General features: G+C 33.9%; 2 protein-coding genes across 6 annotated transcripts; both read left to right on the forward strand.

Annotated features, from left to right (window-relative positions):
- The first annotated feature begins 18416 nt into the window (after window positions 1-18416).
- LOC145956491 (paired amphipathic helix protein Sin3-like 4) lies at window positions 18417-23622 on the forward strand. Of its 2 annotated transcripts, XM_083072096.1 has the most exons (7): window positions 18417-19559; window positions 19813-20498; window positions 20841-20965; window positions 21803-21881; window positions 22068-22345; window positions 22452-22606; window positions 22808-23622. In XM_083072096.1, the coding sequence occupies exons 2-7, from the start codon at window positions 20219-20221 to the stop codon at window positions 22953-22955; spliced, it is 1065 nt and encodes a 354-aa protein (XP_082928222.1). In that variant the 5' UTR covers window positions 18417-19559; window positions 19813-20218; the 3' UTR covers window positions 22956-23622. The 2 variants fall into 2 exon arrangements, with proteins under 2 accessions (XP_082928222.1, XP_082928223.1); XM_083072097.1 differs by having other exon boundaries at window positions 18417-20498.
- A 5481-nt stretch (window positions 23623-29103) lies between these two features.
- Window positions 29104-53151, forward strand: LOC109792503 (paired amphipathic helix protein Sin3-like 3). Of its 4 annotated transcripts, XM_020351924.3 has the most exons (16): window positions 29487-29656; window positions 30196-30271; window positions 30893-31045; window positions 31187-31373; window positions 31452-31550; window positions 31697-31846; window positions 31929-32256; window positions 46611-46747; window positions 47542-47617; window positions 47703-47732; window positions 47892-48142; window positions 48243-48397; window positions 48595-48722; window positions 48819-49073; window positions 51439-51512; window positions 52432-53151. In XM_020351924.3, exons 2-16 carry the CDS (start codon window positions 30198-30200, stop codon window positions 52528-52530), a joined length of 2196 nt encoding a protein of 731 aa, XP_020207513.1. In that variant the 5' UTR covers window positions 29487-29656; window positions 30196-30197; the 3' UTR covers window positions 52531-53151. The 4 variants fall into 4 exon arrangements, with proteins under 4 accessions (XP_082926219.1, XP_029125986.1, XP_029125985.1 ...); XM_083070093.1 differs by lacking the exon at window positions 29487-29656 and adding an exon at window positions 29104-29430 and having other exon boundaries at window positions 31187-31550; XM_029270153.2 differs by having other exon boundaries at window positions 29484-29656; window positions 31187-31550; window positions 47706-47732.
- Window positions 53152-67437: the final 14286 nt, after the last annotated feature.

Consider the following 67437-nt stretch of genomic DNA (forward strand, 5'->3'; position numbering starts at 1 on the left):
AACACAAAAAAATGCTTGAAATTTCAACTTTTAAGTGGTAATTTTTTTTATAACACACGTCAAGAAAAGAAAAAGGTGAAAGATGAAATTGATATCATAATCTCTACAATATGTATATATATATATATAAAAGATGAATTTGTTAGGGTTTCTGTGAGTAGAATGAGATGAAAATGGATCTTAGTTGGGGGAAGAATCCTCTCAGCATAAAAACTGCGAACTCTCTCCTTTCCTTGAATTTGTTACTCTTATCCCTCCTCCTTTTATGACTCAACAATTATTTTATTTTTTTTACTATGAATTTTTCTTTTTATTTTTATATTGTGAAATTAAGATTTTTTTATATTTTAAAAAAAGAAAATTAACATAAGACATTGCAGTATCTAATTTTTTAGGATTTAGGATTTATGCCTTCATTAGCTTATTTTTTAAAAAAGGAAATATTGTTAAAATGTTTGTTAGAATAATTTACATTTATAAATATCGTTAAAAATTATCATATAATATATAACTAAAATAATATATATATATATATATATATATATATATATTCTCTATATTTAAATACTTCCGTTTATATAAAAAAAATTATATATCTAAATATTTTCTCAATATTGAATATACTGATTTTTTTTATATAAAAAATTATCTTATGTTTCTATATTTCAATTTTTACATGTTTTTTTTATAATGACTGAGGTATTTGATCCATTTGGATAGTCAAGATATATTCGATCTTGTATGATTGTTGTGCTTTTAGAAATAATAATATAATTTTATTGATTTTGTCTCTTATCCATAATTATTTGTATAACTAGTTTTCAACATATATTGTTTTAGTAATTCAAATGGGAGATTCACAAGGAAATAATAAAGAAAAAGAAAAAGAGAAAGAAAACTATGAAGCTTGAACCAAGGAGGATTCTCATGAATTGTTACAATTGATAGTGGATGCTATAAAACGAGGATAGAATATTATGGAAAATTATTATTATTATTTATCTAGACATTATTATTTTATTATTATTTTTGTCTTTGACTCTTTTTAAATTTGAATGTACGGATTTTTTTTTTAAATCTTATCAAATGTCAAAACTCCACAAAATCCAACAGAATTCATTAAAATCTTGATTTAAAAGTCTTGCAGAATCCATTAAAATCCTGATTTTAAGTCTTGTAGAATCCTGTAAAATCTTAAAAGTCATGAAAATCATGCAAAGTCCTTTAAAATTCGCAAGATTTTTTTAACTAAAAAAATCCTTTAAAATCCTAATCCAATACACTCCCCTTAGTGTGTGAGATGCCTAAATCCTAAATGTCAGAAACCTTGTCTAATAATTTTTTTTTAATATTTTAATAAATTTCTTTAAATTTAATTATATATTATATTTTTTTATCAAGTGAATAAATGAAAATGAACTAAAAATATTTTAACATATATTTAATTAAAAATATATTTTAGAATTTTATAATAAATATTTTTTAAGATCTTATCTTAAATATTCTAAATTATATATATTTGTTTTGGTACATATTCTAAATTATATATCTATAACAATATATAAATGCAATATAATAATTTTGCATACATATTTTTAAGATATTTTTTATCATTTTATTTATTTTATTAGTGACTGCACACCTTTTTCTTTTAATGTAGGATAATTCAATAATTTTATTTATCTAAAATGATTTTTTCTTTAATGAATTGCAACATCTCTACAATTTTATAATTTTTACACGCAGAATACTCACAAGGTATGAAGTGTTTTTATTTTGTTAGTTTTAATATAATAGGAGTTTGATGATATAATAATATTTATATCTCTAAAGGATAAAAATTTAATTTATTTTATATTTTAACATATTGAAAAAAAATATATAATATTTGCATATCTCAAGGAAGGGAATATAATTTATATGTTAAATAAAATAGATTAAATTTTATACTTAAACATAAGATGGAGGATAGTATTATATCTTTACTATTAAGATAACATAATTTACTAGAGATTATAATAGGGCGGGACATGTGCATGTTTTACTATCTCATTCTCAAGTTCATACATTATACTTATTCATGTCGTAATACTTGACAAGTATGAAACTTGTACTAACCGTACTTCGCACCCGGGCTCCTAGCCCGGATTAGTGTTGCAAATAAGTAACCCTGGGCACGCGGTGCATGATGTCAGCCCGGCATTTGAGCGAATCATACCTGATTCCGAGGATCTCGTCCCAGACCAGATCCGCCCTTCAATTATATCATATCATATCATGATATATCTTATCTCAAGCCCAAAAGCCCAAGGCAAACCTAGATCACCTCAAGGTACGTGCATTATATATATGAGACTATTACTCATGCAAACCCTAACTTTAGCATCAGAGTCTCTTTTGTAGGTACCTCCCCCATCTCGGAGCACCAATACACCCAGTAAAGGAGGCTCACCGATCTTACTGGACGGATCACTCCCACGACCAAAATCCGGTAAGAACATTTGGCGCCCACCGTGGGGCCGATCAGACCAAGCTCTCATCGGCCACCTGCATAGTTTCTACCAGAAGCCACATTAGACGAGCAACAGATAACACAAGCAATTCAAATACCATGGACAGCGACACCGCGACTCTGAGGCGGTTGGTCGAACAAGTCGAGCAGATGCGGCGACAGCACGACGCCGACCTCCAGAATATGCGTGTCCATTCCCAAGCAACCACCAAGGCACCACATTCACGGCCCGCCACGCACCGGTCTCATGCATCAACGCACAGATCAGGGCAGGGCACCAGTAAGGCCCCCACTCATCTCTCCGAGGGCCAAGAGCCTTTCCGCCGTCATCCCTTTGTGGACAGCATCATGGAGACTCCGTTACCCCGCGGGTGGAAGCCCCTCCACCTTGACCGCTACGACGGCACTACGGACCTCGATGAGCACGTCGACGCGTACACGACTCAGGTAAACCTTTACACTAACAGTGACGCTATACTGTGCAGGGTTTTCCCGACCTCGCTTAAAGGACCCGCGCTCCATTGGTACACCCAACTGCCGGCAGGGTCCATCGACAGTTTCGCCACCCTAGTGCGGCGGTTCACGGCACAGTACGCCACCAGCCGACCTCACCACACAACCTCGGCCGCCTTGGCCAACCTCAGACAGAACGACGACGAGCCCCTACGGGCCTTCATGGAGCGCTTCTCTAACATATCAGTCCGGATCCGGAATCTAAACCCGGAAGTCGCCCTACACGCCATGCTCATGGCACTGAAACCCGGATCGTTCGTCGACAGCCTGTGTCACGATGCCCCCCACGATATGGACAAACTGCGCGCCCGCGCCGCCGACTACATTCAAATGGAGGAGCACGCGGCCTTCCGCGACCAGGTTCGCGGTAAGGGCCCCGCCAAACTAGAACAGGGTCACAAAGACAAGGTTAAAGTCAACAACGACAGCCAATTCAAGAAGTCGGTCAGGACAAACAGAGCCGGGAGGTACGACTTCTACACCCCTCTAAACGCCCCAAGAGTCCACATTCTGGAGGAAGCCAGTAACAGCAACCTGCTAGACCTCCCACCACCCGGCCACACACCAAATAGTGCTGACAAGTCCAAACACTGTCGGTACCACAGGAACTATGGCCACACCACGGACGAGTGCTGCATGCTCCGAGACCGCATCGAAGAACTTATCCAGGCGGGCCACCTTGGCCACTACGTCCAGCGACAGCCAGGTCCCCGAGGTGGCTCTGGAGGCCGGGGACGCGTGAGAGGTCGCGGGTCAGGACCTCGCACAAACTTACCCACAGGGTCCCAGCAAAATGCTAACGGCGCAGTACAGGCCGAAATAAGTCAGGAGACAAAAGCAGCCCCCTTGCAGGGAATCATTAACACAATCGCAGGCGGCTTCACCGGAGGAGGCGCTAGCAGCTCGGCCCGGAAAAGACACCTTCGAAGCATCAACTGCGCCCACTCCACCGCCTCGATCTTGCACAAGAGCTCGCCACCGATCTCTTTTTCCGATGAGGACTATGCAGGAATCAGCCCTAACCAAGATGACCCCATGGTCATCGTGGTAGAGATCGCCAACTGGAAGTACAAAAGACACTCATCGACCAAGGGAGCTCGGCCGATGTCCTGTACTGGCCAACATTCCTCAGGCTCGACGTCCCCCATTCTCTAATCCAGCCACACACCGAGCCCCTAGTCGGCTTTGCCGGCGAACGGGTCCACACCCGCGGATACGTGGACCTGCTGACAACCTTTGGAACACCTCCGGATACAAGGAGGATCGTGGTCCGATACCTCCTCGTGGAGGCCAACACCTCCTACAACATCATCATCGGGAGGCTGACCCTAAACCACCTCGGTGCGGTGGTATCCACTCCACACCTCACCATGAAGTTCCCAGGGAATGACGGAAAGATCATCTCCGTCAGAGCAAACCAGAAGACAGCTCGGCAATGCTACGCCGAAAGCCTGAGGATTTCCTCATCCGACAAGGAAAGCAAGGGGAGTCCCTCCACCGCTCCCCATTAGATTCTGTTCCCCCACTTGTACAAACGAAATCGTGCACTCTTTTCCCGCCTCAGCTCCCAACTGAGAGGGTTTTTAACGAGGCACGCAAAATCATTTAATAACATTCTCCATTTTGCTCACCTATTGCTTTCTCAACAACTGCTTTCTTACCTACTGTAAAAATCGAAATTGAACCACCATCATTCATGAAAATCCGAGGTCGAAAACGAACCTCAGTATTCTCGTCGAAGGTCGAATACGAACCTTAATCCAATCATTCACGAAAATTCGAGGTCGATAACGAACCCCGGTATTCTCGGTAAAAGTCGAATTCGAACCTTAATCCAATCATTCGCGCGAATCCGAGGTCGAGTATGAACCCCGGTATTCTCGTTGAAGGTCGAATACGAACCTTAGTCCAATCATTACGAAAACCCGAGGTCGAGAACGAACCCCGGTATTCTCGGTAAAGGTCGAGTACGAACCTTAATCCAATCATTCGCGCGAATCCGAGGTCGAGTACGAACCCCGGTATTCTCGTTGAAGGTCGAATACGAACCTTAATCCAATCATTCATGAAAATCCGAGGTCGAGTGCGAACCCTAGTATTCTCGTTAAAGGTCGAGTACGAACCTTAATCCAATCATTCGCGCAGATCCGAGGTCGAGAACGAACCCCGGTATCCTCGTTGAAGGTTGAGTACGGACCTCAAGCTAATTAAGTCACATAAATCCGAGGTCGAGAACAAACCCCAGTATTCTCGTTAAAGGTTCCACCATCGAACCAGTATCCTTGGTAAAGGTCGAGCACGAACCTTAACCTAACCGAATCCGAGGTCAAGAACGAACCCCGGTATTCTCATCGAATACGAACCTTAATCTAATTATCCACACAAACCCGAGGTCGAAAACGAACCTCGGTATTCTCGTTGATGGTCGAGTTCGAACCTTAACCCAATTATTCGCATGAACCCCCATCAGCCAGTATATAAACCCGAAGGGGTATACGAACCCCCAACATGCAAATTCAAGGTCGAACGCAAACCTCGATATCCCCACAAGGTCGAGTTCGAACCTTAATCAAACGTCAAATCCGAGGTCGAGAACGAACCCCGACGCTTTCTTTAAAGGTCGAATCCGAACCTTAATGGAACCAACTCGCACATTACGAGGTCAAGTACAAACCTCGACGCTCTTGTCAAAGGTTGAGTTCGAACCTTAGTAACTCATTCGGAGGCCGAGTCCCGTCCACATATCCGAGATCGGGTTCGATCCATGACGAAACATACATGACCCTAAACTTAAGGGCGGACATGGACCACTTATCCAATTTACTACACTCCGGATTGAGGTCAGCTCAGAACCTCGACGCTAATAAATCAAGGTCATCGAACCTTCACAGAAACACTCACCCAAACAGAAGTCCGAGGTCGCACCCGAACCTCCTTTAGCATATAAGGTCGAGTATGAGCCTCGATGTCCCCGCTTAAAGGTCGAGCCCGAACCTAACCAAATCGCCTAATTCAAATCCGAGGTCGAATACGAACCTCAACACAGAATACGAACCTTAATCCAATCATTCACTTAAGGTCGAGTCCAAACCACTAACCTGAGGACAACTCTGAACCCCGGCACGACCGACTTAGGGTCGAATTCTGACCTTGACTCCAGCCTAGGGTCGTTTATGAACTCTCACAACAATTACTTAGTCAAAATTCGAGATCGAATACGAATCTTAACACATTCATTTACGGCTGAGTTCGAGCTCCCACGAAAAACCCTACTAAGCAAAAAACTAAGGCCGGCCTCGAACCTCGACTTCACCAGCTCAAGGTAGAAGTATCACCCGATACAAAAGCATATAACAGACACCAAACATGTGCCTCAAACAGCGCGAACAGCCAAAATTGAACGCAAAAACGAACAAAATAGAGCAACATACATATATGTATACAAACAAAGTTCACAAAATCCAGTACATCAATTCAAGCCAAAGAAAAAGGAAACAAAAATTACAAAGAAAGCCTAGACGGAGGCATTTTCACTGGAACTGTTGTTAACATCGTCCTCCGAAACAATCCTCCCACGACGGACCACCTTCTCCACATGCATCGAAGAGAAGTCGAACCCGGGAGCAAGAAGTCGTGCCTGACGAGCAGCCTTCTGAAAGCCCCTCTTATGCTCCGCCACGACGGAGCGCTCCACCTCGGTGAGCCGTCCTTCCACGGCCGCCTTCCCCGCTGCCAGCTCTGCGAGCTCTACTCTCAACGCAGCAATCTCATCCTCTCGACTGCCCAGAATGGCCTCACTGTGGAGACGCTCCTCAGCCGCCGCTGCCAACTCCCCCTTTAGAGAGGCCACAACATCCTCTAAGACCCGCACCTGGTCACGGGAGGACGTCACCTCGTCCTCCAAAGAGCGGGCCCGCGCCCGGGAGAAGGTGGCGAGTTCCTACAGCTCCCCCACCCGAGAAGCATAAGCCTCATTGGACCGCAATGCAATCTCAAGAGATTTCTGCATTCGCAAAAGGTCGTTACGCGCAGTCCGGAGTTCAGCCTCCTGCCGCTTCGCCTCATCAAGGGCCGCGGTGCGAGTCTTGTTATCCTCCCTCAGGATCTCGTTCGCCTCCTTCCATGGCTGAAGCCGGCCCCTCACCTTAGCCAGCTCCTGCTCTTGCTTAGCCAGCTCCTGCTGCTGCTTGGCCAAGTCTTCTCGCTGCTGGCCCCACTTGGGTTTCCAGTGACTCATTATGCCTATCACCCTCTGCAGCATGACCTGGGTAGCATCAAAACTGTCCTCGGGACCGATCCTGTCAATCAATCCCTGGTCCTCGGAGCTCAACGAACCCTGAGGAAAGAACCTCTCCGCGGTCACCCCCGCGCTCCACAATGAATCCATGTCGGCGGACGCGCTCACGTGATCCAGCCGCACCGTATCTATCCCCTTCCCAAAGCGATGGGACAAATATTGGGTTCGGACAGGTCCCTGCGATGAGCCCGCCTGCGGCGCCAAACCCGCGGCAGAGGATGGCCCTCCCTGCTCAGCACCTAGAGAGTCCACCTTAGGGACTCCCGACTCCGCCTGCAAAAACCAGTCCCGCATCACAAATAGATAAGGAGACATGCGAGAAAGCCATGAAAACAAAAAACAAAAAAAACCAGACTCACCCCAGCAACCTGGGCGGCCAGCGCAGAAGCCTGCACCTCAGGATCAGCGGCATTCCCCGCCTGCACCTCAGGCTCAGCGGCTTTCCCCGCCTGCAGCTCAGGCCCAGAGGCATTTCCTGCCTACAAAAAAATCACCCAGATCAAACAGCCAAATAACATAACAAAAAGGCAGAGTGAAAAGTTCGAGAAGACAATACTTACCACCTTGGCAACTCGAACGGTCTGCCCGGAAACACAGACCTCCACCTCAACAACGCCAACCCCGCCCTACAAAGGGATCCATAACGCCTCAAAAAACAAAGACGGAACTCACACGGAAAATGCGAGCAAATGATAAGCTACTCACCTCGGCGTCCGGTGCAGTAAGCCCGACACCCGACACCACCTCCGCCGTAGCCACCGGCGAGGCCTCCTTGGCCGGAGGGCTGTCGGTGAGATCCACAGCGTCCACAACCCGGGAGGTCGCCTCCTCGGCATCGCGAGAAGCGGAGGTCCCCCCGACCTCCTCCTCCCCCTTCTTCCTCTTCCGGTGGGTCTTCAGGGGGCAGCATCCTCCTCTGGAGGCTCGGGAACCTCGAGCTCGGAAACATTGTAGCGGTGTTTAAGCTGACGCCACAAGTTTCTGCCCATAATGCCTGCAGAAAAGAAACAGAAACACATCAATAACGGGCAACCACACAAGTCCTAATAACCTACCAGAGCACATAATACTCACTCTCTAGGCCCCTCTCCCTGAAATGCGAATTCGCAAGCGACAACACGAGCTTGCAATCCAACGGACGAGGGAGCGCGGCAAGATTCTTGATGGCGGCCGTCTCCGCGGCCGTCACCTTCAGATCCCCCAAACCGTGAAACCTAGACGGCTTGGGACACCAGTAGAATGGAAACCTCGGCAAACCGCCGAAGTAGAGCACCTCGTCTTCCAAAGGGTCAACACCCACAAGGGCGACCCGGAAAAACTCCTGCTTGAAATTTTTATATGATTGGGAGTAGGGAGTAAACAAGCCCCCATCCCTACTCCCGCTCAGGGACAAAATGCCATAAGGCGGAACGCCCATCTTCAACTGATAAAAATGAAGAAAGACGCGAAGAGACACCTCTATACCTAGAACTGTACACAGGACCTGAAAAGCCCTCAAAAAACCCCAACTATTGGGATGCAACTGGCAAGGAGCCGCGTTGATGAAATTCAAAAAATCGCACTCAAATTGGGTAAAAGGAAGACAGACACCGAAATCTCTAAAAAAGCATTGATATACATAGAAATGGGGGGGGGTCAGTAGACCTCCCCATATACACGCCCTCATCAGCCTGACAGGGCTCAAGCCGAATCATGTGGGAAATGGAGGAATCGCAAACCCTATGCGCTCTCCGAAACGCAATCACTTCGAGGAAAGAGCGAAAAATGCTCTGAGCCTCAGCCACCTCGCGTTTGACCCAGTCGTAACCAGGAACGCCTGGCTCTAGGCCCCTAGGTGGCGGCGGGTCTTTCTTCTCAACAGTGACCCTTCCGGCGGCCACCACCTTGCCACGCGCCTTGTCCCTAGCAGACGTAGAGGATCCGGCACCACTTCCACCGGCCATGAAAAAAGAAAAGAAGCAAATAAAAAGGAAGTACCTGGTACTCCTCCTCAGAAAACAACCCTAACGAAGAAGGGACTACTAGAAACGACGACGGCGACGGAAGCGCAAAAGAGAAAGGAGGTAAAGGGAAGCAAGAAAAGCTCTCGTACTCGAGAAGTCAGAAGAAAGACAGAGAAGAGGCGCGAGTGGAAGAAAAGGAAAAATTCTCCCCCAAAATTCAAAACCGACGCGACACGTGTCAGCTGAAAAGCACAACTGACAACACATTTATTGCGAAATCATCATTACACAACCGTCACTGCCCTTATTGCGTCACTCAAACGTCTCCAGAATACTAACAGTCGCGACACGTGGCGGACCTCCAGTTAGCGTACGCGTGTTGAGATTTCCGTTGAAGTACTTTTATTTATAATTATAGATTAGGTTACTTCCCTCAACGGACTCAAACACGGCAAGTGTACCGGCCGTACAAGTAGTAAAAATATCGTATCCACAGGGATTAGAAGGTAAACTAAGCATTCATTGGCTACTTGTGACTTGAGAACAATCCCAAGAAATATGAATATGAATTTAAGAACAAAACTACTGGAATTGTTAAAACACAAATAAATGAATTAGAAATGAAATGGGGTGAGAAATGGTAAAATGGACACTTGAAGTTGTGGGGGTTTGATTTCACCAAACAAACACTAGTGAATCCTATGTCTCTTGTTACATCCATTGTTCAGTCAACCATAAATTTACTCAGACCTAATTCCTTAGAGAAAGAGCCTAGGTGCAAAATATTGAATATCAATCCCTTGAGTACTCAATACCTCCACCCGCATTACCGGTTAGGATTTTAAGACTACTAATGGGTCAAGCCCTATCCCTAGGTACAATTCCCACTAGGCATATGTTCATAACTAGTTTCAAGGATATTTCCCAATACTCAATGAAACCTTAAATCATGCAAAGGGTGATCAAGCCAAAGCAAGCATTAAGCATAGAATCATACACAACAAGGAATGAAACAAAACATATATATCATTAAACACAAAGGGATTACAATAGAGTTTGTTGGTTACATCAAAACCCCAATACAATGGATAGAACCTCTCAAAACAAAGAGGGGAAAACTAAAATAGAGATGGAAGAGGAAAGGAAGAACCGAAGGAATGATCCACCATGGGAGGCTTCCGAAGCCTGAGAATCCCTCCTGCAGAGCTCCTGGAGGCGCCCCTGGGCGAATTGGGGAGAAGACCCTCGAAATTTTCCTTTTATGCAGCCCGAGGAGACAGATTAGGGTTATTGCGCCCGGCGCGTTACACTTCGCGCCCGGCGCGGGCTTCCCCTGATGCTCAATGTGCTCTCGGCCTTGAATTGCGCCCGGCGCAATTATAAATTGCGCCCGGCGCGAGGTTCCCAAAGGCTGAGAGTACTCTATTTTATGCCCGCCCGGCGAGATTAATACGGCGCCTGGCGCGGTTGCCTGCTCTGCTCCTTAATTCTTTTGTTTTCCACTCCTTTAACCCTTTTTTTCCTCAATTCTCTACTTGAATACCTGCATATACAAAAGAAACCAAAATGAGAACAATTATATGCAATGATACAAAGAATGGAAGAATTTGATCATTAAATCTTGTATAAGTCTCATCCAAAAAGAGGTAAAATTGAGACTTAACAACTCCCCCAAACTTAGAACCTTGCTTGCCCTCAAGCAAAAGGTAATTAATCAAGCAGATAACAAGCAATGCATGTGTGTCAAATTCCTTATTCTTGGTTCACTTACAATTTCATTTCACAAGCATGAACCTTAAACGAATTTTCAGCCACAATTATTGCAACGGAACATGACAATGTGCAAACAAAAGTTTCAAAAGAGATCAAAGAACTGAGAAAAGCTAATGACTATCTATGAATGCATCCTCACTAGGAAAGTGTTTCTCTCATATGCACACTAGTGTATAGGGGTGAGTGTTTCTCTCATATCTACTACTCACGCCACAGGATTCAACTTTGCTCTTCGTTTCCAAATGAAACCAATGGTAATACACATGCAGGCACTTATCACAAGGGCTTTATTAGGGCAATTTAAGGTAATTAGGGTCAAGCATAGCGGTTTCATGGTTTTTCAAGGAATAAGGGTGCTATAGCTTAAGAGAGTACTTGAAATTTCTTCAATAATTTCTTTCTCCATACCCCAATGTATCATTTTAGCACAGGCCCTCAACCAATTCCAGCCATTAGCCTTTATATGATGCATCTGTACACTTTTGCATCTTATTTCATTTTTTTTTTTTTTTTTTTTTTTTTTTTTACTGACCACATACTTCTTCTTTCTCAAATTTCTTCATTCTTCAACTCCCCCAAACTTATTTGATGTCATCAATATACTCTCTTAACCAAAACAAGGATTTATGGTTAATTTTTCAAAGTTGGGATAAGTGGAAGGTTGAGTGTTTAAGCTTAGGAAGATATGGGTCAAAAGAAAAATAAATATGGCTTTTTGGCTTAGATGGTTATCAAAATATAGAAATGCCTTGATCATGTAAATACACTACACTAGCAAACCACTCGGGAAACTCAAGCAAAGTCTATCATGCAACATAAGTGTAGTTTCTCTCATCAGTATTTAGGCTCAGACCTCACTCGGTTGGCATCCACAGATTATCACACTCAGCTCAGTCTATGATCAACATTGAAACCCGTATGCAACTAATCATGAACTAAAGCTCTAATATGACTTGAAAATGTCTAAAGTACACACACCATAAACATCAAGCAAACCTCAATCCAAAATTGATCACATACAAAACAAGTATTCAACAAGATTAAAACCATGCTCTAGCAGGATATTCAAAAAGATGTACCAACCAGAGTAATCCAAAAACAATTAAAATACTGAAAATAACAACAGAAAAATAAATTGCAAACAGAGGTGAACTAAGGTGAGCTTCATCTATTTCCATCGAATTTGGTCATCTTCCTCAGTAAGTGCTCAACCGCATCTGCCTCAGCAGCTCCACTCCCCCACATTTAGAAGCCTGGTCCCCAGGCCAACCAGTATATGCCTGCAAGTCCTAGTAACCAGAAGTTGTGAAAGAGTATAATCATGAAGAACATGATGAGCATAGTATACAATGATGACCATACAATTATATCAAAAATGAAGAACAACCTTAGACCAAAATTAACCACAAAGAAACATGCTTGAAAACAGAGAAATATAGGTTCAGGAGAGTGCTCGCGCCGGGCGCAGCACAAACTCGCGCCGGGCGCCATATCAGTAAAAGGCCAACGAGGTTCAAATTCTGATACCGCGCCGGGCGCAGCACAAACTTGCGCCGGGCGTGGTACTCTGAAATGGTTACATTTTGCCTAAATTTGCTTTGAAGGGAGCCTTGTAACCAACCAGAACCAGAATTACCTCATATCTCACACTCCAAACAAAGTATAGCCTATATTTACTCATTTCAAACATGATTCACACACTTAACAAATAACACAAACAATACATAACACAAACAACATATAACACAAAACATATTTACATATAAACAAACAAGTCACAAATAGCTATAAATACTCAATTTGCCATTCTAATCCCCGGCAACGGCGCCAAAAACTTGTTGAGATTTCCGTTGAAGTACTTTTATTTATAATTATAGATTAGGTTACTTCCCTCAACGGACTCAAACACGGCAAGTGTACCGGCCGTACAAGTAGTAAAAATATCGTATCCACAGGGATTAGAAGGTAAACTAAGCATTCATTGGCTACTTGTGACTTGAGAACAATCCCAAGAAATATGAATATGAATTTAAGAACAAAACTACTGGAATTGTTAAAACACAAATAAATGAATTAGAAATGAAATGGGGTGAGAAATGGTAAAATGGACACTTGAAGTTGTGGGGGTTTGATTTCACCAAACAAACACTAGTGAATCCTATGTCTCTTGTTACATCCATTGTTCAGTCAACCATAAATTTACTCAGACCTAATTCCTTAGAGAAAGAGCCTAGGTGCAAAATATTGAATATCAATCCCTTGAGTACTCAATACCTCCACCCGCATTACCGGTTAGGATTTTAAGACTACTAATGGGTCAAGCCCTATCCCTAGGTACAATTCCCACTAGGCATATGTTCATAACTAGTTTCAAGGATATTTCCCAATACTCAATGAAACCTTAAATCATGCAAAGGGTGATCAAGCCAAAGCAAGCATTAAGCATAGAATCATACACAACAAGGAATGAAACAAAACATATATATCATTAAACACAAAGGGATTACAATAGAGTTTGTTGGTTACATCAAAACCCCAATACAATGGATAGAACCTCTCAAAACAAAGAGGGGAAAACTAAAATAGAGATGGAAGAGGAAAGGAAGAACCGAAGGAATGATCCACCATGGGAGGCTTCCGAAGCCTGAGAATCCCTACTGCAGAGCTCCTGGAGGCGCCCCTGGGCGAATTGGGGAGAAGACCCTCGAAATTTTCCTTTTATGCAGCTCGAGGAGACAGATTAGGGTTATTGCGCCCGGCGCGTTACACTTCGCGCCCGGCGCGGGCTTCCCCTGATGCTCAATGTGCTCTCGGCCTTGAATTGCGCCCGGCGCAATTATAAATTGCGCCCGGCGCGAGGTTCCCAAAGGCTGAGAGTACTCTATTTTATGCCCGCCCGGCGAGATTAATACGGCGCCTGGCGCGGTTGCCTGCTCTGCTCCTTAATTCTTTTGTTTTCCACTCCTTTAACCCTTTTTTTCCTCAATTCTCTACTTGAATACCTGCATATACAAAAGAAACCAAAATGAGAACAATTATATGCAATGATACAAAGAATGGAAGAATTTGATCATTAAATCTTGTATAAGTCTCATCCAAAAAGAGGTAAAATTGAGACTTAACAACGCGCAAAGCCATTTTCCCCTCTAGCAAACCCGGTCTTAACTCCTCGACCTACGGCCTTCAGAGCTCGGGGGGCTAGTGTACTAACCGTACTTCGCACCCGGGCTCCTAGCCCGGATTAGTGTTGCAAATAAGTAACCCCGGGCACGCGGTGCATGACGTCAGCCCGGCATTTGAGCGAATCATACCTGATTCCGAGGATCTTGTCCCAGACCAGATCCTCCCTTCAATTATATCATATCATATCATGATATATCTTATCTCAAGCCCAAAACCCCAAGGCAAACCTAGATCACCTCAAGGTACGTGCATTATATATATGAGACTATTACTCATGCAAACCCTAACTTTAGCATCGGAGTCTCTTTTGCAGGTACCTCCCCCATCTCGGAGCACCAATACACCCAGCAAAGGAGGCTCACCGATCTTACTGGACAGATCACTCCCACGACCAAAATCCGGTAAGAACAAAACTTATGTCTCATTCTAATCTTATCGGATATTGAGTATACTCATATTTGTTTAAAAATTAATTAAATATTTTTTGTTTTGCCAAAAAGTATAAAAAAAATTCCAAATTAAATTTTTATGAAAAATAAATAAATATAATTATGTTGACCCTGTTAATCTAACTCAATCCAATCCGTTCGTAATTGGATTAGATTGGATTAACTTTGTTAAAAAAAATTTTCACAAATACAACCCATTAAATTTTGATTGCATCATGTAGTAGATTTATCCGGATTCAATCCAACCCGACCCGATCTTAATTTAAATCATTTGGTGAAATTGCCTTCAGCATACTAGTGTGATAATTCAATCCGCGACAATAACAAAAGAATTTCCTTATGTAATTTTATTGTTGGGAATAAAAAATCTTCTTTTTATGGGTGAAACTTTGGAAATTCCTTCTTCACAAGTTTTCTGGTGAAACTTGAAAACCATCATTCACAAGTTTTTTGAAGAAAATTAGAAACCCTCTCTTTCATATGACCTCCTCTCTCATTTAAGGCGGTGACTCCCTCTACAGGTCGGGTGGTTCTTCTCATCTCAAGAATTTCTATTTAGTAACCTTACATCACTATATTAAAAAAGGAAACAAATCTCTAAAATAAATATAATATATTTCAATTCTAAACAATATCCTAAAAAAATCAATATCTTTTAAAATCTAAATAATATCTTAGGGATTTGAATTTAAAAATTTGAATTGTTTTACAAACAATTCTTCCCTCAATTAAAATTTTCAAATTTGACTTTGTTGTCATGGATGTTTGTCACAATCATCTTCAATCATATTTTAACTCTGTAATATTCCTTGTCTCCATTTCTTGGGTATTAGAATCGTTGTATGTTAATCTTCATTACTCGGTAGACAGGTCATCAGGCTCCACGAACCATGCATGAGCTCTAATATCACTATTGGGAACAAAAAATCTTCTTTTCTTTTACGCACAATAATGATGATGAGAAACATATAAAAATAATACCATAAAAGAAATATAAAAAAAAAAGATTACACAAATTTATTTAACGTGGTTCATCCCCTCATGCCTACGTCTACAAGGATATTCATTATATATTTCAAAATGTGTTACATATATCTTGAGAAACCAAATATGAGTGGTTCGTAGCGATCGAATTTGCGATGTCTATAAAATTTAATAAAATAAAAAATAAATATTTAACAACCGATTTATTCGGTCACTAATTTCTGACGCTATATAGCTTTGCGACTAGGGTTTTTGCAATTACTTAAATTCGGTCGCTAATTCCATCGTTAAGATAAATAACGACCAATTTTAACAATTTAGCGACTGATTTTGGTAATCGCTAAATGCCATATTTTTTGTAATATGCACTCACACAAAAGAAAAGGCCAACAGCCATGCACAGTGAGTATGATAAACTTGAGTGCTGTACTGGCTGATTTAGGCGTATACCTAATGAATTTTTGGCAGTGATATATTGGCACAACAAACCGCTGTTATATTTTGGTTGAAGTTCTCTTTCATGGAAGATCAACACAAAATAAATAGTTTCACATTTTGAGAATGATTGGTTCTTTCTATATGCAGACTCGACTTCAAGGCCATGATCATGTAATTTATGTGTCGTTTCCAGTTGTATTAAAGATGCTCAGAGTCGGAAACAAGACTATCACCACAGCTTACAAGGATGTTTGAACAGTTTATGACCTTGTTATGTTGATATTGTATGAAAGTTTTAAATTGTTCGATATTCATTTTAACTATATGTTGCATGAGAGTTACTCAACTAAATTAATTATAAAATCTGAAGTTTTTATCATAATTAATAACTGCACTTTTCAATAAAAAGAAATTAAACTGAACTATTTTTTTAATTTCTTTTTACAATATTGAACTAAACTATTTGAGAATTATACTAAGCTTAACTATAAAATCTAAACTATTTTTATAAAGGTATAAAATTTTCCATTTTATTTTTATTTTATTTTTATTTTAAAAAAATATAGTTAAATTCAAGTTAGAATACAGATCATTTCGTTTAACTAAAAACTTAGTTCAATTAGTTTGGATTTTTGGTTCAGACGAATTATTTTTTTGTCCAGTTCAATTCTCATATAGTTCAGTCCTTTCAAGTGAGAGAGTGTAATTTATTATTTAATTTTTAAATTCAAAAAATAAAATAATCCTAAAGTAAATCACAATGAATTAAAAAGTCTTTTTATATTTCAAATTTTCACTCTTCTCTAGATTATGTAGAAGTTATTATTTTAACTAATCCTAACAAAACTAAAATTTTAAAACTATTTAAAAATTATATCTAAATCTTAATTTTTGAAATTAATATAATTACATTATACTTAAACAAAATATTAAGTTTATGATTTGTACATGCACGAAATTTTCAATAACATTGAAAATTCAAATTAAGATAAATAAATAACTTATGTTTTTTTTTTAAATTATACTTTATGTTTTACCATTTTAGTTATTAAAAAAAGAAAAATCAATTCACAAATGAAAATGAACAAACAATTGAATTTTTAAATTGAGTTGGGCCTCGCGAAATATGCAAATGATTTTTTTGCTTGGCCTTAGACATTACATATCTGCAAACCCCAAACGTGTGGTTCAGCGGTAGGGGTTGATCCACGCTTAAGCAAGGTCAGGGGTTCGAATCCTGCCTTGTGTATGCAGCCGCGTTAAATCTTGGGGCCAGCTATCCTACCCTTTGAGGTGCCTCCAACGTAGCGAGGAGATTAATCACTGCTATCAGCAATGGATACTACAGGAACGAACCAAAAAAAGATATTACATATCTGCACCTTCGCTTGTTAACGATATCTATACCTGATTTTTTCTTTTAATAAAAATACGTTGGGTAAACAAATAAAATTTTTAATTTCAAATTTTTAATATATTATTTTAAAATAGAAATATATAAATTTTCTTTAAAATATTAATTAAAATTAAAAATATTATATTTATTTTAAGAGATTTATTTTCTCTTTTAAGATTAAGATATTAGATTAATAATGTAACGTGAGTTATATCGAAGGTTTCTAAGTTGCTTTTATAAAACTTGTCTTAACAGATTTCAAGTTGCGTTTAAAAATTATGAATGAGGATTTATAAATTTTGTAAGAAAATTTGTGAAAGAAAATTTATCAAGATTTGTAAAAAAAACCTTGTGAACGAGAGTTTGTCAAATTCAATAATTTTTTTTGTATACTTAAGAAAATAATTATATTTTTGACAAAATTAAAGAGAAATTTGAAGAAAAAAATTGTAATCAAAATCATAAATTTTTATAAAAAAATTAATTTGCATGAAAAATTCACGAGAAAGTAATATTGCAAGTTTAAATTATATTGTATAACCATAAACTTTTCTATACATAATGAGAATATAAAAGTAGAAAAGTAAATGAATTTAAAGAATGTAGAAAATGAATGAAGAATGATTTTAATTAAAGTGTTGTTCTATATTTATTTAATGACCAAAAATTATTAATAATTGATTAATTAGTTTTAAAATATAATTTAAAAATATTGTAAAAATATTACAAATAATGAAAATATAAATAATTTTTAATTTATATAAATTAAAAAAATAAAAATAAAAACTTAAAAGTTTGGAGGGGACATGGTCAGCCTCTAATATTAAGAAATTTTAAAAAATAAATAAATTATTTTTAATATAATATTTAATATATATCTTTATTTATATTTTAAATTTAAAATTATAAAAGTAAAGAATAAATTAGTTTTTTAAAAAGTTTCCCTCTCATTGTTTCAAAAGTAAAAAAGTTTAAACCAAAATAATTTAAAAACCCAATTTATTTTTTTTATCTTTATAATTTTTTTAGATAAAAATTTGATACTATATTATAACAATGATCGCAAGGTGACCGGTGTCAACTGTAAACTCGTCTCTTAACCCGCCTTCGCTCTTCATGCAACAGTCACTCAACCACTACACGCCTCCATTCATACTCAAGGTCCACCGTTTCAACGACACTCATTCTCTCAAAGAGTAAGCCTTTCAATATATGCTTTTCTTTCTTTTCTGTTCACATGTTTTTCAGTTCTGGATATATATCCTCCGTCAACCAGCCTTGGCTGTGTTTGCATAAGCGTGCGCTCGTCGTTCCACAGCTCCACAACGGAGTGTTAGGCTTATTTTTTGTACTCTTGTTTGAGAGGATGCATTTATCGAAAAAGAGGGTTATATTTTTTTTTGTTCTTATCGGATTATTTCATATACAATTTTACAGAAAATATTATCTACTTTCTGTTTAAACCCTCATGTTTTTGTTCTTTTTATGAGAGTATTTGCATATACATCTCCACAATGATATTGTTCACTCTAAACTTAAGTTTTCATGATTTTGTTTTTGATCATTATTGAAAGATCATCATTGATAAATTTCTTCAATGCCAATGTCATAAACATTTTATGAAATTTTTGGTATAAACAGGTTGCCAAGCATAAGTGAAAGGAAGAGCCGCTACGAAACAAAAATGACATATAGTGGCTTAGCATATCTCAACGCAGTCAAGGATGCGTTTAAAAATGAGAGGGAAAAGTATGACAAATTTTTGGAACTCATGAAAAATTTCACTGCTGAAACTGAAAGGTTTGATCATGTTGTTCTTTAGTTTATAGTTGTATATTATTGTGAGATGGATATATATGAATGAATTTTATTGTTCATTTGTAGATTCAACATTGTTAGAGTCATAGAAGAAGTGCAGGAGCTGTTTAAAGGGCATAGAGATCTAATTTTGGGATTTAACATCTTCTTGCCAAAGGGATATGAAATCAAAATTCCATTGCAGGATCAACAACCTCCACAAAGGAAGCCTGATGCATTTGTAGAAGCTGAAAAATTTCTTCTCATGATTAAGGTGAAAACTTTGAATGTGAGGTATTTTATGCTGCACATGCACCCACACAAAAGAAAAAGCCTACACCCATGCACACATTGAAAACTTGAGTGCTGTGCTGGCTTATTTAGGTGTATACCTATTGAATTCTTGGCAGTCATATTGCCACATCACAACAATCCCCTTTTGCATTTTGGTTGAAATTTTCTTTCATGAAGTTCAACACAGAATGGACAGTTTCAATTTTTGAGAATAATTAGTTCTTTTCATGCAGACACGATTTCAAGGCCAAGATCATGTTTATGAGTCGTTTCTAGCTGTATTGAGGATGTTCAGAATCGGCAATAAGACTCTCACCACAGCTTACAAGGAGGTTTGAACTGTTTATGACTTTGTTATCTTGATATTGTATGAGAGTTTTAAATTGCTCAAGACATTCATTTTAATTATATATTGGACATCTCCAGATCACTGAACTTCTTCAGAACTCTGTGGATCTTCTTAATGGGTTATCTCGTTTATCTATTAATACTTCAAAAACAGACTCTATTCATATTGTTCATGGTCAAAATTCTGTGTTTCGTGAAAGGAGCTCTGCCGTGCCAAAAGGGAAACAAGGGCATGCTCGCAAGGTTTATCTATCTCAATATTTTTATGTCTCTTTGAATTTATAGTTGGTCATGAAGCTGAAATTTCTCTCATCTACTTGCCAGAGAAAGCTTACAAAAACTACATATGATGATCACCAATACAGTGTTGATGATAGATCAGATAGAGATTGGAGTGAAGGGGAAAAGGAGAATAGAATTTATTATCAAGATGGTATCCAGAGGCTTGTACTGAAAGGCAGTTCTAGTTGTATGGCTGAAGACCCTAGGGCTGAACCATTTTGTAATGCTGATAAAATTTTTGGCATGGACCCGATGTCATCCACATGTTATCATAAAACTTCTATGAAAAGTAAGTGTGCCAATACTTCTGATCCAGACCTACTTTTTATATTTTTTATTTTTTATGTTTTCTTACCATCAACAGATGTTACAAACTTATGACAAACAATGTTTTAGCTTTGGAACATAAATTTATGTCTCAGTATCTTTTTCATGTAAGTAATAAATGAAAGGAAAAAGAGAAAAAAGCACAACACTGGATAAGTCATTATCTAATTTTCAATATTTTTATTAAAGGAAAAACCTTCATTCTATCGTTATTTTGCAAGTCCTTTTTGGACAGTATACCTTTAACTCCCTATCTCCCTTTTACAATTTCTTTTAATTTAATTTTGTCATCTGATCATCTCAGGTAGTGAAGAGTTTCTTGTCTGTGCAAAAGGCAATGAAAAATTACAAAATCATAAGAATTGCTTTTCTAAGAATGTGGATGTCCAGAGCAAGGAAAAAACTACTCAACAAAAATTGCAGTCGTCGGTAAGTTTTATTCATATAATGTTTATTAGCTGCTTTATTGGTTTTATTCTCATATTCCATGTCTATATGGTTAAATTTAATTTGGTTGGCATTGAACTTTGACCTTAAAAATTGCTGCATAAAACTGAGCTTGTTTCATGAAAGGAGTAACAATTTTAGAGTGGAAAATGGCTCCTCTAATGCAAATTTTATCATGATAAGGTCATGCATGCATGTTTAAACGTGTCCATCTCTCTCATAAGAGGAAGTAATCATAACGGCTATATTAGGGGTGAATGTTAAGATTCAGCAATGAGTTATATTGTTTCTTAAATGAGCGTTGGCTTTTTAACGAACTTTCAATTTTAATCACTTACATGACAAAGAACTTGTGGTTCTTCACTCTTTATTCACTCTAATTTTTCTGTTACCTGCATGATTTGTCCAGTATTATATAAGAACAAATTTTGGGAAAAACCATATTTATCCATCTTCAAGGATCTATTTTCATTGCCTTGTTAAATTACTTCAACTTTATACTTTCCTAAGCTTTGGATTAATTGAAACTGAATTTGAAAATTCAAATAGCTAGAAATGAAATAACAAATTTTAATGTATTTTGTCCTTTCATGAAGATCATTTCTAAATCTTCTAGGCTAAAAATCAAATAGTGAATGTAGCATAGAAAGTGTTGAATAATTTTTTGCACAAAATTATCTGCTGTTGGAGATAGTAGAAATTTACTCCATTGAATCAAGTAACAGGTGGACTTGATTTTCTTTATTTTTATGGAGAGGAAATTTTTTCTAGAAGACAAACCATGATATACAATAACTAATGTGTGGTTGCTTCTTCCAGGTGACTGATTTCCTAGAAAAATCCCCAGATCTCATGAAGGGATTTAATGAATGTGTAACCCCATGTGAGAAGATGAAAGGTAATTTTCAACCCAATATTTTGTCTGTCTGAATATTTTTTTGTTATTTTTTCAAGTTATGTAACATGTTTTTATCTTCTTTTTGTCTTCTGGTGATGTTCACATTTTACTTTTAGGTAACATGGGCAAATATTAACATTTTCAGCTACATCTTCTGGTACTAAAACTTTTGTATGTATCTATCAGCTTCAGAATCCTCTTGGGATGAAGAACATGGGCCGAAACGATTGAAGGTGGAAGATTGGGACAAAGAACGACATCATGATAGTGATGATCGGGTAAAGGAAATGATTGGTGAATGCCGAAAATGGGACAAATCTAGTGCAGTTGTCAACAAGAATGTTTCTGGTCCTAAGTTGTCTCTATATGCCAATAAGAAGAACTATTCTGCAAAATCTGTTATGGAGCTGGATGTATCTATCTGTGAACAGGGCACTCCAAGTTACTACCTTCTACCAAAAGAGGTATAGTTGATTTGCTTATCTTTTTGCCATATTGTTTATTTCCTAAGGGAATATCTGGGATTTTCTTGGTGATTGTGTTTCATGTGTATTGTTTATGTTCATACAGTTCCAAACACCGTCTTCTAGCCAGAGAACAAAATTTGATGCAGAAGTATTGAATGATCATTGGATATGTGTAAATTCAAGAACTAAGGATTCTTCTTTCAAACACAAGAGCATAAATCCATACGAAAAGATCTTGTTTAAATGCGAAGATGACAGGTTTGAGCATACCAATGATTTTTCTTTCCCTTTAAGTACTTTTCTTATTGATATATCTTTTATTAGATGCAGTCATAATTGCTGTACTTCACAGTTTGATTAGTTTTGGCGTAGCTTAATTAATTTACCTGTTATTTCCACATGCTCTCTCTATCACTAGCACTTGCTGTCGCTGATATAATTATACCCTATGACACGCAGGTTTGAACTTGACATGGTGATAGAGATTGCAAAATCAACAACTAAGCAAGTTAAAGAGCTCATAGAGAAGATCACCACCAATATAATTGAAAGTGACAATCCAATTAACATTGAGCACCACTTTACAGGTTATGAGATTTTCAATTGATCAAAGAAATGTTCTAAAACACGTTCTGCTGTGTCAGATATTTGTTGATGTTTTTCTATATTAAGATCGGATTGTTTTTGTCTTTTCTTTTAGCTCAAAATCTTAGGTACATTGAGCGTTTATATGGCGACCAAGGGCTTAATATGCTGGATGCAGCAAGGAAGAATGCATCTCAAGTTTTGCCAGTCATTTTAACCAGATTGAAGCAGAAACGGAAAGAGTGGAGAAGGTGTCGTGCAGATTTTAATAAGATTTGTGCCGAAGTATATGCTGAGAACTATTACAAATCACTTGATTATCGTAGCTTCCAGTAGGTTCAAAAAAGCATGAGTACTAAGGTCATGAATGTTTTTGCTTGATTTATTATTTCATTAACTTATTTTCAAGTTATGGAAAAACAATTATTTTTTCTAGGCTGTTGGTTTTTTGTCAAAAAAATTACGTAGTTATCATGATTTTTGTAACTGTATATTTTAATTGAAGAGTAATTTTTTCTCTAGTCGAAAACAGCTTGAACATTCGGATCTTGTTAACTTTTAATATTAAGGCTTCTAAGAGCATCTTTAGAAGCATGATTGTTAATTGGGTTCTTAAGAGTAAGAATCGTTCTTATGTTGTTCTACTTCTACAGTTGGAGAGAACGTAACTGATTTTTCTATGAGACCAGTTTATAAAATGAGTTAAATATTTTTTTCAGTCCTAAAAAAATTGATTCTAATTGAATTTAATCTTTAAAAAAAATATTATTGATTTTAGTTTTCTAAATTTATAAAATATTTATTTTTAATTCTTTTTTTTAAAATTGTACGAGTTAGGCAATTCGGCCATACCCCTTCGACAGTTGAAGGAAAATGTGTTGGATCGACCATTCAATCACACTCACTTGGCATCATAAAGAGCAGGAGTCCACTTGACACTTTCAACAGCCAAAGAAAGGGGTCCACTTGACCATACCCTGGCCACCCTTAGGATTCCCTACACCATTTGGCACGGTCGGCAGCCGAATGAGTAAACTAAGCATGCCACGTTGACCACACTCGTGATATGAATCCCGCTTGGCATATCTCGACAGCTTTGATGGCTGACGGTCGTTTGGCATGCTCTATAACCGATAGGATCCAATGAGGGTGACCTTTCATAATTAATTAACCATCCTTAATTAGTGATTAAGGGTTAATTAGACGAGTAAACCAATTATCGACGTATTATCTAATTTGCAACCCTAATGCAAGGTCCATTGAGAGTTGGGTCCATTAATGTTAGTACAAGTAGTTTGTATCTTGAGATAAAAGTTACTGTTCATTTATTATTATCGATATTCATGTTTGTTCTGACTTGAGTGTAAGAGTGTCTTTTGCAAGTATCTCCCCCTTCTATATTTCGACTTGGAGCTCTCCTTCGACTCTCGGATTATGAGAAGTTTACTAATGTGCCCTCGGATAGATACATAAATATTTTTAATCTTTGTTGTTAAAATAGGTCAATTCAAGATCTAAATTATCATTAATTTTACTCGCATAAAATTTTTTTAATTTAAAATATTATTTATTTTAGGATTAAGTTAAGATTTAGAGTAAAAACTAATTTACATTAAAAACTGTTTACTATTCATCCTTAAACACAAATATGGAGGTTTTAATAATTTCTTTTTTACTTAAATAAAGAGTCTCCCATCAAATTTTAATAAAATTTTCTCACAAACTCAAAGCAATATTTTTTTTCTCCACCATCATTATCTTGTTCATAAACTTTTTGTTTTATGCCTTCTTCGACAACTCTTTAAACTCCAAATTCTTAATTTTTAATGACATTGTTTCACCTTAAGTGGCTCTCGAAGCTCCCAACATGCTAATTACTCTAAATAACACTCATTCTTCTCCCTCCTTAAGCTTTAAGTTATTGTCTTTGAGAATCGAGAGGCCCCTGATTTCTTTTTGCTGAGGGTGAAAGCAAAATAAAGAAAATAAAATAAAATATAGTATTTTTAGAACTTTCATGCTTGAATGCGAGAGTGAATAGTAAAAAAATTTAAATATAAAATTAATTTTTATCATAAATCTTAACTTAATCTTAAAATAATTAATATTCTAAATTAAAAAAATTTATGTCAATAAAAATTATGATGATTTGGATATTGAGATAATTTATTTTAAATTTTTAACAGTGTTTGAAAAGATTAAAATAAAATAGATATTATATCAATTTAGAAAAATAAAATAAAAAACTTTTTTTAAGGATTAAAATTAAATAGAGTTAATTTTTAAAGGATCAAAAAACATATTTAACCTTTTTAAAATTTAAAAGAAACAACTTTTTGGGAAAATTAACAGAAACGAGGGGAAGTAACAACCAACAAGCCCCAAAATACAATCAAGTGAAACATCTGATGAAGTATAACAAAAAAAACCTAGAAACCCTGACATATACGCAAAAAAAAAACGCAGAATAAAAAATAAACACTAATATTAGGGTTTCTAAACCCTAATATTCACCCACAAAATAAACACAGAAAATTCCGTGTTTCTATTACTTTTTCACCCACTTGCTTAAGAATTCCTTTTTTTTTTTCATTACACCTCCTAACAAGATCACACTAATCTATTTCCTTTTCTCTAACTCTTTGTTTGGATTACAAGTGAAATAGAGAGGAATGAATTAAGGAAAAAAAAATAAGAAAGATGAAAATAAAAGAGAAACATAGTGCAAAAGGTGTATTGGTTGGAAGAATAGAATAAAAAATAAATGATTGAAAAATTTTCTTTTCATCAGTTTGGATGAGTAGAAAAGAAAGTGGAAAGGAATTTATATACTATATGAAAAATATTAGTATTAATTAAAAATTAAATTTTCATTCCATTTTTTTTATTATTTTATAAAACTGTTATAAAAGTTGTATAATTTTAAAGAACTTAAAAATATTAAAAATATAAAAGTTGTATAATCCGACCAAAACCGAATACTCTATTTTGGAAACGTTTCCGACCGTAGTGCCACTCAGTCGATCAGGATTTTTAACTCGACAGATTGCGAGTTTGTCGGGTGGATTGCAACAGGTTTAAGCATGCACCACAAACAATAGTGTTTCCAATCGTGAACATGAAACTCCAGTGTGATTCTGAGATACTAAGAGATGAAGAAGTTCCAAAGACGTTATACCCTCGAATTTGAACCAAGGCAACATCACATGGTTTGTGTTACCTCTCACCACAACCACAAGCAAACCATATTAGAGAGATGAATTTGTGGAAGTGAAGAAGAACATATCAAAGAGATGAAGCTAAGTAAGAGAGAAACAAAAAATTAGATTGATCGAACATACGTAAAAAAGTACACTCAGTGTGTGAGATGCCTAAATCCTAAATGTCAGAAACCTTGTCTAATAATTTATTATTATTATTTTAATAAATTTCTTTAAATTTAATTATATATTATATTTTTTGTCAAGTGAATAAATGGAAATGAACTAAAAATATTTTAACATATATTTAATTAAAAGTATATTTTAGAATTTATAATAAATATTTTTTAAGATCTTATCTTAAATATTCTAAATTATATATCTATAACAATAAATAAATGCGATACAATAATTTTGCATACATATTTTTAAGATATTTTTATCATTTATTTATTTTAGTGACTGCACACCTTTTTCTTTTAATATAGGATAATTCAATGATTTTATTTATTTAAAATGATTTTTTCTTTAATAAATTCCGACATCTCTACAGTTTTATAATTTTTACACGCATAATACTCACAAGGTATGAAGTGTTTTTATTTTGTTAGTTTTAATATAATAGGAGTTTGATGATATAATATTTATATCTCTAAAAGATAAAAATATAATTTATTCTATTTTTAACATATGAAGAAAAAATAATGTAATATTTACATATCTCAAGGAAGGAATATAATTTAGATGTTTAAATTAAATAGATTAAATTTTATATTTAAATAAGATGGAGGATAGTATTATATCTTTACTATTAAGATAACATAATTTACTAGGGATGACAGTAGGGCAGAACAGGTGCATATTTCACTATCCCATTCTCAAGTTCATATCTTATACTTATTCATGTCGTCATACTTGACAAATATGAAACTTGTGTCTAATTCTAATCTTATCAGATATTGAGTATACTCATATTTGTTTAAAAATTAATTAAATATTTTTTATTTTGCCAAAAAAGTATAAATAAAAAAAACAAAAATTCCAACATAGACTAACAATTATAAAATAAATATATACTCATCCCTATCTTCATACATAATTTATTAAATTAGATATTACCCATATCTGTATATCAAATTGAATATTTTTTATCAAAGTTGGAACAAATGCTTACATTACCCATGAGTAAATGATTATTTTGTCATCCATATAATTTACTCAAAATATTATGGTTGAAGAACTTAAATATAAAGAGTTAATCACTTATACATTGCCAGTGTAAATTTTTTTTACACTAACAACTAATTATATCTTTTAATTGTGCCATGTCACTGTTAAAAGTAAATGTGTTTATAGTGACATGGCACAATTAAAAGATATAATTGGTTGTCAGTGTAAAAAACTTTATATTGGTATTGTATAAGTGATTAACTCAAATATAAAACCTAAAATATGTGTATAATATCCTAGGATTATATTTTGGTTATTTAAATTAGGGGTGTAAATGGGTACAGGTAACTCACAAACCAAAACCGACTCAAATCAACCTAATGAGTTCGAATTGAATTTTTTCATTGTTCGAGTCAAATTCAACTCAATCTGATCAAAATCTAACATTGTACGGATCAGGTAACGGGTTTGTGTTTTCAACCCGTTATCGACCCAACTCAACCCGATCATATATTATTATTATAATAATAATTATTATTATTATTATTATTATTATTATTATTATTATTATTTGCTGAGAACAATACTCAATGTGACTCTTACTTAGTAACAAGTTTTACATTTTAAGTTGATAGCATTATAACAATATAATATATTTATTTTAAATTTTATTTTTTATTAATTAATGTTAATTTTTTAATTTAATAATAATGTAACAAATTAATAAATTTGTTTTAAAATTTAATTTGTATCATTGTTTGCTTTATGGGTTGATAACATTTAATTTGCAACGATATATCAAATAATTTATATCTATTTTGAAATAATTAAATTTTTATAAAAAATATAAATATAATTATGTTAACCCGATTAATCTAACTCAATCCAATCCGTTCGTAATTAGATTAGATTGGATTGACTTTTAAAAGATGCACAAATCCAACTCATTAAATTTTGATTGCATCATGTAACATATTTATCCAGATTCAGTCCAACCCGACCTACTTATAATCTTAATTTAAATCATTTGGTGAAATTGCCTTCAGCACACTAGTGTGATAAGATTCAATCCGCGGCAATAACAAAAGAATGTCCTTATGGAGTTTTATTGTTAGGAACAAAAAATCTTCTTTTTTTTTACGCACAATAATGACGATGAAAAACATATAAAAATAACACCATAAAAGAACTAGAAAAAGATCACACAAATTTATTTAACGTGGTTCAACCCCTCATTCCTACGTTTACAAGGATGTTCATTATTTATTTTAAATGTATTACATATATTTGAAAATCCTCCCTTCAAGTTTTGTGGGTTAAATTTTAAAATTCATTCCTCATAAGTTTTATGGGTGAAACTTGAAAATTCTTTCTTCACAAGTTTTCTGGAAAAACTTGAAAACCATCATTCACAAGTTTTCTGGCGAAACTTAGAAACCCTCTTTTATATGACCTCCTATCTCATTTGGCGGTGACCCTCTCTCTCATTTCAGGCGGTGACCCCCTCTACAAGTTGGGTGGTTCTTCTCATCTCAAGAGTCTTTATTTATTAACCTTACATCACTATTTTTTTTTAAAATAAATATCTAAAATAAATACAATATATTTTAATTCTAAACAATATTCTAAAAGAATCAATATCTTTTAAAATCTAAATAATATCTTAAGAGATTTGAATTTAAAAATTTAAATTATTTTTCCAACATTTATGTAACCTTCTATTCTATCTAAAGCAGAAAGGAGCATTCACAAATTTAAGTTCAATAGCATATAATAACTGAGACATAGTTCACGATGGTCTATAGGATATTCCCAAATAAGAAAAATGGTGGCTTTGCTGCCACACTACTATGACATCTGGATGGATTTGATTTGGGACGTTTTGATATTTCAGCAACAACATACATCAAACCTTTCTTCCACCCAACAAGGATAAGGCAAGAGATTTAATCATCGGATTCATATTTGGGGCTTTTACCTCTATCATTCTCCACAAAGTCCATATGTCCGTAAGAAACAATGCTGGCAAACTGACTGGAACAATCGAACTATAAAATTTGTTTTGGATTATGTAATCCGGCTGTTCCGGAGAAATAAAAACATATTCGGAATATGTATTCCAGAGAGGTACCATCGAAGTAAGGGTACTTTAGGAAATTTTTTAAAATGACGGGTTTATGAGACAAAACTACGGGTGCAGTAAGAAATATCCAGCCTTATGAATTTGTCAAGGCCCAACTTGTTTCCACCCCTAACCTATATAAGTATCACATTGTGAACCCTTCACTTTTAAAATTGGGTTTAAACCTGCTCTTTTGTGCTGCAAATTATCGTCACGTTGCTTTGCATCAAAGTAATGCAAATTTTGCTTGCTGAGTCTGTTAGATAGGATTGGGTTTGTGAATTCCCTTTTTTTTTTTTTTTTTTATATCTATTAGTGCTTGTTGATTTTGTTCAAATGTGCAATTTGTATTTCTAGGACTTTCAATTTGATCTGTGTTTGAGATCCCACAAAAAGTAAATGGGGAAATCATTACCTTAAAAACCATTTTTGTTGGTTTGAATTAGGCCAAACTTAAATTCTAAGATAATCTATTGCATCGAATGTTGTTAATCTTATCAGACCATCTACTATCAGACTGTTGTTATCAGATCATCTGCTATGAGATAGGCATTGGACCACCAAGTTAATTTTTGAAAACTTCATGCTCAAGTTGTGGTGTGAAACCGATGTTTTTGAGATCCCACATGAGTTGAGGGCAACCTCACCTTATCTTACAAGAATTTTTTTCGGGTTGAATTAGGCCTAAGCTTAAATTCTAAAATCTCAGTTTGAAAGCATAATTTGAGGGCTTGAATTTTACGTTTGTTGATTTATGTTGTTATTGTTAGGAATGAAAAGGTCCAGGGATAATGTTTACCCGAATTCACAACACAAACCGCCCATGGTGTCTTTCAGAGTAGAACCGTAAGTTCATTTTTTTTCCCTTTTTTTGTCTTCAATATCTTGTTTCGTGGATTGTTCTGTTTCTTCTAAATTTTTATTTTCTTGGTTGGTGAAACATTTGCATCTTCAGTTTTATTGTACTGCGATGGTTGTTTGGTATTTTTCATCTGTTGTGCATCTACAATCGTTTTTTTTTTCTTGTCCTTTTTAGGTTTGACTTGGTGAGATAGTCTTTGCTGGAAGATTATTCTGTAATGTCTCAATTTATCTGCATTACTTTACAAGTTAATTTTGTGTGTAATCTTTACTATCCGTAAGACCTTGGTGTAATTGAAACCTATGAGTTAAATTCTCTAGTTTTGTACATTCAATTCATTTATGACTGCCATGTTCCGTAGACTTTAACAAGATAAACAAAATAAAAATAAGAGGAACAAAATATTGTAAAACCAAAGCAGCAGCTCAAGTGTATGCAGTTTATGAAGTATGAGTGCAATTGAGATTCAATCTTGTCTTCTCATAGTAGCTACTCTAAACTTCTGCTAGATTCAGCATTCTTCTGTTGACTTGTGTTTGAATGGAGTGATAGTGTGAAATACTTCCAAAGGTCTGAATAATTTTTTGAAATTTTATGTAATGAAGCTCGGAGCAACCACAGATGACCAGGGGTGTCTCTCAGAAACAAGCCACAGATGATGCCTTGGCATATCTTAAGGCAGTAAAGTACATGTTCCAAGATAAGGGGGAAAAATATGATGACTTTCTCGAAGTCATGAAGGATTTCAAGTTTCAAAGGTTTGAACATGTTGTACAACTTGTACTATATTCTCACAACTCCTAGATTTTTCTTTTGCTTTTTCTGTTATATTCTCTTAGAAGTGAGGATGTGGATTTTGTTACCTGAAATTGATTTGTTTATCTCTTGTTCATTTGTAGAATTGATATAACAGGTGTCACAACAAGAGTCAAGGAGCTGTTTAAAGGGAAGAAAGATCTAATATTGGGATTTAACACCTTCTTGCCAAAGGGACATGAAATTACCCTTTCATTGGAGGATGAACATCCTCCCCAAAAGAAGCCCGTTGAATTTGAGGAAGCCATAAATTTTGTGGGCAAGATTAAAGTATTTTTTTATTTAATAGTTGATACATATTATTTGTCTTCCAATACATATCAGATTGATTGGGTTCCTTTCATACAGACTCGTTTTCAAGGCAATGACCATGTTTGTAAGTCATTTTATGACATATTAAATATGTACAGAAAGGAAACCAAGCCTATCTCTGAGGTTTACCAGGAGGTCTGTGATTTCTAGTGTCTATGCCTATGTTATCAAGTTACAGTTAGGCAAATTTATTATTTTGGTTTTTGTTTTTTCTTTTTCTCCTCTAGGAGGCATTATCGTTCTTTAGAGACTCATTTGAACAATATATTGGACTTCTCTAGGTTGCTGGAATTTTCCAGGACCATGCAGATCTTCTTGAGGAATTTACTCATTTTCTTCCTGATAATTCAGGAACAGCCTCTACTCAAAATTCTCTCTTTTGTCGCAGGAGCTCTGCAATGCCAATAGTGAGGCAAATGCATGTTGAAAAGGTTTATCTCTCTCTGTATTCCCTATGTCCCTTTTATTATATAGTTGGTCATTAAACTAACGTTTAACTTATCTTTATGCCAGAGAGAAAGGACCATAACTTCACATGGTGATCGTGACCTCAATGCTGACCATCGTGATCCAGAAGTTGGCAGGTGTTTGGTGAAGGCTGATAAAGATCAGAGGAGGCATGATGTGAAGGAAAAGGATCGTAGAGAAGAGAGAGTTAAGAGACAGCAGGAAAGGGATGATAGAGATTGTGATAATGATGGTAGTAGGGAGTGTTTATCTCACAAGCAGAAATCTGGTTGTAGGGCCGAAGACTCTGGTGCTGAACAGTTGCATGATACTGATGAAAATTTTGGCATGCAGCCTATCACATCTGCCTCTGAGGATATAAGTTATTTGAAAAGTGAGTATTTTAATACTTTTGATTTTAAGTTTAGAAATGTTTTTACCTTCTCAAAAAAAATTATGAACATGAATTCATGTTTTAGCGTTGGAAACTATTAGGATCCAATTACAAGATATAGGATTTGAATAGCACATTGCAAGTACGAGATTCTAGTGTGGGATTTATAAGGTTTTGGGTTCTTCAAATATAATAGCTAGCTTTTGTGGTGTGATTCTCCCAAGGTTCCTATTAGAAGCATTTATTTCAATCTCATTTAAAAAAGAAGAAAATCAATAACACTTGAAAAGTAATTATATAATGAAAAAATTGTCTTCGTTTTTCTGCCACTTATACATAATTGGTGTAAAAGACAATATGATATCTTTTTTATTGGATTATCTAAAATTGAGAATTGCTATGTGTTTTTTATTTAGTATTGTTGGATAGAAATCCCAAAATTTATGGGATATTATTATGTTGCAGAATTTCAGGGATTAGGATCTATGATTTATTCTTTATTGTTGTTACTGATTTATAGGGATTATTATTTAATTATAGGAATTGCCTATTATTTGTTTCCTTTTTTATTTCCCTGTTTTACCTATTTATGTACTAGACCAATCATTTGAATAATAAGAAGAAGAATGATTTCTTCCACTTCTGATAATATGGTATCAAGAGCCAATTCTTCTTCATCGTAGATGAAAATTCAATAAAGTTTCATGGCTGATGCGCCACCCACACAACCATCCACACCAGAAAATATTTCGCCTTCCAATAGAAACCTAAACAACCCAGCCCATATGGCTTCATCCTTCCAACCTATTGACCTAAACCCCTCAATTCAAATAACCCAACACAAATTAAATGGGTTAAACTTTCGAGAATGGTACCAGTCGGTCCTTCTTGTCATCAAAGGGAAAGGAAAAATGGGCTATCTTACAGGGACTTCTGCAGCTCCACCAATGACTGATCCTTCCTACAGTAACTGGGATGCAGAGAACTCCATTGTCATGGCTTGGTTGATAAACTCAATGGAACTTAAAATTGGCAGAACTTACCTTTTTTGCAAAACTGCCCATGAAATATGGACCACTGTTCAGGAGATGTACTCAGACCTCCAAAACTCAGCCCAATGCTTTGAAATAAGGTCAGCTTTGCGTAATACTCAACAAGGTAACAAATCTGTAACCGAGTATTTTAATATGTTGGTAGAGTTATGGCAAGAAATGGACTTGTTCTATACTGTTTCATGGAAATGTTCTGAGGATAAATTGTTGTATGACCAAATGCTGGAAAAAGAAAGGGTATTTGATTTTCTTCAGGGACTTACAAAAGAATTAGATGAAGTTAGGGGACGGATCCTTGGCCTCAAACCACTACCAACTCTCAAGGAAGCCTTTGCCATGGTTAGAAGAGAAGAAAGTAGGAGGAAAGTGATGTTGCAAAACAATCCTACAATTGAGGATCCTCATCTAAACTCAGCTCTTGTGTCTCGGAAAAATGATCTAAAGACTATCCGTCCTAAAGAGGCCAAGACATGGTGTGATCATTGCCAAAAACCTTACCACACCAAGGAGACATGCTGACTCATTCATGGAAAACCTGCAGATTGGAAACCTAGAAGTCAGCGCAAAGCTGCTGCCTCTGTTAATGTTGCTGAATCTTCTGCAGATTTAAAGAAGCAATATTCTACTATTTTTTCTGATGAGCAAATGGATATGCTAAAGAACCTACTCTCTCAACTCAAACCTGAAGCTTCTGCACCAGCAAACTCTACAGCAAACATTGCTCAAAAAGGTAATGGTCAGTTTTCTTTCTTGTCTAGACAGGAAAATACAGGAGAATGGATCCTAGATTCCGGAGCTACTGACCATATGACAGGGTCATTGGCTGACTTTACGTCATACAAGAAAGCTGATAAAGGTGTTACTATTACAGTAGCTGACGGTAATTCATCAATGGTAGCTGGTACTGGTGACTTAAACCTGTCAGGACTAAAACTAAAATCTGTCCTTTATGTTCCTGAATTAAAATACAGTCTCATATCTGCCAGTAAATTGACTAAAGATCTAAATTGTGCAATAATTTTTTACCCTTCTCACTGTATTTTTCAGGATTTGTCTTCGAGGATGATGATTGGCAGTGCTAAGGAACATAATGGTCTGTACTTTGTATCTAATTCACCATCAAAGTCGAATTCTCCTCAAACCATCTCCCTATCAACCGTGTCAGATTCAAATGTTTTTGTATGGCACAACCGTCTTGGTCACCCTAATTTCAATTATTTGAAACACTTGTATCCAGATTTATTCATCAATAAAAATATTTCTTCTTTTAGGTGTGAACATTGCATTCTTGCAAAACAATCTCGAACTAATTATCCCTCTCATCCCTATCAACCATCACAACCCTTCCACCTCATTCATAGTGACATATGGGGTCCTTCTCGAATTCCTAACATAAATGGAGCTAGATGGTTTATCACCTTTATAGATGACCATACTCGTGTGTGTTGGGTGTACCTCTTGAAAGAAAAATCTGAAGCCAGCACAACCTTTAAACAATTTCATAAACTTGTCACCAATATTTTTGGCTCCTCAATTCACATCCTTCGTACTGATAATGGGCGGGAATACTTCTCTAATGATCTTAATGGTTACCTACAGGAACATGGCATATTCCATCAAAGTTCTTGCAATCATACCCCGCAACAAAACGGGGTTGCTGAAAGAAAAAATCGGCACATTTTGGAAGTTGCTCGTTCTCTTATGTTCACCACAAATGTTCCCAACCATTTTTGGGGAGAAGCTGTGTTAACTGCTACCTATCTTATCAATCGTCTTCCCTCCAAACCTCTCCAATTTTTAACCCCTCTTAACTGTCTAAAAAGTTTTTTTCCTTTAGTCAGAATGTTGGAGTCTATTCAACCAAAAATATTCGGGTGTACAGTCTTTGTTCATAACTCAAGTCCTACAAGAGGAAAACTGGATCCAAAATCTCATAAATGTATATTCCTTGGCTATTCTCCCACACAAAAAGGGTACAAATGTTACTGCCCAAAATCCAAAAGGTTCTACATATCATGTGATATTACTTTTCTTGAAAATCAACCTTTCTTTCACAATGATTCGTTTCAGGGGGAGAATATGATTGAACCTCATCATTGGGATCCTTCCATCTCTCTTCCAATTTCTCTTCCTTTACCTGAACCTATACAAAAAGAATATGAAACAGAATCTACACCAATAACCAGTCAAGGGGGAGAATTAGAAAAGAGGTCTCAAAATGAGTTCAAATTTTTTCCAAAATTCTACACTAGGAGACATAATGTTCCTTTGCAAGGTCAATCTTCAGACTTGGAGCCAAATCATGTGGAAGCAATAGACTGTAACACTGAAGGTAATTGTGCAGTTGAAAATCTTAATGTTGAAAATGATACTATGGATGAATTTGACTTGCCTATTGCATTACGAAAAGGAGTTAGATCTTGTACAAAGCATTCTATATCAAATTTCCTCACATATTCTAACCTATCTCCGAGATATAGAGCTTTTGTTACAGAATTGGATAGAGTTCAGATCCCAAACACTGTCTTTGATGCTCTTAAAGACGAAAAATGGAGAGCTGCTGTCCTAGAGGAAATGGCTGCACTAGAAGAAAATAAGACCTGGGATATTGTCAAGCTGCCCAAGGAGAAGAAAGTTGTGGGCTGCAGATGGATATTTACCACAAAAATGGGTGCAGATGGGAAGATAGACAGGTATAAGGCGAGGCTAGTGGCCCAAGGCTATACCCAAACCCATGGTATAGATTATGAAGAAACATTTGCACCAGTTGCAAAACTTAATTCTATTAGAATTCTCATTTCTCTTGCAGCAAATCTGGATTGGAAACTACACCAATTAGATGTGAAGAATGCTTTCTTGAATGGGAAGTTGGAGGAGGAAGTTTATATGAAATTGCCCCCTGGATTTGAAGGAGAAAATAATGATGTTGTGTGCAGGTTAAATAAGTCCCTGTATGGACTGAAACAGTCCCCAAGGGCCTGGTTCACAAGATTCAGCACTACTATGAAACAACTTGGCTATGTTCAAAGCCAAGCAGACCACACCCTTTTTGTAAAAAAATCCAAAGATGAAAGAAGGGCTATTCTTATTGTCTATGTAGATGACATGGTAATCACAGGTGATGACAATCAAGAAATTGACAATCTCAAAAGTTGTTTGCAAGCAGAATTCAAGATTAAAGATCTTGGGCAGCTTCAATACTTTCTTAGGATGGAAATAGCTAGAAGCAAGAAAGGTATTTTCATCTCACAAAGGAAGTACACTCTTGATTTGCTTCGAGAAACAGGGAAACTGGGGTGTAGACCTGCAACAACTCCCCTAGATCGAAATTGGAAGCACAAGATTATTGAAGATGATCCTCTAGTTGAAAAGGAGAGATATCAACGCCTTGTAGGAAAACTAATCTACCTATCTCTCACTAGACCAGATATTGCCTACGGTGTTAGTGTGGTAAGTCAATTTATGCATTCTCCTAGGAAGAGGCATTTGGATGCTGTAAATCAGATTCTTCGTTATCTCAAAAGTACTCCTGGGAAGGGATTACTGTTCAGAAAAAATGAACACAGAAGTGTAGAGTGTTTTGCAGATGCTGATTGGGCAGGTTCAATTGAAGATTCAAAATCTACCACAGGATACTGTACAAAAGTATGGGGAAACCTAGTGACATGGAGAAGTAAAAAACAATCGGTTGTTGCAAGAAGCAGTGCAGAGGCTGAATATAGAGCAATTGCTCAAGGAGTTTGTGAACTGATTTGGATAAAAAGATTATTACATGATTTATTTATTCCCCTTCAAGAGCCTGTGAAACTGTACAGTGATAGCAAGTCAGTCATAAACATAGTATGTAACACCCCAGTTTTCCAAAATGGTTATTATTATTATATTTGATAGTTATCTTTTATTCCAAATGTAGCTAATTCACACTCCATTTATGCTTAATTATAGGCTTTAGAAACATATGTATATTGTTGGGCTTAATTAGATAGTTGTAAACTTTCTTTTTGTTAAAATCGTTTTCGCTGGGCTGACTGGCAAGCCTCGGTTTTTGGGGCATAACTCGGTCTGTGGTTGTCCAAATGATACAAACTTTATATCAATGGAAAGCTAAGATAAAATACTATAACTTTTATGAAGAAACCATTTTCAAATTCCTTCATCTACCATGTTGAATATTCTAAAAACCGCAACATATTTAACTCACGCTGGCAGCCTGACCCCTGTTCACTAAAACAGTCATATCTGGAGTTATAGATCTCCTTTTTCGGTGATTCCAAAACGATTGAAAAGATAACATCCTAAGCTACAACTTTCATGAAGACCTCGTGACCAAATTCAGTCGTCTAGAAGGTCAAAATGGGAGTGCCAAAGGACGTGTCCACTAAACTCCACTAACCATCCACCATCACCACTAACTCCTCCACTACCACCACTAACTCATCCACTAAACCTAATTTCCTTATATTTTAATGTCTTTTTAAGGCTATAAATAGCCCCTCAATTCTTCATTTCAGAACCTCCCTAAAACACTTCTCATTTCTCTTCTCTTGTAATTTTTCTCTCTACGTTCTGCTTAGACTGAAGGAGCCTAGGGGAAGAAGTTCTGCTCTAAGTTTTAGCGAGATTCTGCCCAAATTTCTGTATATCCAGGTAAGGGGGGGAGTGGGAAACCTCGCTTGGGGGTGTGGGAGTAATCGTTAAATAGTTGTTTGTAGATTGGCTCCCGATCTTATGTCTGTTGTTTGTATGAAATATTGTTATTAATGTGCTTTGCTTTTTATATTACTTGATTTCTTGTCTGTAGTAAATAATAACTATACTATTTTTATAAAAGAAAAATAAATAAATTGTTTATTAATAAAGATATGGAAGGCTAAGCCTCCTATTAATTAATAAATATGTAATTGATGTTAAAAATGAATAAGTTTTAAAATAAAAATACCTATACGAACTTATGAAGATCTTATTATGACTTGAGTATATGAAGTATATATGAGACCTGTGCGGACCTATGAGGATATGACTGTATGAAATATGTACTCATGACTTGTGACCTATGATCCATGAATGGACCATTGAACTGTTGAACTATTGGACCGTAGGACTATTGGACTGATTGGACCATTGGACCGTTGGACTATTGGACTATTAAAGTTGGATTAATAAAATAAATCATAATTATGAAATATGAATCTTATATGTGTAATATGCTAAATGTTGAGTCTATGAATGTATGACATGCATCATATGCATATATTATTCCAGGTGTGCCGCTGAGGCCGCATACCAGTGATGCTAACAAGGTGTATGAACACCAGTGATAGGTGTGCCTTCGGGACACCAGTGATGTAACATGCTAACGAGGTGTATGAACACCAGTGATAGGTGTACCTTTGGGTCACCAGTGATAAATTCTGAAACTTCCGTATGGCGCCACATGCATGCATTTTGTGAGTCGAGTCAATAAAATCATTGCATGATTTATAAATGTACATATATATATATATATGATATTGATTATATTGTATGTGTGTGTGCTATTTAACTTTTATTTCTATACCTGCAACTAAGTGAGAAGTTTCTCACTCCTCTTGTTATTCTTGTATATGTTTAAATTTATGTTGCAGGTAATCTTAATCATGAGGATGTTGGTAATGAAGTCTAGAGGCTTAAGTGGGCATGCTCTGATAGGATGTGACATCGGGCTTAGCTAGGCTTCTTTCTGGGATAATAATGTTTTATTTTCCTTCTTTTGAAATTTAAATATATTTGTATGATATACAAAAAATTATAAATTGATTCCTAACTAGGAGGCACTGCCACCTTTACTGGGATTAATTTATAATCTTTGTTTTATTATGACTTCTTGAGTTTGGTATAAATGTTAATTACGAATGTGCATCTTCTACCTTATGATATTTATTATTTTATATCACTCTAATATACTTTTTAAATATAGTTAATGCTTATTAAGTAATTATGTTGGGGTAGAGGGTGTCACATTTAGTGGTATCAGAGCAGGTTGATTCTATCGGCCGTGAGTTATGTGTCTACTATGTTTATTGATTGTAAATATATTATGTTATAGTTGTCTGTGTTTATTAAAAGTTCTGTATATCCAGATTATGGCTGGTAGAAATGATCGTGCGATTGCTGATGCTCTCCAAGCATTAGCCCAAGCAATGAACAACAACAATATGGCTGGAGTTATTCCTAACTGGTTGGAGCAATTTCAGAAGAATAACCCGCCGACCTTTAAAGGAGGATATGACCCAGATGTTGCAATAAATTGGCTAATGGAGATTGAAAAGATCTTCAATGCTATGGAATGTCCTTTTCCTCAGAAAGTGAGGTTGGCTACCTTTATGTTTACTGCTGATGCCCATTTTTGGTGGGAAGGAGCACTTCAAAGGATAATAGATGGAGGAATGCAATTAAATTGGGAAAACTTCAAAAGAGTTTTTCTTGAGAAGTATTTCCCGGATGATGTGAGAAGCCAGAAGGAAGCTGAATTTCTCGAGTTAAAGCAAGGAAATGATACGGTGGCACACTATGCTGAAAAATTTGATGCCTTGGTCCGTTATTGTACCCATTATCATGGTGAGGGTGGCGAACGGGCTAAATGTATTAAATTTGTGAATGGCCTTCGTCCTGAGATAAAAACCGCAATTAATTATCAAGAGATTTATCACTACCCAACGCTTGTCAACAAGAGTAGAATCTATGACCGTGATAATCGTGCACGTTCTGTCTTTTACAAGGGAGTTGGAGGTCCTATTCGTGCAGTGAATTCAAATACTTCCGGTAAGAGTAAGCCTTATTCTGCTTCTACCAGATCTCAGGGAAATATGGCTGCTGCCAATAGAACTAAGTCGTCCACTGTGAACACTACTGGTAGTGTTGGAGGGTCTGTGTCTATTTCTTCAGGAAGATGTGGAAAGTGTGGACGGATCGGTCATATTAAATCAGAGTGTCGTGACAAGGAGGTTACTTGCTTCAACTGCAATGGTAAAGGACACATCAGTACTCAATGTCCTGAACCACCAAGAACACGTGTCGTTGGATCAGGATCACAAACCGAACGACCAAAGACTGTAGGAAGAGTATTTGCTCTTAGTGGTGTTGAAGCTGCTCAGTCAGAAAATTTGATACAAGGTACTTGTTTCATAGCTGAGACTCCTTTTGTTGTACTATTTGATTCTGGTGCAACTCATTCCTTTATTTCCATCTCTTGTGTCCAAAAACTGAAATTGCCTGTGTCTTTGTTAAATTTTGATTTAGTTGTTGAAACCCCTACTAATGGTTCTGTAACTACATCCCTAGTGTGTTTAAAATGCCCTTTGACAATTTCTGAAAAACAGTTTCTAGTTGACTTAATCTGTCTGCCTCTTAGTCAATTAGATGTAATCCTTGGTATGGATTGGCTATCTTCTCACCATGTTCTTTTAAATTGCTTTGATAAATCCATTTCATTTGGTGAATGTAAGAGTACGGAATTTCTTAGTGCTTCTAACATTAAAACTTGTTTAAAGGAAAATGAAAGGGTATACATGATCTTATCTTCATTAACAGTTGAGACTGAGAATAAGCTAGATGAGATTCCCTTAGTGAGAGAATTTCCAGAAGTATTTCCTAAGGATGTGTCTAGTTTACCACCCGAGAGAGAGATTGAGTTCAGTATAGACTTAGTGCCAGGTACCGCACCCATATCTATAGCACCATATAGGATGTCTCCTAAAGAGTTAGTTGAGCTTAAGAAACAGATAGAGGAACTACAAGAAAAACAATTCATTAGGCCTAGTGTTTCACCTTGGGGAGCGCCTGTTCTATTGGTCAAGAAGAAAGATGGGAGCATGAGATTGTGCATAGATTATAGACAATTGAATAAGGTAACCATTAAGAATAAGTATCCATTGCCTAGAATAGATGACCTTATGGACCAGCTAGTTGGGGCTTGTGTGTTTAGTAAGATAGATTTGAGATCAGGTTATCACCAAATCCGAGTGAAATCCGAGGATATCCCAAAGACTGCTTTTAGGACCCGCTATGGGCACTATGAGTATTTAGTGATGCCTTTTGGTGTGACTAATGCACCTAGTGTTTTCATGGACTACATGAATAGGATCTTTCACCCTTACTTGGATAGATTTGTAGTGGTCTTCATAGATGATATCCTAGTGTATTCTAAGAATAGGGAGGAGCATGCTGAGCACCTTAGGATCGTTCTTCAAACCCTTAAGGAGAAACAGTTGTATGCTAAATTGGCAAAATGTGAATTTTGGTTGGAGAGTGTAAATTTTCTAGGGCATGTGATATCCAAGGATGGGATAGCTGTAGATCCTTCTAAGGTAGAGGCGGTTCTTGAATGGAAAACACCTAAGTCAGTTTTTGAGATTAGGAGTTTTCTAGGACTAGCTGGGTATTATAGGAGATTTATAGAGGGTTTTTCTAAATTAGCTTTACCTTTGACCAAATTGACTAGGAAAAACCAACCTTTTGTGTGGGACTCTAAGTGTGAAGAGAGTTTTCAAGAACTTAAGAGAAGACTAACTAGTGCCCCTGTGTTAGTATTACCTGACCCTAGCAAGACTTTTGAGGTATTTTGTGATGCTTCCAAATCAGGTTTAGGTGGAGTACTTATGCAGGAGAGAAGGGTAGTAGCCTATGCGTCTAGACAACTTAAAACCCATGAGCAAAACTATCCTACCCATGATCTTGAGTTAGCTGCAATAGTATTCGTGCTTAAGTTGTGGAGGCACTACTTGTTTGGATCTAGATTTGAGGTGTTTAGTGATCACAAAAGCCTTAAGTACTTGTTTGACCAAAAAGAATTAAATATGAGACAGAGAAGATGGTTAGAGTTTCTTAAGGATTATGACTTTCAGTTGAACTATCACCCAGGCAAAGCTAATGTGGTAGCTGACGCTTTGAGTAGGAAATCCTTGAGAATTTCTTCTTTAATGATGAGGGAATTGCACATGATTGAGGAATTTAGGGATATGAGTTTAGGGTGTGAACTAACCTCTAAGAGTATTAGGTTGGGAACCTTGAAGGTGACTAATAACTTGATAGATGAAATTAGAAAAGGTCAGAAGGTAGATCCTTTCTTATTGAGTCAAGTTGAGAAGTTAAATCAAGGTGTGGAAAGTGAATTTAAAATTGGAATAGATGGAGTATTGAGGTTTAGAGATAGGTTGTGTATTCCTAGTGTGCCTGAACTTAAGAAAGCAATACTTGAAGAAGGACACAGGAGTAGCCTTAGTATTCATCCAGGAGCCACTAAGATGTACCAAGACCTTAAGAAGATGTTCTGGTGGCCTAAGATGAAAAAGGAAGTGGAGGAATTTGTGTATGCCTGCCTGGTATGTCAGAAAGCTAAGGTAGAACACCAAAAACCTTCAGGTTTCCTGCAACCTTTGGATGTGCCTGTGTGGAAATGGGATAGTATCTCTATGGATTTCGTAGTGGGGTTACCTAAAGCTGCGAAAAACTTAGATGCTATATGGGTCATTGTAGATAGATTGACTAAGTCTGCCCATTTTATTCCCATTAACATTAGATACTCTTTGGAGAGACTAACCAAGTTGTACATAAGTGAAATTGTGAGATTACATGGGGTCCCTACTAGTATAGTTTCTGACAGAGATCCTAGGTTTACTTCTAGATTTTGGGACAGTTTACATGAGGCTCTAGGCACTAAGCTTAGATTGAGTTCAGCCTACCATCCCCAAACAGATGGCCAAACCGAAAGAACTATTCAATCTTTGGAAGACTTGTTGAGAGCTTGCATCTTAGAACATGGGGGTAGTTGGGATAGTTTCCTACCTTTGATAGAGTTTACCTACAACAATAGCTACCATTCCAGTATTGGGATGGCACCTTATGAAGCTCTATATGGTAGGAGATGTAGAACACCTTTGTGTTGGGTAGAACCTGGAGAGAATGCTATCTTAGGACCTGAGATAGTTCAACAAACTACTGAACAAGTTAAGATGATCCAGGAGAGAATGAGAGCAGCTCAGAGTAGGCAGAAGAGTTACAGTGATAAGAGGAGAAGGGACCTTGAGTTTAATGAAGGTGATCATGTATTCCTTAAAGTTACTCCTTGGACAGGAGTAGGCAGAGCACTAAAATCTCGTAAGCTTACTCCACGTTTCATTGGTCCTTATCAAATCCTTAAAAGAATTGGTGAAGTAGCCTATCAAATTGCCTTACCCCCATCTCTTTCAAATCTTCATAATGTCTTTCATGTCTCTCAACTCAGAAAGTATGTCCATGATCCTTCCCATATCATTGAGTCTGACAACATTCAGTTGAAAGATAATCTTACCTATGAAACAGTTCCTTTAAGAATTGATGATACGAGGGTGAAACAACTAAGAGGAAAGGAAATTCCTTTGGTTAAGGTCGTTTGGGGAGGAAATTTTGAAGAAAATGCAACCTGGGAATTAGAAAGCAAGATGCGTGAAGTTTATCCATTCCTATTTTCAGGTAAATTTCGAGGACGAAATTTCTTAAAAGGAGGGGAGAATTGTAACACCCCAGTTTTCCAAAATGGTTATTATTATTATATTTGATAGTTATCTTTTATTCCAAATGTAGCTAATTCACACTCCATTTATGCTTAATTATAGGCTTTAGAAACATATGTATATTGTTGGGCTTAATTAGATAGTTGTAAACTTTCTTTTTGTTAAAATCGTTTTCGCTGGGCTGACTGGCAAGCCTCGGTTTTTGGGGCATAACTCGGTCTGTGGTTGTCCAAATGATACAAACTTTATATCAATGGAAAGCTAAGATAAAATACTATAACTTTTATGAAGAAACCATTTTCAAATTCCTTCATCTACCATGTTGAATATTCTAAAAACCGCAACATATTTAACTCACGCTGGCAGCCTGACCCCTGTTCACTAAAACAGTCATATCTGGAGTTATAGATCTCCTTTTTCGGTGATTCCAAAACGATTGAAAAGATAACATCCTAAGCTACAACTTTCATGAAGACCTCGTGACCAAATTCAGTCGTCTAGAAGGTCAAAATGGGAGTGCCAAAGGACGTGTCCACTAAACTCCACTAACCATCCACCATCACCACTAACTCCTCCACTACCACCACTAACTCATCCACTAAACCTAATTTCCTTATATTTTAATGTCTTTTTAAGGCTATAAATAGCCCCTCAATTCTTCATTTCAGAACCTCCCTAAAACACTTCTCATTTCTCTTCTCTTGTAATTTTTCTCTCTACGTTCTGCTTAGACTGAAGGAGCCTAGGGGAAGAAGTTCTGCTCTAAGTTTTAGCGAGATTCTGCCCAAATTTCTGTATATCCAGGTAAGGGGGGGAGTGGGAAACCTCGCTTGGGGGTGTGGGAGTAATCGTTAAATAGTTGTTTGTAGATTGGCTCCCGATCTTATGTCTGTTGTTTGTATGAAATATTGTTATTAATGTGCTTTGCTTTTTATATTACTTGATTTCTTGTCTGTAGTAAATAATAACTATACTATTTTTATAAAAGAAAAATAAATAAATTGTTTATTAATAAAGATATGGAAGGCTAAGCCTCCTATTAATTAATAAATATGTAATTGATGTTAAAAATGAATAAGTTTTAAAATAAAAATACCTATACGAACTTATGAAGATCTTATTATGACTTGAGTATATGAAGTATATATGAGACCTGTGCGGACCTATGAGGATATGACTGTATGAAATATGTACTCATGACTTGTGACCTATGATCCATGAATGGACCATTGAACTGTTGAACTATTGGACCGTAGGACTATTGGACTGATTGGACCATTGGACCGTTGGACTATTGGACTATTAAAGTTGGATTAATAAAATAAATCATAATTATGAAATATGAATCTTATATGTGTAATATGCTAAATGTTGAGTCTATGAATGTATGACATGCATCATATGCATATATTATTCCAGGTGTGCCGCTGAGGCCGCATACCAGTGATGCTAACAAGGTGTATGAACACCAGTGATAGGTGTGCCTTCGGGACACCAGTGATGTAACATGCTAACGAGGTGTATGAACACCAGTGATAGGTGTACCTTTGGGTCACCAGTGATAAATTCTGAAACTTCCGTATGGCGCCACATGCATGCATTTTGTGAGTCGAGTCAATAAAATCATTGCATGATTTATAAATGTACATATATATATATATATGATATTGATTATATTGTATGTGTGTGTGCTATTTAACTTTTATTTCTATACCTGCAACTAAGTGAGAAGTTTCTCACTCCTCTTGTTATTCTTGTATATGTTTAAATTTATGTTGCAGGTAATCTTAATCATGAGGATGTTGGTAATGAAGTCTAGAGGCTTAAGTGGGCATGCTCTGATAGGATGTGACATCGGGCTTAGCTAGGCTTCTTTCTGGGATAATAATGTTTTATTTTCCTTCTTTTGAAATTTAAATATATTTGTATGATATACAAAAAATTATAAATTGATTCCTAACTAGGAGGCACTGCCACCTTTACTGGGATTAATTTATAATCTTTGTTTTATTATGACTTCTTGAGTTTGGTATAAATGTTAATTACGAATGTGCATCTTCTACCTTATGATATTTATTATTTTATATCACTCTAATATACTTTTTAAATATAGTTAATGCTTATTAAGTAATTATGTTGGGGTAGAGGGTGTCACATAGTACATAACCCAGTGCAACATGACAGGATGAAACATGTAAGAATTGACAGAAACTTCATCAAGTCAGAAATGGAAAATGGTACATTTTCTCTACATTATGTTCCAACCAAATTACAAGAAGCAGACCTGCTGACAAAGGCTTTGTTGAAGTCAGATTTTGAGTCTAATATTAGCAAGCTAGGAATGACTAGCATCTATTCACCAGCTTAAGGGGGAGTGTTGGATAGAAATCCCAAAATTTATGGGATATTATTATGTTGCAGAATTTCAGGGATTAGGATCTATGATTTATTCTTTATTGTTGTTACTGATTTATAGGGATTATTATTTAATTATAGGAATTGCCTATTATTTGTTTCCTTTTTTATTTCCCTGTTTTACCTATTTATGTACTAGACCAATCATTTGAATAATAAGAAGAAGAATGATTTCTTCCACTTCTGATAATAAGTATCTATGCTGTTGAGCTATATAAATTGTAAAAAAAATTCCAAGCTTTACTTGCAAGAAGAATCCTAATCCTAATGTTTGCTAGTGTTCTCTTGTTTGTTTGGTAGTAATTTTAACTCCTTATTTCCCTTTACTGTTCATTCTTTTTAAAACATGTCATATCAGGTATGTGTAGTCCCCTGCTTGGTTACCTAGAAAAAGTCAAGGAGAAATTACGAAATCCTGAGGATTACCAGGAATTTTTGAAGTGCCTACATATCTACAGCAAGGAAATAATTATGAAAGAAGAATTGCAATCATCAGTATGGTTTATACTTTTAACTTTTGTTAGCTTCTTTTCTGGTTTTGTTGAAATCAATACAGTTGAATATAATTTGGCTGACATTGAAGATTGTCCTTCAATAAAAAATTTGATGGTAGAACATAGAAATGAAGAAGAATTGGTTATAGCCTTATAGGCAAATAGAACCAATCTTGTACCAAGCCTTTTTTTCTTCAGAAAAGCTTGAATTATTATTACAGTGAGAGCAACCAATCATCATAGCTATATCCGGATGAATGATCAAGATTAAACATTGGTTTACGATATATCTGAAATGGTCATTGGCTTTTTTACATAGTTTTAATTTTGACACTATTTACTGGACAGAGATGGTCTTTTTCTTTTTGACTTGCTGCTGTTGTGTATCTATGTTAAATGTGAGCCAAGAATTAATCAGAAATCTTGTGCAACTCTACAGCTTTGCATCATCAAAGAAGATTAATTTTCAATGTCACAAACTCGACTTTTTATAATTTGCTAAGGTTTGACTTGATGAATTTTCCAATAAATAAGCTGAGTGATCTGTATTAGAAAGAGCTTTCCAAATACATTCAAGTTCCTACTGTTCTCCAAGTTGAAAATCTTTAAAGAGAGAATGTTGTGTAAGAAATGTTAAATATTATTAAGTGGCTTATCTTCGTTGTGGAGGTTCACTCAATTGCGTTTGGAATCTGTTTGATGTGACTCTGTCTTCTATGTTTTTTACATGACAAAGTTTGTTCTCTTGTAGCATACTATGTATAATTGCTAACATCTATTGGTTTATGATTCTAGGTGTGCAATTTACTGGGAAAATACACAGATCTTTTGGAGGGATTTAATGAATTTTTGACACAATGTGAGAAGAATGGTAATGTTTAACATCAGACTAAATTTCACTTTTTACTAAGTTTAGCTTTTGTGTTTATTCTTTCTAATCAAGTACTGTCATGCAGAAGGATTCTTTGCTGGTGTCATGGATAAAAGTAAGTTACATGCTTTCTTTTTTTTGTTATCGTGTGATATATCCCCCTTTCTGCTTTGTTGTAGTAAGGCCTCACAGGAACGTTTTCAGCTTTGTGTTTTGGAGTTTGGACCAAAAAGTCTGACTGTTATTTATTCATCAAACTTCTTTTGGCATGAAGGACATGGACCAACAAAACCAATGATGGTAGAAGACTGGAATCAAGATAGTGATAGGGATAACAGGATGAAAAAAAGGGATCACAAATGCAGAGAAAATGACAAATCCAATGCAACTACTCACAAAGATGTTTCAGTTCCTAAGATGTCTCTGTATGCCAGCAAGGATAAGTATGCAGTGAAACCTATAAGTGAGCTGGACCTTTCTGACTTTGAGCAACGCACTCCTAGTTACCGTCTTCTACCAAAAAATGTATTGTTGCTTACTTGTCCCTTTGTTTTAGTATGTCCTAATGAAATTGCTTTGATTCTCTTGCTGATTGTGCTTATATGTACTATTTGTGCTCACAAAGTACCCAATACCGCCAGCCAGCCAGAAAACAGAACATGGTGCAGAGGTATTGAATGATCGCTGGGTTTCTGTTAGTTCTGGCTGTGAGAACCATTCCTTTAAGCACATGCACAAAAACCAGCATGAGGAGAGCTTGTTTAGATGTGAAGATGACCGGTTAGAGCATACCATTGATTTTCATTTTTCCTTTAAAATACCTATTTTATTGATTCATGTTTTATTGGTCGTGGTCATATTTATACTTTTTGGTTAGTTTTGACGTCACCGGATAATGTTCAAAGATGTGATTTCCACTGGCTATCTTTCACTTGCACATTGCTGATATTATTTTAATTTTTAACTGATGCTGGCAGGTTTGAACTTGATATGTTGTTAGAGTCTGTAAATGCGACAATGAAACGAGTTGAAGAGATCTTAGAAAAGATAAATGCTAATATAATTGAAGGATATGGTCCAATTCGTGTGGAGGAGCACTTAACAGGTTATGTGCTTTCCAATTGATAAATGAAATTTGTCAAAGTACATTTTCTTGATGTTTCCAATGTTCTGACATGACTTTTTTCCCGTGTTCTTTTAGCTCTAAATCTCAGGTGCATTGAGAGACTATATGGTGATCATGGGCTTGAAGTAATTGACGAGCTAAAGAAGAATGCATCTTTAGTTTTGCCAGTCATATTAACCCGCTTGAAGCAGAAACAGGATGAGTGGGCAAGGTGTCGTGCTGATTTTCATGAAGTTTGGGCTGAAATATGTGCAAAGAACTATCATAAATCACTTGATCCCCATACTACTTACTCTAAGAAGCAGGATACAAAATGCTTGAGCACTATAGGTAAAAGAATGTGTTGCCCTACAAGAACATGGAATGCTATATTTTTTTTCTCTTTGTACTTTAAATAAATTAGATTTAATTATTTATTTAGTCCCTACACTAGAAAGTCATCCATTTTAATCCAAGTAAAAAAAAAAAAGTTAATGTCGTTAATGATGAATGATGTAGTACTAACATATCGTTGATGTGATACTAACATGTGTTACACTTTACGTTTTATTTTCTATACTTTCACCTTTTTTATATTTTGATCTCTATACTTGCACAATTTTTACCTTTTAGTTCCTATACTTAGAAACTATTTGTTTTAGCTGCGAGCAATTTCTTCATTTTAGGAGGAAGGAGGGGGGAAAATATTAATAAAGACAAAAAAAAACAGTCCTTATAAAGACTTAAATATGAAAAACAAGATGAGTTTTTTATCATAGAGGAAACTTTAATTGATGAGCTATTGTCCCTATCTTCTGTTTAATTTGTTAGGGCCCAACGAACAGAACAACCAATTTGAGATTAATTCTTTGTGCTACACTTTGTTGTCTATGTGATCTTAGCTTGAGAAAGACCCAATCTCCCTCATAGGATTGAAAACTCCTTTTCCTATCTACATACTTTATTGTCTTAATATTCCCGAGGTCACAGTAGACGACACCATAATTACCTAAGCACCTCATTCCTATCAACAAGCTCCCTTTCAACAAATTCTACTTTTGTTTCTCCAATAACAAATTAGACCAATGTAGGTTTCCTGCCATGGACTGCTTGAAAAGGACTAACTCCTGTAGTGACATGAAAAGTGGTGTTGTACCGCCATCTTGCCCAGTGCAACTAGTTGATCCAAGTCTTTGGCTACTTTGAATAAAAACACCTAAGATTAAATTGGAAAAAAACACTTTCATATTGATTGTTGTTGATACATTCTTTAATCTCCTAGTTAAAGCACAAAGCCTAAGACTAAATAAGGAAACAAATAAGAAAGAATAACAAAATAAATACAAAGATATCATGCAATATATGTGCCCCCAAAATATCTCTCCTAATTTTTTTCTCTAATTACAACACTTCCTCTCAAGTTAGTAAATGGATATCTATCATTCCCAACTTGCCAACACATTTTAGAAATCTAGCAACAAGAAGTCCTTTTGTAAGAACATGTGCCAATGAAGTCTGGTAGGTACCTGAACTGTAGTTATAATACCGATATTCAACTTCTCTTTGATAAAATGTCTGTCTGTCTCTATGTGCTTCAACCTATCATACTGAACTGGATTATGGGAAATGTTGATATTTGACATGTTATCACAAAATAGCCTTATATGAACTTCATATTTAACTTTAAGTTCACCAAGGATAATATTTATTCATAACCCCTCACAAATACCATGGGCCTTAGATCAAAACTGAGTTTTTTCACCAGACTGAGCAACTCTATCTTGCTTCTTTCTTCTCATTGTCACCAAATTCCCGCCAAGAAGTGTGAAAGATTGACCCTGCATAGTCAGCATTGTGTATACCTCCAAGGACAATGAACTCTCTTAAAAAATAATCTTTTTCCTGAGGTAGTCTTCAAGTATTAGAGAATCCTCTCAACTGTCTGAAAAGTGCCTCTCACAAGGGTTATGCATAAATTGACTGACCATACTCATTGCATAGGTAATGTTTGGCCCAGCGTGAGATAAATATATCAATTTCCCCACAAATCTCTGATATTGGAACTTCTTGACAGGTTGACTTTTTTCACCTCCAAGCCTATGATTTTGTTCAATGGGTAACCCTAACCCTAATGTCTTGCATCCCAACATTCCCATTTCTTTGAGAAGATCGATAACAAATATTCATGTGGGAAATAAAGTTACCTTTTCTGGAATAGGCAACCTCTATCTCAAGGAAATACTTTAATTTACACAATTCCTTCATTTCAAATTGAGTAACTTCTCCTTGAGGTCCAATTTCTCTGTTTCATCACCTGAAATTATCATGTCCTCTACATAGACTATCAAAAGAGTAAGTCCACCATCAGGGAATGTTTTATGAAGAGAGTATGATCACCTTGATTTTATATTTTTATTGTACCCTAAGGATATCATAGCCCGAGTAAATTTCACAAACCATGTTTGGGGAGATTGCTTGAGACCATATAGGGCTTTATTTTTATTTGAGCATTTATGTGTAGTATAAAATATTTTAACATGTTTTAAATCTTCAGCATGGTGGTGGTCATCCATTATTGATTTTTGATTGCTATCCAAAATTGGTAACTATGTTATTTATCCCGAATTCTTGATCTTTGTTTTCTTTTCTGAGTTATAACTGTGTTAATTTTTATGATGAATGGAACTCTGAGATACTTTTTTTTTTTTTTGGCAAGAACTTACTGCTACTACTCCATCAAGACGTTGTAAATTTTCCGGTGAGGGAGAACTTGATTTACCTTCATTAGAGGTATGAATGAACTCCCTTTTCAACTTATAGCAGTCTATTTTCAACTAAAATTGAATGTGGAATGTATTCCGCTTAAGAGGATATTTTTCATTTACTTTTAGTGTAGAGTTTTACACAAGCAAGGAACTAGTTAAACGCCTTTTATTCAAAGGGAAGTATAACTTTTACTCAAAGTGGAGTACCTTAATGGTATTTGGATGAGAAATTTATATAGGGTAATTCATTTATTTGAAGAATTTCAAATTCCTTGAGGTGAAATGTTTTGTTTAGACGAGAAATTTACAAAGAATTTGAAATTCAAGCATTTATGAAATTCCTTAAAATAGTAGAATTTCAAATTCTCCCAAAAATGGGAGAATTTGAAATTTCTCATATTTGTTTTTCTTATTTCACCTATATATTTTGTCTTATCTCTTCATTCTTTTAATTATTAGATATTCAAAAATATTTTTAAAATTATTAAATATTATCATATTAATTTTTCAAATTAATAAATATTATCTAATATTAATTTTTAAAATTATTAAATATTTAAAAATGGATTAATATTTATTTTTATAAAATTTAATTTAAAAATCTCAACATATAAATATATTTTTAAAATCAATTTTACAATGATGGAATCAAATTATTATATTCAACCTAATAATTTAAAATTTAAGAAATTTGAATTGACTCATCCAAAAAAATATTTTAAGAATAATAGAAATTGAAATCAAAGTAATTCAAATACCAAAAATTTAAATTTACTTAAATTTGTAAAATTTCTCATCGAAATACATTATAAATATTCAGTGTTGTCACAATTTCTAGTTTACTAATGGCACAAATAATTATTCTTGTGCCATGTGGATGCTTTTTGTACCTAAAAGAATCTCGTATCTACGTCTCTAAAAATATTTACTTTTGTCTATGGCAGGAGACATCATCAATATTTGTCTCACAAGTTGTTGATCACGATTCCAATGATATTATTAGTAGAGCCTTGAATGTCCCTGAGCGCCCAGATCGTGCTTGAAGAGTGAGATTTGAAGTGACGCAAAAGACTTATGTATCACCCAAACAAAGGTCACAATCTATTACATATGACCAAGTGCAACAAATCAATGACTTAGAGGACCTCGAAAAACGAGTGTCTAAGTTGCAAGTGAAAATGCAAATGCAAAGGGATAAGGAGCCATAGGCAGAAGGTTTGGGTGGCCTAAGGGGTAGAAATAGTTGCAGACCTACGGCTACTCATATAGTAGAGGTAGCTATTTAACCTTAAGGAGTACTAAGTTGCTTAAATAATGAAGTACATGCACTATAAGTTATTGTATATCTGTACTTATTTTATTAGGTAAATGGATAATTTGTTCATTCGTTTTTTTAGTATCAATGAAACTCACTAAGTTGTTAAGGGGATGGTATATAACATCGAGTCGGATACATTACATAGTTAACCATTGTCCCATAATCATAAAATGGTTGTGATTGATTTTGATTTTGATGGTGATGCACCTCTTTAGGTCCTAATTAGTGATGATATATAGATTTTCAATGATGTAATAGGTACTTTAGTTACATAACGAATCAACTTGATTGTATTATATGTTTTTCCGTTTTAGTACACACCTAATCTATTGATAATTTTGTTTCATGATCGTATCTAACACCAACAAAGCTTTAAGACACCTGCAACATCAAGTCGAAAAGGAAAAACTTCTCAATATATGAATGTGTCTATTATGACTCCAAGAAAAGAGTAGCAATGCACTTGATTTTTCATGTCCGCCCATAGTTATAGGTTCTTACTCTTATTACTATATGTTAGATAAGTTTTTCAAGCGAGTTGACCAAGAAACAATACACATTACAAATGAAATATTTTGATTTGCTGGTATGGAGTACATTGGTGAAGAAGATTGTTATGATATACTTTCAAATGCTTTCTTACATTGTCATTAGTATATATATTTGCTACGTGAATTTTTTACTTTGTAATTCTATATCTATTTTTTCCCCCAAATTTTAGACTTTAATATTACGATAATAATTTTGATGTATTTTTTAAAAGTTATTGTTTGACATATTAAAGCATCTCATATGTTGACATTATCCGGTCAGATGAGTTTTCTATAGTATAGAGATGTACTAAGAAAATTTCAACAATTTATTCGAAGGGAAAGTCATTGAAATTCAAAATGTTCAATATCTCATATTAAATAATGATATGTAATGCTTTTAAAATTGAATTAATCATTGAATTGGTCTAAATATTAGTTCAAGGTTCAATATTTAAACCATAATCAAACAGATAATAATAATTTTTTTATTATTATCATCAATACAAAAATAATATTAAATAAATATAATATTATAATTTTATAACACTAAAAATTATAATAAAATGTTATTTGTAATTTTTCCACATTTAATGTGATATAATAGTTAAGAAAATTTTGATAAAATATAACAATATTTATTATAAATAATAATAAATTTACATTTAGAATAAATGCTATCAAGTTAATATAAAATAAATTGTGAAAATAAAAATATTAAAAATAAAAAATTAACACAAATAATTAAATTATATTTATAAGACAAGTATTAAAAATAAGTTATACAAAATTATAATTTTTTAAATATGTATTTTTATTAAAAATATTTTACATTAAATTTTAAATATATCTTTTTAATTGAACTGGTTCAACTGATTTTTTATGTTTTGATTGTTTCGTTGTTAAATAATTTTAAAAACCAACCGAATCGATTGAAAATTGATGTCCGATTGAATGGATTCAATAACTATTTCAATCTAATTTTCAAAATCATAATAATATGACTTAAGTAATATATATAAGTGAGAAATAATTCTTATTTTATAAATTAATTAATTTTATAAAGTTAAATTAGGTCGATGTTTATATTCTAAAATGATATAAAATCAAGTTGAGGAAACTTTCAATATGGCACCATCCTTGTGGATCCATTGTCCATAGTGACAATTATTTTTGGCAACCGTTCCAATTTGCCACTTTGATTTTGTTGCCACCTGACTTTCCAGTGACTTTTTGGCAAATAGCTTCCTCTGGTTCTATAGCTTTGGTTTCAAACATTGGTAATTAGGATGGCAACGAGGTCCTATAGGAAAGGTAATAATAAACTCGTTCTTGCTTTGCTAAATGAAAATTGATCTTATATCCACTTCATATCCATGCGAATATCTATTAAGCGGGTATTCATGAATTTCTTGAATACCCACAGATATTCATGGATATTTATAAATTTTTTAAGAAATTAAAAAAATATATTACAAATAATTTTAATTTTATATTTAATGTCATTGAAATATTAAAAATAAAAATTTAATATTAATTTTAAACTTGTATTTGACGTTAATTTTGTTGAAATAATAATAAAAATGTAAGATAATCAATAACTTAAAATACATCAATCTCACAAATAAGTTAATGTCTCATCACAAAGCTACAATAATTCAATCTCATAATTCTAAGCGAAAGTAAACAACTTAAAATACATAAATTTTATTGGTTCAATCAAAGCTAGAAAATTAATCAAATTACATCTAACATAATTCTATAATATGTTTAACACATGTTGGTAACTTCATCAACCTCACTTTTGTAAGAAAATAATATGAGAGAAAGTAGTTTTAGGGTTATGTGGTACAAGGATAATTAGGATATTTAAGAAATATTATTAAACAGGTATCCGCAGGTATGGATATCATCATACCCGCCCCCGCCCTGTTTATAAACGGGTAAAATTTTATTCGTCCCTATTATCCATGGTATCCAATTAGCCTACCCATTTATTATCTATAACAAATTTTACCCACAAATACTCGCGGATGCGAGTATTTTTGTCATCCCTTAATTCATTTGCTTGCATATCTCCATCTACTTCCCTTACTTTTTAGGTTCTAGAGTCTAAGGTGTCTGACTATATAAATGGTAATAAAACTTTTATTCCCCATCTTCCCAAACTTAAAAAGATGGTACCTATCTTTCCAAAGTTATCCAATTTACTTGTGTCAACCAGGAAAACATGCCCATAATCAGTTTCTTGATTGCAGTAATAAATGGGCATCTTCCCCTTTTTAGTCCATTATGACATTTGGAATCCTTGTATCCTTATTACTACTAGGTCCAAATATGTTATTACTTTTTTCAATGATGTCTCCGGTTGTATACGTTGTTATCTTTAGTGGAGAATAAGTCTAAATTATTCACTAATTTTTTAGCACTTTTATCAAGTGATTAAAACAATTTGGTGTCCTTATTATTCACTCTTTACGGAGTGATAATGCCAATGAGTACTGCTAATAATTCCATACCTTTAATTATCTGACATTATTCTAAAAAAAATGTCATTTGCTCGTACTCCTCAACAAAACGGGGTCCCTAAACTCAAAAGTTGACATCTCATTAACACTATGCAAACACTTCTTTTCCATGACAATGTTCCATCTTAGTTTTAAGGGGAATGTTGTTTTGTCAGTCTGTTATCATATCAACTGCATGTTATCTTTTGTCATTGATGATCATGTTCCTCGCTTAATCTTCCCCTTTGATTATTCTTAATTGATGCTTTTTGACCCTCCTCCTACAATCATTCTTGTCATTCTTGTCTTTGTTCTTGATTCAGTCTCACAGAAAGTTCAACATTGGATCTTCCCTATATGTTAATAAATATACTCTACTCTTTCAACATATTTTAATATATGACATTAGTTTTTTTTTTTTTTTTTTTTGGTTAAAGTTCGATTAATTTTTACTAAAATAAATGTTAATATTAATTACCCTAACATTTTATCACTTTTCATTCTTATGTTAAATTATATTATTTTTTCACTTATGAATGTAAATAACTCTCAATATTGTATAAGATAAAGAAAATTCATTAAATTAAAACTTGGTTCGTTAAAAAAAATATTAAATTAGTTAAGTCAAAAGATTGTAAGCAACAAACAAATGAAGTTATCTTAAAATTGTTATAAAATTATTAAAAAAAATCATCGTAATAATTTATATTTTAATATGATATTAAGTAATTGTTTATCCTGTCAAATTTAAGTGTAAATTTTCTTACTTGTTTTAATAAAAAAAATGTTCATTCCTCTTTATGACTTAAGTTTAATTTTTTTTGTCTAATTTCATGAAAAATATCATTATCATTTTTTATATTTTATTTCATACTTTTGTGTTAAATAAAACAAAACATTCAATAAATTAAATAAGTCCAAATGAGGAAGTAATAAAATATATTTATATTTAAATTATTATTATATAAAAAATTTAAAAAAAAAATATAACAATTCATATTTTAAAGTAATTTAAGGCAAATAGTTTAACATGTGAAAATCAACCATCATATATAAAACATGAAAGACTATCTTATGCAAGAGTATTTTTAAAATAAAAAAAAATCAATGAAAGAAATTTTAGAAATTTTTAAATTCGATTTTTATTATCATAATTATTTATGAGTTAAATTTTAATATATTTAAAATAAATTATAAATAAATAAAAATAATTTTGTGCTACAATATAAATTATTTATAAAAAATTTAAAAATATAACTTATATATTTAAAAGTGTCTATTTATTCAATATTTAAATATAATATTTATTTATATATATATAATTGATTTTAAATTTATATATATATATATATATATATATATATATATATATATATATATATATATAAAGTTCATTGTCTTATAAGAGTTAAGTTATAGATTATGCGTTACTTATATGAAAAATGTTCATCTTCGTTTCAGATAAATTTATATTTATATTAAAATTATTACCACAGAAAATTAAAAAAAAATAACCATAATAATTTAGATTTTAAAGTCATTTCAGATAAATTGTTCATCCCCTTAAATTTTAAGAGTAAAATTTTATACGTGTTTTCATGAGAAAAAACAGTTTATTCTTGTATATGAGTTAACTCTTCTTCTTTTTTGTCATTTTCATGAAAAATATTCATCCTCATTTATTACATTTTATTCATGAAAACTAATTGTTTTAAACATTAATTTTGTATAAAAAATACAACAACAAATTCGTCATATTTTATGTCTTAACTATTTAGTTTATATATATATATATATATATATATATATATATAAACAAGTTTTCTATTGTTGGTATTTTTTTCTCCTTAATATAATGATTAAATTGGATGGTTTTCTTATAAACAAATTTGATCACACTTTTTTTTTAATCATTTTAATTTAGTTCTTCTATATTTAAAATCATGTAATTTTAATCATTTTTTTATCATTTAAATTGTAACTTGATGTTGACATAAATTTATGATAAATCACTTTAACTATGACGTCACATAATCTAAAGAAGTGACATTCTAGTAATAATATAGATAAGTAACATGACATTGATATGACACAAAAATTTAAAATTTATTTAAAAAATAATTAAAAAAAAGTGACATTATAACAACTAAAACTCATGAGATGTATTATAAAATTCACCTTTAAACCTATTTAATTTCATAACTTAAATAATATATTATTTATAATATTGTTGCTCAAGTTAATTGATTTTTTTCGTTCAAATTTCTTATTTAATATTAATCTTTAAAAATAATAATAATAAAGTTATTTGATAAATATAGTAAATTATTTATAAAATTTATATTTTAATATAATTTTTTTACAAAACATACAATAAAAAATACAATATAAAATAAATAAATTATATAATATTATTATATATTATTCAATATATTTGTCACACAATAAATAATATAAATTTACAATATTAAAATAAATAATGTAATATTATTGGTGTATTAAAAAGAGAAAAGTATAGTTAAAAAAGAAACAAAATACCAAAACTTGATTGAATATTCATATTTATGGTATAAAAATTATATTAAATAATTAATTTACTACATAATATTTTTATTAAATAAATATATTATTTATTAATTTTAAACTAATTAATAATAAATAATTATTTAAAAAATAATTAACTCAAAAAATAATGTTATATAATATAGGTTAAATTGCACATTTAGTATTTATATTTTTATCATTTCGTAATTTTAGTCCCTCTATTATAAAATAGAGATATTTAGTTCATCTAATTTAAAAAAATATAAAATTTTAATCCTTCTGTTAAATTTATACCTATTAATTATTAAGTTTTAATGTTTAATCATACTTAAATTATATTTTATTTAGTAATATAATATTTAGAGATAAATAATAATAATAATAAATATGAAAACAATATTTATGAATAAAATAAATATTAATAACTTGTTAAAATATGTAAAAACTAAGATTTTATGGTTGTTATTTTTAATTTTTATATCTATATGTCACGTTACTCTAGATCATGTTATTAAGTATTGATACGTTATTGAATAAAGTCAAAAATTTTAACAATTAATAAATATTAAATTGTCTGTAGGACCAAATTTTCATATTTTGGTTTTCATAGTTTTGTATTTTTATTTTCAAATAAAATAGAAAATAAACCTGAAATGTGTCTACTTTTAATTTTAAAAAATATTTTCTATGAAAATGTTTTTAAAAGAAGCCTAAAATTGAAAGTAAAAAATTTGTCATTTTCATTATTTTCTACATTTTTGAAAATGCAGTGACCTATAATGATAATTATTACATTTTTTTACAAACTTGCTTTTAAGCTTGCAGTCTTATATACATAATTAAATAGACTTTATTATTTTTTATGCATATAGAGAAGGTTTTATTTGATGTTTACATATGTATTATATATTAATATTAATTTTATAAGATTTATTAGATATAATTATTCTATAAAATTTTAATTACATATGTTGTTTATATTATTTATTTATTTTAATTAAATATGATTAATATATGGTGTTATTAAGTTTTGATTACTATTTAAGATAAGTAGCATCAATTAATTATATATATATATATATATATATATATAATTTTGATATACTGGATAATAAATTATTTATTTGATTAAAAAAATATAAGGGAACGAAATTTGCACGTTTTCATAGTGAAATTCACCTATTATGATATGAGAGTATTAAAATGAAAATAAATATAAAATAGAGTGGAAAAGTGAAATATTTACAAAATAAAATATTATTATAATTTATATATAGAGAATAATTTTGATTGTAAATTTTATACTAAAAATAGTTTACAAACTCTTATTGAAAAAAATCGATTCAAACATGTTTTCTAAATGTGGAAGAACGTATGTAAAAGATTTTGATGATGCCAAAGAAATTATAGAAAACAAGAGGTCAAGTTAAAGTAAGGTGATCAAGAAACAAAAATCTCAAAGTATTTTAGATAAGTCTTGTCAACCTAGCTTTATATGTAAAAAGAAATCTTTAGAAATATTGCATAAGATTCTTGGCCATTTAAAATAAAGAATTTCAAAGAAAATTCAAATATAATCTTTTTTATATAAATAAGGTTTTGAAAATAGAAGTTTTCTATATCTTAAGTTTTAATAAGGTAATTATTGTTTTAAGAGTATGGTAATCGATTACCAGTACATGTAATCGATTACCAGAGGATGAAACTTATATGTTCAAATTTTACTTATTAAAACGTGTTATGGTAATCAATTACCCATTCCCTATAATCGATTACCAGAAGATAAAATTTCAAAATTTGAATTTAAATTATACAACGTTCCAAATATTTTGAAATTAAACCGTTGTAATCGATTACCAAATCTTGTAATCGATTACCAGAGCCTATTTTCTGAAATATTTTAGAAAGTCACAACTCTTCATGAAAAGTCATAACCTAAGAAACAATCATCTATAAATACCAATAATTTTTCAGAGAAAGGTGACGAACTCTATTGTGAAAATCATTTACAAAATCTACTTGACCTAAGTCATTTGCAAAATTTCTAAAGAGTTCTTTAAGATCATAAAAGTGTAATATCCACTCTTCAAGAGAGTCATTTTGTAAAACTCAATAGATCATTGGATCTGTAAAGGAGAAAGAGTTTTTCTCCTTGTTGGTGTTTGAATCTCAACACAAGGAAAGGGAGTTCTAAGGTGTTGGAGGATTCAATTCTTGTAAGGTTTACAAGAGTAGTGGAAATCTCAAGTGGGAGACTTGAGGACTGGATGTAGGCAGGATTGGCCGAACCAGTATAAAATCAAGTTTGCAATTCTTCTTTCCCTACACTTTTAATTTCTTGCTATTAATTGTAATTGTGTAGTTTGCATCATCATTCGTTCTTTACATACAAATTTGTCTAAGGAAATAAATTGATAAGAAAGTAATTCGGAAAAGTTTTTATAGGAGAAAAATTTAGAAAACTTAATTCACCCCCCCTCTTAAGTTAATTGAGGCTAAGTGACTAACAAGTGGTATCAAAGCAGGTTTCTTGTATAAGGCTTAAAAGCTTCAAGAATTGAAATGGCCTCAACAAATTTTTTATTTTCTGAAGGAAACTCCATTAATAGACCTCCAATATTCAATGGTGAAGGGTATCATTATTGGAAATCTAGGATGCAAATTTTTATAGAAACCATAGATTTAAACATATGGGATTCTGTTGAAAACGGTCCTTTCATTCCCATTATTGTAGAAGGTCATGAAATAAAAGATTTACCCAAAGATCAATGGAGTGATGATGATAGAAGAAAAGTTCAATACAATTTGAAAGCCAAAAATATAATCACTTCTGCATTAGGCATAGATGAATATTTTAGAATTTCAAATTGTACAAGTGCAAAAGAAATGTGGGATATATTAAAAGTAACACATGAAGGCACTAATGATGTTAAAAGATCTAGGAGAAACACTCTCATCCATGAATATGAATTATTTAGAATGAATCAAAATGAAAGTATTCAAGACATGCAAAAGAGATTTACACATATAATCAATCATCTTGCATCCTTAGGAAAAATGTTTCCTAATGAAGATCTTATTAACAAAGTTTTGAGATGTTTGAGTAGGGAATGGCAACCGAAAGTGACTGCAATTGCTAAATCAAAAGATCTAACAACCATGTCTCTTGCATCTCTATTTGGAAAACTTCAAGAGTATAAAATGGAATTGATGAGACTAAGTCAAAATGAAAATAATGACAAAAAGAAGAAAAGTATAGCACTTAAAGTATCTTCATCCTCTCATGAAGAAAATGAAAAAGATGACAACATTGTGGAAGATGATGATGATGATGGTAAAGATTTCAATCTCTTTGTAAAAAGATTCCACAAATTCCTAAGGAATAGAGGAAATAGAAGAAAATTCAATTTCAACATAAAGAAGAAAGGAAAAGAATCTTCTTCAACCCCGAGATGTTATGAATGCAATCAACCGGGACATTTGAGATTAGAATGTCCGATCCTTAAAAGAAAAATGGAAAAATTCAACAAGAAAAACTTCAAAGAAATGAAAGGGAAGAAAGCTTATATCACTTAGGAAGAAAATGACATGGATTCTTCAAGTGACTCTGAAAATGAAGTTGTAAATTTGGGACTCATGGCCAAAGATTATGAAAGCGAAGAAGAGGTAACATCTTCTAACAATGATATTTCAATTTCATCTGATGAACTTCAAGATGCATTCAATGATTTGCATAAAGAATCCTTTAAACTTGCAAAATTAGTATCATCATATAAGAAAACAATTTCAAACTTGGAAAAAGAGATTTCGAAATTAAATAATGAATTAGATGATCTTAAAACTGAAATTAGGATAATAAATTCTAAAGAAGAAAATCAAGAGATTAAAAATAATTTAGAAACAAATAAAATAAATCATCCATGTTCAACATGCAATAAATTTAAAGAGGAAATTAGTAACCTAAGAAACACTCTTGCAAAATTTACTAGTGGAAGAAATAATTTAGATATAATATTAGGAAAGCGAAAATGTGTATTTGATAAGGAAGGATTATGATATAATCCTCAAAAACAACAAAAGAAATACAAAAATTTCTTTGTTCCCACACAAGTTACTAGTTCTCCATTAACAACATGCTTTTATTGTGGAAAGAGAGGTCACAATTCTTCAACTTGCTATATTAGAAAGAATTTTAACAATCTCAAGAATATGGTTTGGATTCCTAAAGGTTCTTCTGTTATTACTAACATTAAGGACCCAAAGAAAACTTGGGTACCAAAATCAATTCATTCTTTGTCTTGAAGGATTCCAAAGACCAAACTTGGTACATTGATAGTGAATGTTCCAAGCATATGATAGGAGACACTTTAAAATTCGTTGACATTACTCATAAGAAAAGTGGACATGTAACCTATGGAGACAACAACAAAGAAAAATACTTGGCATTGGAAAAATTGGTACAAATTTCTCAACCTCCATAGAAAATGTTTTACTTGCAGATGGTCTTAAACATAGCCTATTAAGTGTTAGTCAACTTTGTGATAAAGGTTTTTCAATATCCTTTAATTCACAAAAATGTCTAATTAAACACAAAAATGATAAAAAAAAGTTAAGATAGTGGGATTTAGAATTAACAATGTATATAAAATAAAAATAGAAAATAATCCTAAACATTCTCAATGCCTCATGAGTAAAAATGATGAATCTTGGTTATGGCATAAAAGAATTGCTCACATAAACATGGAACACTTAAATAAATTAATCTCAAAATATTTAGTAATAGGATTACCAAAAATTAAATTTGAGAAAAATAAATTATGTGATGCTTGCCAAAAGGGAAAACAAGTAAAAGTATCTTTCAAACCAAAGAATATAGTTACAACCACAAGACCCTTAGAACTCTTGCATATGGACTTGTTTGGACATTCTAGAATTATGAGCTTTGGTGGAAGTTACTATGGTCTTGTCTTAGTGGCTGATTTCTCTAGGTACACTTGGACCTTATTTCTTGCTAATAAAAGTGATACATTTGGTGTCTTTAGAAAATTTGCTAAACTAATTCAAAATAAGAAAAACCTTAAGATTGTCTCCATTAGAAGTGATCATGGAAAAGAGTTTGAAAATAAAGATTTTGATTCTTTTTGTGAAGAGAATGGAATTGAACGTAACTTTTCTGCACTTAGAACTCCACAACAAAATGGAGTAGTAGAAAGAAATAATAGATCATTAGAAGAATTAGCAAGAACAATGCTTAATGATTCAAAACTCCCCATGCTATACTATGAATAGAGCTTTGATTAGACCTATTCTTAAGAAAACTCCTTATGAGTTATTCAATGGAAGAAAACCTAATATTTCACATCTTCATATTTTTGGATGTAAATGTTTTGTACTTAATAATGGAAAAGATAACTTAGGAAAATTTGATGCTAAATCTGATGAGGGGATATTTCTTGGATACTCTCTAAATAGTAAATCATTTAGAATATACAACAAAAGAACTATGACTATTGAGGAATCAATACATGTTGTATTTGATGAAACTAACCTTGTTTGTCCAAGAAGAGATATTATTGATGAAATTGTAGAAAACTTTGAAGATACTCATATTAATGAGCAAACTCACAAGGATGACAAAGATAAAGAAAAAGAGGATTCAACAATACAAGAAGGTCAAACAAACATCAATCCTCAAAGAGAGTGGAGAATCTCAAGAAATCATCCTTTTGAAAACATCATTGGAGATATAACAAAAGAGGTAATTACTAGAAACTCTCTAAAAGAAGCATGCAACAATATGTCTTTTGTTTCTGAAATAGAAGTTAAAAATATTGATGAAACTTTAAATGATGAACATTGGATTAATGCTATGCAAGAAGAATTAAATCAATTTGAGAGAAATCAAGTATGGGATTTGGTAAATAGACCCACTAATCATCCCATTATAGGAACAAAATGGATTTTTAGAAACAAACTTGATGAACATGGTTTAGTCATAAGAAACAAAGCTAGATTAGTTGCTAAAGGTTATAATCAAGAAGAAGGTATAAATTATGAAGAAACATATGCACCACTAGCAAGACTAGAAGCCATTAGGATGTTACTTGCCTATGCATTAATAATGGACATCAAATTATACCAAATGGATGTTAAAAGTTCTTTTCTAAATGGTTTTATTCAAGAAGAAGTTTATGTAGAACAACTCCCCGGTTTTGAGAACTCAGAATTTCCAAACCATGTCTTTAAATTGAAAAAGGCTCTTTATGGATTATAACAAGCTCCTAGGGCATGGTATTAAAGACTTAGTAAATTTCTTTTGGAAAAAGAATTTACAAGGGGAAAAGTTGATACTACACTCTTTATCAAAAGAAAAATGAATGACATCCTTTTAGTGCAAATCTATGTTGATGATATTATTTTTGGAGCTACTAATGACTACTTGTGCAAGGAATTTTCAAATGATATGCAAAGTGAATTTGAAATGTCCATGATGGGAGACCTAAATTTTTTCCTTGGACTACAAATAAGGCAAACCAAAAATGGAATTTTTATTAATCAAAGCAAATACTGTAAAGATTTGCTCAAAAGGTTTGGAATGGAGAATGCTAAATCAATGGCAACACCAACGAGCACTACTTGCTACCTTGACAAAGATGAAGTGGGAAAATCCATAGACGTAAAGAAATATAGAGGTATGATTGGATCTCTCTTATATTTATTTACAAGTAGACCTGATATTATGTTCAGTGTTTGTTTATGTGCAAGATACCAATCTAACCCTAAAGATTCTCATTTGAGTGCTGTTAAAAGAATTATGAGATATCTGTTAGGAACCACAAATCTAGGTCTATGGTATCCTAAAAACATGCCTTTCAATCTAGTAGGCCACTCAGATTCAGATTTTGCTGAATGTAAAACTGATAGAAAAAGTACTAGTGGAACATGCCATTTTATTGGATCCACTTTAGTATCATGGCATAGTAAAAAGCAAAATAGTGTTGCTTTATCTACTGTTGAAGCAGAATATATTGCTGCTGGAAGCTGTTGTGCACAAATACTATGGATGAAACAACAACTATCTGATTTTGGTTTATCATTACATCATATTCCAATTAAGTGTGATAATACTAGTGTTATCAATCTCTCTAAAAATCCAGTTCTTCATTCTAGAACAAAGCATATTGAGATAAGACATCATTTTCTTAGGGATCATGTTCAAAAAGGAGATTGTGTTCTAGAATTTGTTGAAACAAAGAATCAATTAGATGATATATTCACAAAGCCTTTACCAAAAGAAAACTTCTTTTCAATTAGACAAGAATTGGGGATTCTAGACTCTTCTCACATTACTTTTTGACTCTATAGTAAAAAGACACATTTTTATGAATTGTAATCGATTACAGGGACACGTAATCGATTACCAGAGGGAATGAATAAAAATTTTGAAAATTTGAACAACGGTAATCGATTACCAGAAGCTAGTTACTTGTTCTGGCACATATGTAATCGATTACTAATCAGTGTAATCGATTACTAGAACGTGTTTCACTTATCTGGGTAAAAGGTAATCGATTACCATGAAATGTAATCGATTACCAATAGCAAAAAATGCACAAATCTGAAAAGGTGTAATCGATTACCATATGAATGTAATCGATTACACGATGCATCTACACTTATATTCGTGCATTTTCGTCTTCTTCCTCACGAAAACCCCCCAAAAAACCTCTAGCCCTAACCCACTTCAAACCTCCATATCTTTCTAAATTCTTAACGAAATCGAGTCTCGTTTGTTGCGTTCTTCATCATTATCGATTCTCTTCACTTCTACCGATTCTATTTTTCAAAACAATCACTTGTCGCAACCCGAAAATTTCTGATCTTGCGACCTATGGTTTAGACATCCTTTTAAAGATCTCATCGATTAGGGAATGCCCGGACACCAGACTAATCCTTAATTAATGGATTTAAAAATAGGTTCATGGAGTCACCACCAATGTTTTACTCAAAACATTGGAAAAGGAAAAGGTTTTTTAAAAGTCCAATAATGGCCTTGATAACCAGAATTGGGTTCGGGGGTCGGTTACGTGTAGAGAAGGTATTAAACACCCCTACAACGCCCTTAATCGGTACCCTATGATGAAGATAACGTAATAAGAATTATAATTTAAATATTTAATCCCCTTTATTAATGATTATTTACATGAAAATTAAATTACACGGTGAACCCTGAAATGTCTACATGTTTATTTTTATTATAACAATATTAATTACAGATAAGAAATAAATAATAAAAAAGAAAAAGAGATTAATGAAATACCTCTTGAATGAGCTCTATTTAATCTTCAAAAACAGGAAGATTTTAGGTGTTTTGTGGCAACCTTTCACACTACAATGCCTCACAAAATCCCAAGAAATACAAAAGAGAGAGGGAGAGTGTAGACACCCAATTTCGTCCGGGGGGATACAAACAAGGAAATGAACCTTTGTTATGAAGGGAAGCAGCTCCCGAAGCATGAAAACAACAAGACAGGACTTTAGAAGACCTAAAAGCCTAATCAAGTTAATTTTAGAAGACTGGAACGGGCTGTTCCAAAACCGGAACGGGCCGTTCCCAATTTGGAACGGGTCGTTCCAAGTTCTTAAAAGAGCCAATAACCCTAAATTGGAACGGGCCATTCCTAAATTGGAACGGGCCGTTCCAAACTCTTCAAAAGAGGGCTAAAGCTTTAACTGGAACGGGTCGTTCCTAAACTGGAACGGGCCGTTCCAAGTTAAAAAAAAGCCTAAGGATCCTTGTTTGGAACGCCCGTTCCAACATACCAAGTGACGTGTTAATTTTATCTCTGGAACGGGCCGTTCCAATTTCAGAACGGGTCGTTTCAGTTACAAAATTTACACGTAACTGCCATAACCAAAACGGGCCGTTTCGATTTCGGAACGGGCCGTTCTGGACCCTGTCTGAAGCCTATAAATAGACAGCTTGGGCACACTTCTGGGGACTCCAAAAATTTCGTCCAGACTCCTTAGAGCTCGAAATTTCTCTCTTTT

This window comes from Cajanus cajan, chromosome 3 (genome assembly GCF_000230855.2).
Source record: "Cajanus cajan strain Asha chromosome 3, NIPB_CcT2T_4, whole genome shotgun sequence".
NCBI lineage: Eukaryota > Viridiplantae > Streptophyta > Magnoliopsida > Fabales > Fabaceae > Cajanus > Cajanus cajan.

Bases quoted from the DNA above. Each gene is read 5' to 3' on its own strand.
- LOC145956491 (XM_083072097.1), top strand. From the start codon at position 20,219: ATGAAGCTGAAATTTCTCTCATCTACTTGCCAGAGAAAGCTTACAAAA. The intron at 20,499-20,840 runs GTAAGTGTGCCA...TGATCATCTCAG, and splicing joins TCATAAAACTTCTATGAAAA to GTAGTGAAGAGTTTCTTGTC. The intron at 20,966-21,802 runs GTAAGTTTTATT...TGCTTCTTCCAG, and splicing joins AACAAAAATTGCAGTCGTCG to GTGACTGATTTCCTAGAAAA.
- LOC109792503 (XM_083070093.1), top strand. From the start codon at position 30,198: ATGAAAAGGTCCAGGGATAATGTTTACCCGAATTCACAACACAAACCG. The intron at 32,257-46,610 runs GTGAGTATTTTA...ATGTCATATCAG, and splicing joins GGATATAAGTTATTTGAAAA to GTATGTGTAGTCCCCTGCTT. The intron at 46,748-47,541 runs GTATGGTTTATA...TTATGATTCTAG, and splicing joins AAGAAGAATTGCAATCATCA to GTGTGCAATTTACTGGGAAA.